Here is a 67,224-nt window from a genome sequence, read left to right on the forward strand (position 1 = left end):
GCCGGAGCCGCGGCGCATCCTCGTGCGCGGCTTTGTTGTGCGCGGCGGCGGCGGGGGACAATGGGGCGGGCGGGGACGCGGCACCGGGCGCACCGGAGCGCCCCGGCCCCGGCCGATCGGGCGGCCCCGCGCTCGGTTCCCGGGGAGTCGCGGCGCTCCGCCCCGGGGGCTCAGGGCAGCGGGCGGAGGGGGCGGCGGGCCCCGCCGCCACTTGTTGCCGGCGCTCGGCCCCCGGGCAGGTTTTGGGGGCTCGGTGCGCCCGCAGCCCCGGGCAGGGCTCCCCGATGCCGCCCGCCCCTCCGGCTCCCGTCGCAACTTTTCGGAGTTTCCCGCGGAGGCGCCGCGGCCGCGTATCCCGGGGCCGCGTCCCGGGGCTGTCACGGCGGGGTCGGGCCGGGTGCTGGGGACCCCCTGCGCCCCGGCGATGCCGGGCCGGGCCGGGGAGGCGGGGCGGGGGCACGGCAAACCCTCGGAGCCTCGGGTTCCCGTCGGTGCGACGGCAAGCGATGGCTCCGGGGCGGGGAGGGTGTGGGGAGGGTGTGGGGAGGGCTGGGGTCACCCTGCCCGTGGCTCGGCGGGCCCCGGGCAGCGCCGCCCCCAGGCAGGGGGGCACGGGGAGGGCTTCCGGGAGCCCGGGATGCGGCGGCAGCGCTGCCGGCGCCGAACACCTTTGTTTTCGGTTCTGGGGTCAGGGATCTGTCAGCGCATCTTGCTTTTTCTCTGTTCGCAGGAAAGCAGCTCCCGGCCGGCGCCTCGGGCGTGAAGTCTCCCCGGGGCTGGGGACGGAGGGGAGGGGGCGGCCGGAGCCGGGGCGCGCTCAGCTGCCAGGCACCGGCCCAGCCGGCAGGTACCGACCCGGGGGAGCTCTGCCGGCGTTCTCCTCCTCCCGAGCCCGGGGAGAAGCTCCGGTGGGGAGGGAGAGCATCGGAGAAAGAAACGAACTCCGGAGTGGCCCCAACGAGGGCACAAGTCCCAGGAGCCCGGGAGAGGGGAGCAGCGGGTGGACGCCGGGGGCGAGCGCTGGTCCTGGGGCTCTCGCTGGTGCTGCACCGACCTCCCTCGGGAAGGGGGACGGAGAAGGAGCAAGGGGGCTGAAACGTGCTGCCCCTGCACCAGGACTTGCCTTGTCTGCCTCTGTCTCCAGTTTCCTAATTTCTAACGAAATGAGGGGGAATGAGCCGGGGTGTCCCAGCCCCCGGCTGTGGGGAGGACTGGAGGCTTGAGCCCCGCTGTACGGGGCCAGGCGGGGGGATTGGGGACGGTGAGGTGTCATTCTCATCGCTTTATGTCCTCTTGTGCAGGGGAAAGATGAAGCAGTAGCCGCTCCGGACGGAGGACCTGCCGCCGCTGAGCGAGACCCACCTGCACGACGGCAGAGCCCCGCAGCCCCCAGCCCTGCCCGCAGGCACCGGCCCGGGAGCCTGCTCCACGCCGGGCACGTCCCTGGGCAGGGGGCTCGGGAGAGCCAGCGTGGCTCATCTCAGCGGGACGTGACCGAGATGAGCATGGTAAAGAGCCTAGAGCGGCTGGAGCAGCGGCTGGCTGTGATGGTGGCTGCCCAGGAGACTTCTCAGGCCTGGTCTTCACTGGGAGAGGAGGGGCCGGTTTGTTTTTTGTTTCTTTTCTTTCAACCGAGCTTTGCTGAAAGGCAGCGGGCGACATGCTGGAGCCTGGGGGTGGCCGCAAAGGGCTGCTGCGGTCCGGCGGGGGAGCGGAGCGGGGCAGGGGGGCAGGAGAGGAAACGGGGGGAAAATGGAGGGAAGTGCCGGAGCGCGGGAGCGCGGCGAGAGCCGGAGAGGGGCCAGGCACAGGAAACGGGCAGGGGAGGGGAGAGCCTGCCCTTCTTAATGAGCAGATCTGCCAAAATGGGCTCCCTTTCTTACTAAACTGCCAACCCAGCAACCCTTTTCTTCCCAGGATTAGAGGGAAATGTTCAGTTTGGGGAGAGTTAAAGGCCATTTGTGTGCGCGATAGCCCAGAGCCCTCCGCAGGAGCCAGGCTGGAGGGAGCGAGCCCCGGCCATCGGGGTCCTTTATTTCTTTTTGTTATTCAAACAGGGCTTGGGTGATGGCTGCCATCCCAGCCATCATGTAAAACGCTTCCCTCCAGCCTTTTGATATGCATGCCCCTGTCTGGAGGCAAAGTCCGGCTGTCTCCCCTGCAATCTCTCCACCTACTGGGGAAACGCACCTGATAAGGGCCACTGTTTTCTCAAGAAGGAAAACTGAAACCCGCCGAGCCAGGCTGGGGGAGCAGCCCTGGACCGAGGGCAGCGGGGTCCGGAGGCACAGCCCTGCCGCGACGCCTCGCAGGTGAGCGCGGCCGCTCTGCCCGCTCTGCCCGCTCTGCCCGTGCCGGGGCAGCTGGCGAGCTCGGCCGGGCAGGGACCGGGAGTCTCTCTAAGCAGTTAATATTGTGGCATGGTCTTTAACCAGTTTGGCAAACCTTAAAGAAACTGGTATTGCAAAACTAGGGCGGGATCCGGAGTCAGCGGGTTCATTGTCTCGGTGGGGTATCGCTGCAGGGCACGTCCTGGTCACCAGGCAGTGTCGGGGCTGCTGCTCGCGCCAGTCTCTCGGGGAGCTTCGAGCATCGGAGCCGGAATTCTGCATTATTTTATTCTTCGTGGGTTCTTGTACGAAGCGTATGGCTGTAGTGCATGCCTGTATGTTTGCAGTGCGTTAAGCAATGCAAACACTGCGGTGCTGTTTTTCTCCTCCTCCCGTGAGACAGAACATGTGAGGGGAGTGCTCTGTTTCTTATTATTTTCGTAATGCCCTGTGTGCACATGTTGGTGTGCGTTTCTGCGAGGGGAGGCGAGGACAAAGGGCTGAGCCTTCCTCCCGAGCAGGAGGTGGTGAGACTTGCGAGGACGGTGGCTCCTGCGGGAGATCCTCGGCAGCTGATGGGCGGCGGGCCGGACGGCCCTCTTCAGCAGGCAGGGCGGTCTCGAGTGTGCGGCTTCATTGCTTGGTGCAAAGGCAGCAGCAACAGGAGAAGGGATGGGAACGGCAGTCCTGCTGCCTCGGCGTAGGTTTTTGGGGAAGCAAGAGTTTAAGGAGCTTTGCAGTTCGGGTCGTGGTGTGATGTTCCCTTTCCCGCTTGCGTGTCAGAGGATGGTGACGGGATGTTCTGGAATGATCTCAGGTGGTGCAGCTGGAGAAGTGCACGGAGCAAGTATGCTCCTGCATATGCACTGCTTGCTCCTGCACGTACGCTGCAGGCCCTGCCTGCACCCGCTGAGCTGAAATGCCTGCACTTTCACCGGTGCCTGCGGCTGGGTCCCGCGGTCCGGCAGAGCCCTGGTGTGGGGGTCTCCATCTCTGCCGGGGAGCGGTTGCTTCCAACGTGAACTCTTTTTTCCCACTTTATAATTGGAACAAAGACGATGTTGGAGTTCCCTGAGCACTCGGCAAAGCTGAGCTTGGCACATCGGCTGCTCAGTCCTGGCTGCACGTCCCGCAGAGCAGCTGGCAGGGCTGCCCTTCCCGTGGGGTGAGATGAGAGACCCGGCCGCTGTGTCCCCTCCCCAGCGCAGGGCTGGCAGGGACGCGCTCGCCCGATCGCCTGCTGCGGGCTGGCCGTGCCGGGCACTGGGCAGCCCCCGGGGCTGAGAAAGGAAAAGCCACTCTGAGGTGCAAGTTTGAACCTCCTGGGCTCAGGCTCCCGTCTGAGGCTCCCAAACAGGCTCCTGACGAAGGACCGTATGCGAAGGTCCTCTGAAGGTCCCGGCGGGGTTTTGAGGGTGCAGATGTTTTGCAGGGCCGGGAGGTGGCCGTGCCTGCTCCTGTCCTCCCTGGTTCTTAACAGCCTCGCGCTGCCCCATCTCCCTGTCCCCAGCCTCTCCTCTGGGTCGCCCTCACGCTAAGAGAGCAGCGTATCCTCTCACACCTCGCTGTGTGGATTCCTGAGGGAGGTTTGCTATTTTTTGTGAGATTCACTATTTTTTTGTGAAATTTGCTATTTTTTGTGGCAGCATCACTGCTGGCTATGATCGCTGCCATTCTGCAGCATCAGAGGCTGGGGAGGGGGAACAGACCCTGGAGGAGCTGACCCGGCTGTGCTGCACCGGGACGTGTTGCTGCATCCAAGAGCATCCGGGGCCGGTGTGTGCGGGGCCGGCGTGCGGGACCGGCCGCCTGGGCCGGGGGCAGCCGGGGGCAGCCCAGCGAGTCTGGGCAGCTCCCAGGAATTGTTCGCCGGGTCTGGGAGCAGATGTGCTGCAGCAGTGGGATTTCTGCACACAGCTGTAGGGGGTTACGCAGCTTTAGACTCCCTCTGGTGCCATTCCTCTCCTCATCCCTTTGTTGAGGAGACGTGTCTGTGGGGGGAGGCAGGACCTGCACCCGGGGGCTCTGCCTGCGGAGGTGGGTGCTGGACACCTGTTTTTCTTTGTGTTTGGATGTTACCAGGGTTTTAACGCTGCCCTCGGCATCCGAAACATCAAACCCCGACTGGTCTTTGTTTGTCAGAGGTGCTGACAGATGATCTCAAAGCAGAAATCTCAATTGTTAGGGAAGCAGTTGGAGGCGATGCTGAGCGAGAGCGCCGGAGAGGGGGCGGCGGGGCTGGAGCTTGGGGTCTCTTTGAGGCTGGCGGGGGGGTTGCTTTTGCTTCCTAACAGGGCCTTAGGTGGGTAAAGCCCTGCTTGCGCCTTAGCTCGTTGAGCTGAGTTACGTGCTCCTAAAATGACTGTGCTGGCGAAGGGGCAAGTTGCAGCACAGATCCATAGCCCAGCAATGAGGCAGCTTCGTTCGCGTAGTCCCGGGTGCCTCTGGGAGAGCCTGGGAGCTTCCACTTCCGAAAACAGGATCCAGGGAGGGCACCCGAGGGAAGGCAGAGGCATCTGGGTGCAGGCGAGGCACGCCCCACCTCTCCCAGGGGGACGCCCGGCTGGGCTTTATCTGCGCAGCAGCAGCTCCCGGGGCGGGGGGACGCTGGCACTGGCTTCCCCCGGCCCCCGGGGCAGGGGGGGTGGTGTGTGAGTGCTGCCGGCGCAGGCCCCTGCCCTGCCCCTTTGCCCTGGGGCGGCGGAGCCGAGGCCAGGGGGCAGGAGGATTTTCTCCCTTTGGGGGAGTTTAACTCACTGCAGGCACCAGGACTTTGCCCCCCATGGCGAGCTGTCTGCCGTGTCCCGCTGCTGCTGTAACGGCCCACCCACCGCTGGGTGTGCTGGGCGTGCTGGGCGTGCTGGGCGTGCTGGGCAGCCGGAGCAGAGTGAGGCTGGTGCCCGGGGCGGTGGGATGTCCCCTGGTTTCTGCAGGGTGGCTGGGAAGCACAGCTCCCCTCCGGATAGGGTCTGGAGCCGCAGCCGGGACTGCTCCGGCAGAGCTGGAGCTGGGCAGCACCGAGCCCAGGAGCGCTCCACGGCGTTCGGATGGCGGGGCTGGGCCAGCGCAGCCCTGGAGAAAAGCCTCGGTGCTTCCCTAAGGACAAGCGGGTTGGCCCCCGGGAATGGGGGCCTCCGTTCACTGGAGCTGGTGGATCTTCAGGGCCACCGCATTTGTGGGGAGGTGTTGTCCAGGTGCCCGTTAGCTGCCGGTACCACTCCAGATGTGTCTCCAGTCAGACCCCCTTGCTAAGGGCGTGAGAAGTTGTGGCTGGCTTGAAGAGCTTACGCTGTCCGCTTTGCCTTCCCTGGGGCTTTCTGCACGGCTAAATTTCCTTTCCACTCTGGCTTCCACAGGCGACCATGAAAAAGGACAAGAGCCACGGCCGGGATGAGGCGGACTGCAGGGCAGAGCTGATCCTCATCAACGGGGACTGCACCGATCCCGCTAACGACACATCCGCCCTTGTTCTGGAGGCGAATGGGAAGCCCAGCGCTCCGGGTGAGTCTCGCTGCGCCGTGCCCAGGATGCGCCGTGCCCGGGATGCGCCGTGCCTGGGATGTGCAGGGATGCACAGGGCCAGGGATCTCCCCTGCCGCCATCCCGAGGGCTTGCCGGGGGCTGCAGCATCACGGCCGTGGCCGGGGTCCCTCTGTGACTCCGCTGGGTTTCTGCTTTCTGGCGGCACGTCCAGGCCATGGTGACAGCAGCGGTTGTGGAAACGGGTGCCACGCTGGGGTGCTGGCTCTGCCCCTTGGTGGTTTAACCCCCCGGGAGCGAGGGAGGTGGGGAGCCCCCACCCGCCTGAGGGCTGCATCACAGCTCCTGGGATGCTCTGGTCATGGTCCCCAAATCCCACCTCTTGGGTTCACGAGGTCCTGCTTTAAATGAACTGGTGACAAGCCCTGAATAGCAGGCGTATGGCGTCCTTATGCCTCTGAGCTTTCAGGAGCAAAGAAGTACATAAGAAGGTCCCCACACTTGCTATTGGAGTCTCCCTCCCAGTTTTGGGGGCAGGTGGGTGATCTGGGACTGCCGGTGTCAGCAGTACTGTGATGGGGGGCCTTGGGGACACCGCTTGAATTCCGCTCTCGGCCACATTTCTCCAAGATGAGGTTTCGGTCTCTTCAAATCACGCCTTGCTGCTCGGAGCAGTCGCGGGCGGAGGCGTGCGGGGGCATGGCCAGGACGGCTCGCGGAGCCTGAGGCTGCTCTGCCTTGTCCCTGCGCAGATGCCGGGGGCCTGGGGCTGCCGTCCCTGAAGAACAACAAGAGGGTGAGCAAGGGAGACCTCTCCAAGGAGGAGCTGTCCTGGCCGCTCGCTCTCGCCGGGGCACAGGAGGTAAGTGCTCACCAAGGCTGCCCGAAGACCTTGCTGCCCAGGGGCTTTGTGGGCTGTCTGCGGGGGCAGCTGGTGCCCGGGACCCTCGCCTGCTCCCCTCCGGGGCAGCTCTCGTGCTCGGTGCCGGGGGAACAGCCCAATGGCAGATGCAATATTCATTTGCAAGCATGATTTTTGTTTTCATTTTTAAATTCCTGATTTACATTATGTCAGCAGCAGCAGGAGGGTGTGGTGCGTGATGCAGCGATGCCCACTCCGTGTTGCAGCAGTCTAATAATTATTATGCTGATATTTTCTTTAAAGAGTCTTGGCCGTATTGATGGACCGAAGCATCTCGTGTCTCCCACTCTCAGGGTGGCCTGCTTTTAGCTGCTTTGGGGCTGGATCCCAGTTTTGCCCCCCCCTCCTTTTGTTGACTAGGTTGACAAACCTCCAGGGTCTGGAAGCATTTTTGCCTTCTGGCTTTATTGTTTTGACTTTGAAATAAAACCCCAAGGTTGGAGATCTGCCTGTGACGAGGCAGCTTCCAAAAGAAAGAGCCATAAATCCAACTGGGGTAAAAATTCTGCTTTCCCACTACGTCGGGTTCAGAGGCTCTTCACTTGCAAAATCTCATTTCATTTTGAAACTCTGTTATGCCGGATGCAGGAAACATGCCTGGGTTAGACTGTTTGTAAACTGCGGCCGCTGAAACCGCAGGGGAAAGGCTGCCTGGGTGCCTCTGCAGGGCCGGGCTGTGGGAGGGAGCCTGTGTGAGAGCACCCACGCGTGTGTGAGCGGGGTGCTGTGCCCGGGACGGCTGCTCTGCGGGGGCCCGCGGCTCTCCCGGCGGCCGGTCCTCCCGGCTGCTGGCTCCCGCTGCTCTCGGTCACACCGCCGTGGCCGTAGCTGCGAGGAGGGAGGGCATAGGAGGGTATAGTCGAGGATGCACGCGGCAGCTGGAAACAAAAGTTGATGTAAGCAGCTGCTGGTGGGCCGCTGCTCCCAGTGCAGGATGCTGGGGGCTGCAGCAACGGGTGCTCCCGAGCACGGCTGTGCAGCCCAGCAGAGATGCTGTGAAGTGCACGGTCGCACCAGGGGGCTCAGCCCGAGGTGCCTCCCGCAGCCGTCTGTGCTCCTCTTGCCTTCCCCGTGCCCCCATCCCCGGGCTCCGGTGCCGCTGGTGCCCAGCCCCGAGGAGCACGGGCTGTCCCTGTCCCCGCGTGCTGCTGGCGTGGGGAAGGCGTCCGTGCCACGGCACGTCTCTGTTCTGGTTGCAGGTGCGGCCCCGGGGCAGCGCCGGTTGGGAGAGCAGCCTCAGGCAGAAGCCCCCCGTCCGCCTCATCTTCCAGGCGGGGCAGACCCGGCACGAGATGAAGATCAAGGAAACAAACAGCGTGGAGACTCTCAGGGACCTGCCAGCTCCCCTGCGGGTGAGGGTCTGCGTGGGGCCAGGGCTTCCTTAGGCTTCCCTGGGGCTCCGGAGACCTGCACTTCTGCTGTGCCCTGGCCAAGTGCCTTCAGGCATGTTGCAGCCTCTCCGTGCCTCAGTTTCCCCTGTGAAGTGGGTGTGTGTGCACTGTTGCTTGCCCCTGCTACGAACTGGGTGCTTTGAACACCCTGGGGTGAACTGGGGAGAGGAAAAGGGGAGAGAGCAAGTGGTGCACTGTTTTCTGTGTCTTGCAAGTAAAAGCAGAGCAGTTCTCCCTCAGACGCCCCAGGCCTGGGCCCTCCCCTCCGTTCCCGGCTGTGGTGGTGCCCCCGCTCCCTGGCTCCCCCGCTCCGCTCTCCGATCCCCGGCTGAGGGGTGGGGGTGACATGGGGCAGGTCTCTGCTCTGCCTTGCCCCTCTCCCCGCCTTCCTGCCGCACTCACGCTCCGCTCCCTCCGCTGCGCAGAGCTCCAAGCGGCGCCCGGCCGCGTCCATCCCGGTGACCACCATCGACCTGACAGAGGAGGACTCCCGGGACTCGTCCCAGAGCAGCAGCACGCTCTCCGGCAGCAGCTCCCAGGAGGGCCAGAATGGCTCCGCCGAGCTGGGGGCCGAGGAGCCGGAGAGCAGAGACGCGGGGATGGCGCTGGAGTACCAGGTACGCAGGGGCCAAACTCTGCTCCTGCACTGAGGTCCTGCGCCTGGGGCGGCGCGGGGCGAGGACAAGCTTCCTGGCTTCTCCCAAGCCTGCGGGCGAGGGGACCCTCTGGAAACCTCACTGCTGCTTCTGCCTCCTCTTCCCTGCCTGCCCTCCCCTGGGTGTCCAGGGCGCGACGGTGCCGGGCTGTCCCCATCCGTCGGGCAGCGGCAGGGCGGCGGGGGCGGTGCCGCTCCGGGGCACCGTGCTGCAGCGGGGCAGCCTGCGGGGACCAGCCCCGCCGAGCCGCCGCCTGAGCCACACGTGGGGCCGCAAAGCCTCCAAGGGCCCCCGAGAGACGCGTGCGCGGCACACGCCGGGCGGGCAGCCGTGCCCTGCCCCGCCGGGACAGGCAGTTGCGTGTGGGGAAAATGTTTCTGTCGGGGGATGCTGGAGAGGAGCGAAGCTGCTGGAGCTGCAGAGGAGCGTGATTCAGTGCCTGCGGGCGTCAGGGCAGGGCCCGAGACTTGCAGGAATTGGGCAATTGCATCTTGCTGCATAATTAGGTGCCTAATTGCAGAACAAAGCTGGGAAGGAGGGCTCTGCAGGCGGAGGTGACTCTGCTCCTGCGCGAGGTGCCTCCCCGGGCACAGCACCGAGCCGGCATGGCCCCCGTCAGGCTGCCTGTTGGAGGCCCTTGGCATGGTCACGCCAAACTTCCCAGCTCTTCTTTTTCTTCTCTCTGTTTTTGCTCTGCCCCGTTTCCTGCTCTCTGTGGGAGCAAGAGGAGGGTGGGTGCCCTCTCCCTGGGGTGCAGCCGGACGAACTGAGCTGTGAGCCCCGTTGAAGGGGGTTTCCCTGTGCCAAGGGGCAACCTCGTCTGCTCAGGGAGCCCACAAGGACACGTAGCATCCCCTGCCATGCTTCCCGCGTCCCTCGGCCTGGGCCATGCCTCGTGGCTCGGCAGCAGCGTGCAGTGAGCCACGTTCTCCCAGACAAATGTGGCTGCGGTGGGCGAGGGGATCAGGAGAGCCCGTCTACGCTCCCTGCAGCTGCTGCCCGCCTGCCTTCTTGCCCATTCCCATCACCGGGGCTGCTGCAAGCCCTTCTGTGACAGCCGGAGCTTCCTTGCTGCTGGTTTGTGTGAGGGCAGGAAAAGGCTTCCCGGTGTTTGCAGAGACCCCGGGAGGGCAGGCAGGAGTGGGCATGCACGGGGCGCCGGTGCCAGGAGGGCTGTGCAGGACGGAGCACGCACCGCGCTGTGCGTGCCAGGCGCCGGGCTTGGCGTGGGGCTGGCAACGCGCAGACCTTCCCGCCGTGCTCCTGCGAGGTGCAGGGCTGGGAGCCAGCGCTGCCGGGGATGTGTTCTGCCATTTTTTTGAGGGAGCAGGGTGCAGCTTTTGTAGATCATTGCTCAGAGGTCCACGCGTGTGGCTTGGCTCCAGTGAGTGACACACGTGGCGGAGCAGCTCCGCGGGGTGCTCCGTGGCCGTTCCCCTACGCTCCGGGGCTCTCCTGCGCGGCTGCTCAGATAGAATGGGGAGTTTGTGCTTTTGGCTGATGTCTTGTCTCTTGACCTCTTTTGCTTTCAGGATGGGAAGGAATTTGGAATTGGGGAGCTCGTCTGGGGAAAGATCAAAGGTTTCTCCTGGTGGCCTGCGATCGTCGTCTCCTACAGAGCCACAGCCAAGCGCCAGGCTGTCTCGGGCATGCGGTGGGTGCAGTGGTTCGGAGATGGGAAGTTCTCCGAGGTAAGCCCGCTGCCTGCCCCTGCCTGTGCCCGGCTTCGCCCAGGCTGAAATCCCCTCCCCTGCACATTTCTGCCGTCTGTCCCATTCCTGGGGCTGCCTCGGGGCTGTGTGCGTGCCCAGCTGCAGCCCCCCCGGGCAGGGACCCCGGCATTCAGCGTAGTCGGGCTCTGGCATGCTCTCGTGGCTCTAGTGTCGATAACTAATGACTGGCCACCGTAGGTTGGTGGTGGCAGGATCCAGCAATGGGGACGTCTGCCCGGCCCCTTCGCAGGGTTTTGTCCCAGCCCTGGTCTCTAGGGCTGCCCCCGTTGCTCCCTGCCTGGGATGCCCTCCCGGAGCCCCGTCTCCCCTGGGCTGCAGGCGGGAGGGAAGCGCTGTGCCGCGTGCCCGTGCCGTGCCGGCAGAGGTGCGGTGCCAGCAGAGGGTGCAAAACACCCGTCCTTGTTGCGAGTGTGATGCTGCCGCCTCTGCCCTCCTCCCTCTGCCGCTTGTTGCTCTCTGCAAAGCTGACGCTGGGCTTCCTTGCGCGACTGCACAGTCCAGACAAAGTCCCGGCAGCGCGGCACGGCCACAGCCCAGCGCCCTCGGCTGCGGTGTGAGAGCCGAGCTGGGAACCGCTGCGCTGCAGGGCCGGGTCTGCGGGGGGGGGGCACAGTGCCGCGGGGACGTGGCCGAAGCGAGGCATGCCCGTGCCCGCTGGTAAACTTTTGGTGCTCTCTCCCAGGTTTCTGCAGACAAGCTGGTGGGACTGATGGCCTTTAGGCAGCATTTCAATTCTTCCACGTTTAATAAGCTGGTCTCCTACCGACGAGCCATATACCATGCCCTGGAGGTAACCGCGGAGCAGAGCTGGGGTTGGATGGATAAGGTGCCAAGTGAAGCGGCCGGGCCCTGGGGGGGGCAGTGGGACGCAGGGAGAGACGGGATGGCTGATGCAGCTGAGCGAAGGAAACGCTTCGCGGGGGCAGGAGGAGATGCCCCAGCCGGGAAGCTGGGAGTCTGCTCAGCCCGGGCTGAGCTCGGGCAGTGTGTGGGGAGGTGCTTGGGCCGGGGCTTCCCGGCTCTGCCCCGGGACATCGCTCTGCTTTGCAGCTGGGGGTGGCTCCGGGTAATGCCTGCGAATCACCTTGAGAGGGATCAGTGAGGGAGCTCCTGCCACAGTCTAGAATTAATCATTTCCCCCATCTGCTGGGGCACTGTGGACAGATGTCTGTAGGAAACCCCTCCTTTCTCTGCTGGGACTATTTCCAAATGCAGCCATGGGGACAAACTCTGCTTATCCCGGAGGATTCAGCAGTAGCTGCTGCTGCTCCAGGGTCTCGCTGCTCCAGAAACCCCTGGGGCCAGGCTCCCTCCGGGGCTCTGAGGTGCGGCAGCACCGCGGTTGCAAGGCAGCATCACACTGGCCGGAGGTGTCCTGGGCTGATGCCGGATGCCCTCTGCAGTCGGGGCTGGCCCTGAGCACCCCGTGGGTCTGATCCCCATCCAGGGGATGCATCATGCTCTGGGTTACGGTGCTGCAAACCCACAGGCACCTCTTCAGCCTTTTCTTTGCTTCCTGTTCCTTGCCGGGGAGCAGAGTCTGGGCGAGAGCTGGGGCTGGGCTGTCCTGGCTCCCCGCTAGACTGGGGCTGGTGGAGGACGGACGGGCTCACTGCAGGGAGGGGAGGCACAGGAGCGCGGCCGAGGGCACACCCAGTGCCGGAATCCGGCAGCTGCCGCTGTGCTGGGGACGCCGAGCCCTGCGCACGAGTGTGCGTGGTGGGGAGGGGGCCTGGGACCGCAGCCCCGGCAGGCATGTGGGCCATGCACGCTGCAGCCGGGCTGCTCCCTGGCTGGGGACCAGCCCCGGTCACCCTGGCCCACGCCGTCCCTCCTCTCTGGGCAGGTCGCCCGGAGCCGGTCGGGGAAGACGTTTGCAGCCGCCCCCGGGGAGTCCCTGGAGGAGCAGCTGAAGCCCATGATCGACTGGGCGCTCACCGGCTTCAAACCCTTGGGCCTCAAGGGGCTGCGACCACCCAAAGCCTCAGGTGAGGTGGTGGCACGAGCTGGGCATGGGGCTGGCGTGGGCAGCAGCCACCGGTGCCCAGCCGTGGCGGTCGGCCCCGGCTGAGCCTGCTCGCCCTGGTCATGGCCATGCTGGCCCGGTCCCGAGGTGGCCCTGGGGCTCCTCGCTCCTCACTGGAGTCCCCCGCAGCAGCATTGCAAAAAGCCAGAGTAAAGCGCCCTCAGAGCCATTGCTCCTGGAAGCCAGCGACCTGTCTGAGCCCCGAGCCGTGCGTGGGGAGCCTGGGTGGTCAGGAGGGGCTCTGCTTCTGGCGGGGGTGGGACCTGGCAGGGGACACCAGGAGGTGTCCCCTGGTGCCCTGGGGAGCTCCCGGGGCCGGAGGCTGGAGCCCAGGGAGCCGCCTTTCCCCTGCAGAGAACGGGGCCCTGAGGAACGGGACGGAGGAGGTGCTGTCCCTCGAGCAGTGTCCCCCCACCAAGAGGCTGAAGACCAACCCCTGCAACAACAGCAAGGAGCAGCGAGTGGAAGAGGACCAGACCCGAGGTAACCGGCAGCGAGAGCTGGGGAGCGGCATGGCCTGGGCCGTGCTTCCTGAAAAGCACTGGGAAACCTCTCTGGGAAAGGGCTCGGCTCTTCCCGGGGGCCATGAGCTTGGTTTCTGAAGGCAAAAGATTTTGTGGTCTCATGTTGCTCACTTGTGCCTTACAAGGCACCAGCAAACCCAACTGCAAGGCACGGCACCGCGAGCTGGGCTGCATTAATTGCTCAGCTTGGAAGTGATCTGTGTGTTGCTACTTCGAGCTCTAGCTCTAATATCTCCAGCAGTGAAAGGACGTGGGTTTTGCACCAGAATTTCTAACACGGCCGTGGCTTGCCTTCTCTGTGCAATGATCAGCAAGGCTGGAGTGGTTTTAATGCAAGAAATAAGGCATCTGTAAGTAGAGTGCATTTAAAGTTTGTTGCATAAGGAATGATAAATCTCTTTTTTTTTTTAATTTTATAAAGAGCAAATGGTTTCCGAAGTTACAAACAACAGTGGGAGTCTTGAAGGTAATTGATTGCCCTGTCTCGCTTGGGAGGAGGTGTGGGGCTGATGCAGGTGCTCGCAGGCAGCACTGGGCAAAGATCGCGGGCCCCTTTTTAACCGTGTGGAAAGCGGGAAAGCGCGGTGACTGCAGCTGGCTGGGCCTCGCTTTGTGTTGAGGGGAGCAGACTGCTGTGCAGATCTGGGGCCTGTTCCCGGGGAGCCGCAGGACCTGCACGCGGTCCGGACGAGGGGCTCCAGCCTCTGCACCCGCGGCGGGGCGGAGGCGCGGGGTCTGCACTGCTGCACGGGGCTCCTGCCCCGGGGTGAGCGGAGCTCTCTCTGTCACACAGACAGCTGTTTGTCCTGCGGGAGGAGGAACCCGGCCACCTTCCACCCGCTGTTCGAGGGGGGCCTCTGCCAGACGTGCAGGGTAAGCGCTGCCGTGCCGGGGCTGAGCGGGAGCCTGGGGCCGGAGGATGCGGTGCAGAGTCCAGCCCCGCTGCAGCCAGCGCTGCTGGGACAGGAGGGGTGCCTGGGCCAGATCCTGGCCGCGCCGCGTCCACCACGGGGCTGTCCCTCGGCGTGTTCTCTCCGCTTGAAGCACCGAGGGTGTGCATCTCTGAGCTCTCACCGCGCCCCAGGGACGGAGCGAAGCTGCGTTCTCTGTTCACACTCTGAGCACGGATCCTCATCCTCTGTCCTCCTCTCCTCCTGGCTGTCCTTTCGCTAGGATAGATTCCTGGAGCTCTTCTACATGTACGATGAAGACGGCTACCAGTCCTACTGCACCGTCTGCTGCGAAGGCAAGGAGCTGCTGCTCTGCAGCAACGCCAGCTGCTGCAGGTGGGCCCCGCGCGTCCCCGTCTCTGCTCCTTGGGCTGAGCTCCCAGCGTTGCTCCTGGGGAGCCGCAGGGAAGCAGGGTCGTGCGTGAGCCTGGGCAGGGTGCTGTGCTGGCGCCCAGCTGGCTGCCACACAGCACATCCCAGCACAGCCCACCCGTCCCCGCTGAGCCAGTCTGCACCTGAATAAGCCCTGGGGAGGACGGCAGGAGCTTTACCCACGCCTGGGTCACCAGCTTGTCTTAGCAGCCCTAAAAACCGGGGTACTGCCTGAAAAAGCATCCTGCAAAACAGGGCGGGGGCTCCGCTGCGTGGCAGGGGAGACTGCAGGAGAGGCTGGGGTGACCCAGAGGGGTTTCTGGAGGTGACGGGCACGAGCTGTTGTGGTTTGGGCAGGTGCTTCTGTGTGGAGTGTCTGGAGGTGCTGGTGGGGCGAGGGACGTCGGCCAAGGCAAAAGAGCAGGAGCCCTGGAACTGCTACATGTGCCAGCCCCAAAGGAGCTACGGGGTGCTGCAGCGCCGGCAGGACTGGAACACCCGCCTGCAGGACTTCTTCACCAGCGACAAGGGACAGGAATACGTAAGGGCTGCTGGCGGGCGAGCCCAGCGTTGGGGGAGAGGGCTGCAGAGGGCAGGCGAACAGCTCAAAATTCCTCGGCCCTCTGCCTTGGTCTCACTCGTCCACCCTCTCCGAGGCTCTCGGCCCCACAGATGCTCCCCTGAAGGTGGAGGCGATGCCTGTAGAGCCAAGGTTTGGCCTCATCGCAGCACTGCCCCGAGCTGGGGCTTCATTGCTGTCCTTTCATTGCAGGCTGCACCCAAAATCTACCCAACGGTGCCACCAGCGAAGAGGAGACCTATTCGAGTGCTCTCTTTATTTGATGGCATAGCAACAGGTGAGGCACTGGAGGAGCACCGTCCTGGCGGTCGCTTGGTGCGTGACCCTTGCAGCACTGGGTGCCAGGGATGAATAGATTCATGGCCTCAAACCTGTCTCTGACACCTTGGTGAGGAGAAGGGGATGAGGGGCAGGGGGATCCCCATCAGAAGGGGATGAGGGCAGGGGCTCCCCTTCCTGCTGGACAGGGCTGTGGAGGGGGGAGGGATGGAGGGATGGAGGGAGGGCATGGGAATTTTGCTGACAGGTTCCTGCTGCACCGAGTGCCGTCTCGGGTGGCTGGTTTCCCTGAGAAGAAAGAGCTGTGGGAGTGCTGGTAACCTGGCCTCTGGGGAAGGAGTGCCTGAGGGCAACTGGTTTGACTCGGTTCACTCAGCTCTGGAGTTCTGCTTTCTGGGAGCAAACCTGCCTGGAGGAATGGGTCAAAAAAATAGTTTGCTCATCTAGAAGTCCTGTGTGACTGCACCCACCTAGGACACGCAAGAGTGGCCACATCGAGCTTCTGTGCTGACGAAGGAGACTGCGAGACTAAAGAGAGCAGTGCAACCTCAGACCTCTGTCCCTTGGCAGGGTACCTGGTGCTGAAGGACTTGGGCATCCAAGTGGAGAAGTACATCGCTTCAGAGATCTGCGAAGACCCCATTGCTGTGGGCACCATGCGGCATGAGGGCAACATCACCTATGTGCACGACGTCAGGAACATAACCAAGAGAAACGTGAGCACCGCTTCCGTGGGAGGGCTGGGGAACGTGGCTCCTTGGCCGCGTGGGTCTCACCCCGCCAGCCCCGGGATGGCCTTGCCCCCTGCCCTGCCGGGGAGGAGAGACCTGCTTTCGTGGCGTCTCCTATCTGAGTCTGTCTGTTCGCTCTAGATCGAGGAGTGGGGTCCCTTTGACCTGGTGATCGGTGGAAGCCCCTGTAACGACCTCTCCCTTGTCAATCCGGCCAGGAAGGGGCTGTATGGTAAGGCTGCTTTGCCTCTGCAGGGCTGGGTACCCCCGGGGTGTTCCTGGGGTGCGGAGCCACCTTAAAGTCCAGGGAAGTGGTTCAGCCCCAGTCTGCGTTGGTGGTGGCTCCCCTCTGAGCTGCAAACCGTGGGGTGGCACCTGCAAAGCACAGGCTGTCTCCATGCCAGTCGTGGTGGGGGGGGCAGCCGGGCCCCCTGGACCCGTGCCCCCCGTGCCGCAGCTGGTCCCAACCTGCCGCTCCGGCTCTCTCCCTTGTAGAAGGAACCGGGAGGCTGTTCTTCGAATTTTACCACCTGCTCAACTACGCCCGTCCCAAGGCGGGAGAGGAGCGCCCCTTCTTCTGGATGTTCGAGAACGTGGTGGCCATGAGGGTCAACGACAAGAGGGACATTTCTCGGTTTCTGGAGGTAGGGATTGCCGCCAGCTTCCGGAAAGGTGTCGGAGCAGGAGACACTTGCTGGGCTGCGCAAGGTGTGCCGAGGCTGTCAGGGTTTGGCTGTGGTTTCGTATGGCCCCGACGCTGGAAAACCCCCTGCCTGATGCACGCGCCAGGAATCAACTTTTAGTCTTGGCTCTGGATCCCCTCTGGCTTTCGGCAGGTTAACCCCGAGCACTCGTTCTCTGGCCAGCCTTGCAGAAAGCATCTGTTCAGAGCAATGCCTGTTATTTCTAGGGAGAGGGAGGTCAGGGACTGGAAAGGATTTTTAACTCTGTGGTAGCCAAGACGGGCTGTGCATCAGCAGGAACCCACGTGTGTAAAAGCCCCGTGGAAGGCTGACAGTCCTGATCCTGGCCCAGAGAAATCAGCACTGAACACGCTGTGATTTTCATTAGCTGCTGGCCATGGCTATGGCGTGGGAGCCCGCGTGGCCGACCGGACCGTGCTCTGGTGTGGAACAAGGGTTTGTTGGGGCTACATCCCTAGGAGGATTCGCTGAAGACTTTGAAGTCCCTGCAGTGCAGCGGGGAAGGGCTTCCCGTGCAGGAGAGGGCTGAGCCCACACCTCCTCTAACTTTTATTTTTCCCCCTCTCGTGGCCTGCAGTGTAACCCGGTTATGATTGATGCTATCAAGATATCTGCTGCCCACCGAGCACGCTATTTCTGGGGCAACCTTCCGGGGATGAACAGGTAATCGTTTGCTGTCATTTTGAACCTCTCGCTGTAGTTGTGTTTTGTGGTGCTTCTGTGGTGGTTCTTTCCTCCTCGACCCTAAGCGCAGCTCCTGGGAGCCAAAAAGCTCCCGTACGGTGCAGTTTCCCTGTGGTGATGTGCACACGATAATGCGCTTGTTAATGACCAACGGTGAGACTGGGAAAAGTGTAGCAGCGTCCTCAGGTCCTCCTCTCCCGGACCTGAAGCCTGCGGAGGGAAGAGCGATAGGGCTTGCACAGGATGCTGCGTGGTGCAGGGCTTGCACAGGATGCTGCGTGGTGCGTCTAGCTTGGGGATGCACATGTGCACCAGCCTTTGTTTAAGACCCAGGCTGATGTGGGGGTGCTGTGTGGCAGCCCCGTGCCCCAGTCGGTGCCGTGCAGGCGTTTGCTGGAGATGAACCTGAGCAGCTGCCTTGGCCGGGGCCGCTCAGCCTGGTGCAGCGGTGCAGGGAAGCTCACGCCATGGCAGGCGGCTGCTGCTGCTGCAGCAAAGCACGACTGCGCTCCTCCAAACTTTGTTCACACCTCGTAGCACCCCAAAATTCACAGCAAAACACAACAGAAGGACTTGGAGTAGAGTAAAATCAAATTACTACCAGTCCTGCACACCAAATGATTCTAGCAACAAAAACTGCCAAAGCCTCAGCCAATAAACACGGACTGGTTTAAAATATTTTTGCTTGTTTATATTTAAATTGCCAATATTTGTTGGAGTTAAAACTAATTAAAGCTGAGCTAGAGGCATGTAGGTATTTGGAAGTGAAATAGCAATTACCGAGCCTTTGTCGTGTCATGCCGTTTAAATGGCACTTGAACTTTCGTCTGGTTGTAAGGAGGCGGAAGCGCCCGGCGCGGTGACTCAGAGCGATCTCCGTGAAATAGCCCGGGGCGATGCTTGCAGAGGTGCCTTGCTGAGCAGCGGCAGGCAGGATGGCACGGGCACGGGGCTCCTCCGAAAGCGCTACCAGGAAAAGCTACCGAGGGCACTGGGGGAGGTGGGTTGGCACTGCCCAGCCCTTATAGGAACGGCTAACGAGCAAGGATGGCGATACTGTTTCGGGTGTACAGGGCTCTGTCCATGCTGGGGAGCCGAGTGCCCTTCCCATAGGAGACTCCTGAAGCTTATTACCTCTCCGGGTGGCTCAGGAAGGGAGCTGCCCGGGGGAAGAGGGCTCCTGCGCCCGCCCCGGGAGGAGCTGCTCTGGTCTGGCCTGCGCTGGGGCGGGCAGGAGCTCTGAGTTTATGGCAAATGGCCTCTGACAACTTGGCGGGTACTCGGAGAGTGATCCGCTGACCTCGGCCAAGCCGGAGAGGCTGCAGAAGGACCTGAGACGCAGAGCTGGGAGGAGGAATTTTCTATTGTCTTTAGATATTTAGTGTTTGCTTTTCACTCCCCAGTATTCAGTGCTAGTGCTGATTCCCGGCTGAGAGATTATTGGTGGCTCTTCTGTTTTGGTTTTTCTTTTATTTTCCTAATCCAATTTTAAAATGGAGCCAGCGTGCGGGGGTCTTAATCGCTGCCAGCATCTCCCTTCAGCTGGGAAATGTGAGCTCTGCTGGGGTGTGTTCCCAAGGGCATCGGCTGCTGGGTGTGCTGGTGGAGGTGGTGGGCTGGGACCCTGCTGCAGCTCACGGGACGATAGCGCTTCTGCTCCCTCCGACAACTGCCTGGAGCAGCCACGCTCCGGTGTCTGACACTTCTGCGCCAGCTTTGAGGCAGGCAATCTGTGGAGGTGACTGGTATTTCGGTAGGAAAGCCATGGTGGCTGTAGGAGAGGCCGTCGGTGGGATGAACACACCTCTCCATACCTCAGGAAAGCAGAGCACACTCGCTGTGTTTCACCTGACGGGCTACATGTCAGGGCACTTCGGTAAGACGAGAGCCCCGTACCGTGTCCTGGCTATGAGAAACTGTCTCTTAATTTCAGTAAGACTCAAAACCTGAGATGATAGTGGCAGCCCAGGGCTGCTGCTGTCCTGTCCACTTATCAGGGTGTACATCAACGTCTCTTGTCCATCTTTCGGCTCACCCGGGGCACCAGTGTTCCAGTACAGCGAATATCAGTGCACCTTAGCAGCTTAGTGGACTCCAGGGCCGTAATAGAAAATTTTAGCATTGCTGGTGGTTAATTTTGGCTGTCCTCAGTGTCTGTAAATGCACTGGTGCTGTGAGCCCCCGCAGCCGGGGCAGCTCGCCGTTCTCTGCCCGCAGGCACGTCCGGGGCGGGAGGCGTGTGCGCATACTTGCCACGTATAGATTTCCGCGGGCCAGCAGGTGCAGCGCGGGGCTCCTTCATGCCTGGCTTGACTCCGCCGGACGGGTCGCATCCCGAGTCCGCAGCTGGCTCTGGGCACTTGGTCCCTCTCTGCAGGCGGGTTAAGTCGTACGGGGCAGTTAAGCTTGCACTGGTACGCGCGGGATGATTTGTCAGGCTCCCTGTGTCCGCGGGAGCGGGGCGGTGGGAGACGTGGCCCCTCCTGCCGTTGCCTGCTGCTGCCCTGGGGCGAGTCTGCGGCTGGCACTGGGCAGAGCAGGAACGACTGCGCCGCCCCTGCCGAATGCTCTCGGGGCTTCGGGTGGAAAGCGACACGTCTTCCCTGCTGCTCTGGGCGAGAAAATCGGAGAGCTGGCGGGGAGCGCCGGCTGTGAGCCGTGAGAAGCTTCTGCCGAGCGAGACTGTTAGACGGGCTGGGGCCCGAGGCAGCGGCGGGCTGGACGCGGGGATAGGGCAGAGGGACGCCGTGTCCTGGGCGCTGGGGGAGCGGGGCAGCCGCCAAGCCTCACCCCCCGCTTCTGCCTCTGCTCCGCAGGATCTTCGGCTTCCCCCTCCACTACACGGACGTCTCCAACATCGGCCGCGGGGCCCGCCAGAAGCTGCTGGGGAGATCGTGGAGCGTCCCCGTCATCCGGCACCTCTTTTCCCCGCTCAAGGATTACTTTGCCTGTGAATAGCAAGCCGAGCGTCCCTCGTCTCTCTGGTAAAGATGCACAGCTCCGCTGCCGTGGCGGGAGAGGGATGGGCACAGCCGCCGGACTCTGCCACGGCACCATCCCTCCCCGGCCACGTGCTGCGGGAAGGCAGCCTGGCCCCGCAGGGAGAGCTGAGGAAATGTCTTTAACCAAAGAACCTGGCAGGGTAACTTTTCTCTAAAGGGACTAACGGCAGTGATACGTAGAAAATGATGGACAAAAGAGCTTTAATTACCCAGCGCAGGAAGCTCTATGCATAACTGATGAGATGAGAAGTCTCCTCCAGAGCATTAAATATTCCGTTTTAGCCTAGAGCTGGAAAGTCACAACTTGCTGAGCAGTGAGTGTGGAGGCAGCTGCCGGGGTGCTGCAGACAAACTTGAACTATAGCGAATTATTGCTTTTCCTAAACAAACAAAACCTCTCTTGAAGCAACTGCCAAAAATCCCCAAACTGTAGCAGCAGGTGTAAGGGACCCTGGTCAGGTTACATACACTGAACATGCAGGATACAGAAACCAAATCTTTTTTATTTTTATTTTTAAGACTTTTTTGATAAACTTTAATTTTGTTGTTTAACGTCTATTGCTGCTTTAAGGCATTACATAAGAATGTGGAGATTCCTAGACCTGAATGTAGCTGAAACTGAACTGTGAGGTGATAGAATTACTTTTCTAGCTAGAACTAAAGAAATATTGTTTTATATGTTTGGCTGTAGTTTACAAATATTCACTACTTCCTTTTTAAAGCATCTAAAACTTTTCCTTACATTTTAAAATCCTGCTGAGTGGTTTGAAAGCTTACACAGTAATCAGAGCATGGAGGATTTGGGCTCCAGTGTCCATAAAGGAAAATGTTCTCTGAGCATTCATTTCCCAAATGAATGTGGTGCATCGGCAGGAAGGATAGTGTAGTGGTCAATGTTGTCTTCAAAATACAGCCCCCTAAAATGTCACGTACAATGTCACGAACCCGAGCAGTATTGGCAGTGTGTTAGCTGTGGTGCAGGGGCTTCCTTGCAGGGAAAATCCCACCTGACCCCCGCGGGGCTGCGGGGCTGTAGGGTCCAGGAGCGCAGCACCGGCCTTGCCCCGCGCCAATGCTGCTCCGTGGGCAGGGGGAGCTGACCCCGCGGCGGCAGCGAGGTGGGAAAGCTGCTGCGGCCGGGGGCTGTGCGCGTCCCCCTGCTGCAGGCACTGCCGCTGGGGCGGGGGCGCGGGGCAGGGGCAGGTCCCGGGGGTCCGCAGGCAGCGGCTGTACCTCTCCTTCCCTGCGCGCCCACCTCCCCGTGCGTGACTTTGTGCACAGAGGTGGGATGCTGCTGGTGCTTGTTACGTGCCCAGCCTGGTCTGACAGCGCCATGGGGGGCTCCCGGGGCCGTACCCCCAAACTGGCAGCTCCTGCGTCTGCCGCCGTGCTCACTTTTGATTGCCCTCCTCCACTCCCTAACTTTGCCGGAGTGATTATCTCACTGTCCCTGAAGTCCTGGGCGCGCTGTTCCTACGGCCAGCGTCCGGGGCGATGCGGGTGCGCGCGCAGCAGGGCCCCTCCGTCTCCCCCAGGTTTTCTGTAGCCGCGGGGCTGCCGTCCCGGCACGCGTCTCCCAGGGACTCTTAACTCCAATGCACATTTCAATGCACTGAAACAACTCGCGACGTTCCCCCCTCGGTCCCTCTGTCCTCCCCTACCTCTGCTGTTCACTACAAACTGTCGCCTGGGTCTGGCAGGGTACCCGGGTGCCTTCTCAAACTTAGGCATGGGCAAACTGGTTTTGTGTTGGGCCAACCCTTTGCCCGATGCCAGGCTGTCTCACAGCATCAGTGGGAAATGAGAGCTTCTCTCCCGCCTCCTTCTACCTCTCTGACACGCGGGGACCCGCTTGCACCCCCCTCACGGCCGGTGGAGGACGGCAGCCTCCCTGGGGGAGGGAGCCTCCCATTTTCCACTCTTGTGTGCAGCTTTCCACCCCACGCCCATCCCCAGGCTCTGAGGACCATCTTCTCTCCATCTCCAACCCAGGGCTGCACTCGGGAACGGGCAGGAAGGGAAGCCCAGGTAGTTTAAAGACTTTTTTTTCCTTGGTCCTGCCTGGAGGTTACTCTTCAAAGTCTTCCCATAGGGGTTCGTTCTCAGTGACGTGTGTCCGAGCCGCACGCCTTAGTTAAGAACAGGCTGGAGAGAGCCAAGCCATCTGCTCCGCCTCACTGCTGGCATCTGCCGTGCTCGGCAAGTGCTCGGGGACAAGCAGCACCCTCTCGCCACCTTTGTCACCAGCCCCCTGAGCGGGAAGATGGCGGGGCAGCTTCTGTGGGTGCTGGAGGTGTTCGGGAAGCCTGGCATCGCCCCCGCCGCGCCGGCTGGTGTTGCACCCCTCAGCAACCCCTGATCCTTATGCCCAGCCTGGACCCGAGTCACAACACTAATTCCTCCGCCCGACCCCAGCCGCGGTGCCTGTATGGAGCCCGACGCGGGGGTGACGGCCGTCCTCTGCCTTGGGATCCTCTGGCGGGTTTTTTTTCCAAACTGGGCTGACACGTAACCTCCACTCCACGGCATCTCTGATTTCGTATTCCAGATCTCACATCCTTTCCTATCTGATCAAAAGAAAAATAAATAGACGAGAAAAAAAGGACTTGGGGGAAGTAAACAAAGATAAAAGAGGAATGAGAATTCTCTTGGCATTAAGCTTACTTGATAAGAATTGTAGTAGACAAGTCTTCCTTGAAATATTTTTCCCTGTAAGAGCTGCCTTTTATTACGTGTTTATAAAATGTTGTAAGGAGAGGTAGATTTCAGAAATGCCTTGTTAATACTTTTTAAAGGTTTCTAACTCTCCCTGGTGCTATTTTTTTAGGTTAAGGATTTTTGATGTCGAAAGTCTTGCGGGTTTTTATACAATCTTTTAAAAATAAAAGAAGCGTATTGTTTTGTTGAACACATTTCATATGCTTTTTGTATCGGGAGTGCGAAAGCTCAAAACTGTGCCTTGTCCACGCAGTTTTACTGATTGTCGTGTGGGAAGGAAAGGGGATCCATGTCAACAGTTTACCGTTTAGCGCCGTCTAATTAAAAATCAGTATTTCTGTATGACCGGACAGTCCTTATTTGATAAATTCAGAGAATTTCTGTGAAGAAGAAGGGCTTTGACAGGGTTTCACAGGTGAGCCGGGCCGCCCCTTGCCCCGCTGAGGCGACGGAAACCAGACATGTGACACCGTGGCGGCCGGCCCGGCCGTGGCGGGGGGACGGGGACGGGACAGGCCGGGCTGGCCCCGTCCCGTCCCGTCCCCGTCCCCGTCCCCCCGCCACGGCCGGGCCGGGCCCGGTGCGGCCTGCGACGGCCCCGACGCCACCGCGGGTCCTCGGGCCGGAGCCGTGGGAGACCCCACCGGCACGCGGGATCCCAAGCATGTGGGCGGGGCTAGCGGCACCGCCAATCGCAGGCAAGACAGCGGGCGGGGGTGGGCGGAGCCTCGCCGTAGCAACGCGGGGGGTTTCCCCGCCCCCTAGCAACCGCATACCTCTCTCCCCGCGCGGCTTGCTCAGTCCCGAGCCGACGAGCGGCGCTCGCTGCAACCGCCGTGACGTGCGCGTGACGCGAGCGCGTAGCGTGCGAGTGACGTGGTCCCGGGCAGGCGGGCGGGGCCGGTTTGAACGCGGAGGAGACGGGGCGAGAGCGGGGCAGGTAACGGGCCGGGCCGCGGCGCTGAGGCGGCGGCGGCGGCGGGGCCGCGGGCGGCAGGCGGGCGGGCCCGGGGCCGGGCCCGGGCTCGGGGAGCGGCCGCGGGGCGGGCTGGCGCCCGGCGGGCTGTGAGGAGACCGGCGTGAGGCCTGCAGGGCCGGGCCGCGCCTGCCCCGGGCGCGCCCCTCCGCGGGCGTGGGGTGCCGCGGGGCCCCGGCGGCAGGCGGCGGCGGAGCAGACCGGAGCGCCCGCCGTGGCGGGCGGGGGGAAGGCGCGGCGGCGGCGGCGGGGGAGGGGGGCGCGGGCCGTGCCCCGCCCGCGGCGGGGGCGTGCGGCACGGCCGGCCCTGCCCGGCGGCAGCTGCACCGGGGCTCAGCGGCCGGGCAGCGAGCGCGGCGGCTCCGCTTTGTGCTGGCGGGGCTGGGCGGGGACCGGCCGCTTGGTATTTCTCCCTGGAGATACCGTGGTCGGTCGGGAAGTGTTCCTGCCGTGGTCGGTTGGCGTGGATGAGAGGGATGAATAACGCGCCGCAGCCGTGATTCCTTTCATCAGAGTTTCCCTGTGAGTGCCTTGGTGCTAATTTTTCTTCAAACAGCACGAAACCGCGTCCTTTACAGTTGCGGGGGAATGAGGTCCTCCCAGCTGTTCGCAGCAGACAGCTTCATCGCGTTTCCTGTGCATCATGTTACGCTTGGCCGTTGTGTCATGAGGGCCCAAAAGGAAGCGCCTCCGCGGCAGCCCAGTGAGCCTGTCTTAACAGAAGCGATGAAAACGTGCGGCATTAACGTTTGTGGTACTTACGCCTTTGGTTCTGTCTTTCAGAAAATGGCAGTTAATGTGTATTCTACTTCAGTGACCAGCGATAACTTGAGTCGACATGACATGCTCGCGTGGATCAATGAGTCTCTGCAGCTGACGCTGACGAAGATTGAACAGCTATGCTCAGGTACGGGGGATCAGCATGAGGGGAATTCCAGATGTGGTGTGCACCCTAGTTCTGTAGAGGTACAGTTGCACCGTGCTGGCCCTCTATAGCCAAGCTGTTGGCTTAATTCCTGGTATGAACAGGTTCCTGGTCAGTGTTATAATCTGGTTATGGTTAGAGTTTTATTGAAATGGTTGTTAATAATGTAAGCATAACGAAAAGGCATATTCTTCTGACTCACTGCAGCATAGATGCAATAAGAAGGAATGGGGGTTAATGTGAAAAAAACACTCTTAGGAGAGGGTGTTTTCCAATGAGGAATTAAGCATTTAGTCTTGATGGATAGAATAAGTCTTATCTTACAAGTATAATAACTAGCGTAAACAAATGTGATTTTTTATGTAAGAGAACTACTAGGAGATTTGGGAGGTGCCTGGAGATTCTGGGTGGGCAGAAGGGGAGCAGGGTGAGGAAGGCATACTGGTGACTCTTGGGTTCACCTTCAGGATTTTACAACTCCTTATGGTAAAGGAGCGTGTCGGTCTGTGTCACCCCAGCTTACTTTGGCTTGAGTTGACTTTGGCAAAGCTGAATCTCAGATAGAGTTGTAGGCAGAAAAGGGGAAGTGATTGTGGTACTGAAACGGAGGCAAATGTCATCGGGGGAGGAATGTGTGTGTGTGTGGGAGGAGGCTTGTAGAAATGAATAAAAACTAATAATCTATGGAGTAAGAGCTGAAAAAACCCGAGGCTAAAAATGCAGCCTGGGTAAAAGATGGCGATTTGGATAACTGCATCAGGCAGGTGAAAGGGACTTGGTGAAGAGTGGAAGTGCAGCTCATACAGTGAGTTTGAGATAAGGTGTTGCTCACAGAGTGAGAGATGTGGAAACTGGAGGTGGAAAAAAGGAGGAATAAATTTAAAATAAGTTTGGGACTGTGTTGTGATTTAACCTCAGCCGGCAACTAAGCCCCACCCAGCCGCTTGCTCACTCCCCCCCAGTGGGATGGGGGAGAGAATCGGTAGGGTAAAAGTGAGAAAACTCGTGGGCTGAGAAAAAGACAGTTCAATAGGCAAAACGAAAGCTGCGCACGCAAACAAGGCAAAATGAGGAATTCATTCCCTACTTCCCATCGGCAGGCAGATGTTCAGCCATCTCCAGGAAAGCAGGGCTCCATCATGCGTACGGTTACTTGGGAAGACAGACGCCATCACTCCGAACATTCCCCCTTCTTCTTCCCCCAGCTTTATATGCTGAGCATGACGTCTTATGGTATGGAATACCCCTTGGGTCAGTTGGGGTCAGCTGTCCCAGCTGTGTCCCCTCCCAACTTCTTGTGCACCCCCAGCCTGCTCGCTGGTGGGGGGGGGGGGTGAGGAGCAGAAAAGGCCTTGACTGTGTGTAAGCACTGCTCAGCAGTAATGAAAACATCCCTGTGTTATCAACACTGTTTCCAGCACAAATCCAAAACATCGCCCCATACTAGCTACTACGGAGAAAATTAACTCTATCCCAGCCAAAACCAGCACATTCTGTCAAAACAGCCTTTGGAAGAAACATTGACAAAGATTACAGAGAAGTAGGGGACTTAAAATAGTCGTCTGACAGGTATTTGTAATGGCTTTTGTCTAGTGAGATGATGGAGAGAAACTGTAAGGGTGAAGGAACTAAAGCTCTACAACCACAGAAGTAAGGGAAATGATAAACATTGTCCGCTTTCAGATAGGCAGATTAAAAAACCTGTCGTGTGCAGCGTTGGTTTATATGGCTGAGTTTTGCTTAGAATTGGTGTGAGTCTTGAATGCTGCGAGAGCTCTGTCTCTGAGAAATGAGGATAATTAATACAGGCTCTGCAGAATTTCAGCGCACCTGTTTTTAGGAAAAGGCTGAGAGCTGTTGATGTAGTGTGCGCTGAGTAATGTTCCTTTCCTGTGTCTGCAAAAATACTTCATGCCTCTGCAGGTATGAAAGTGGCTTCCACTGTCTGTCATAGTCATGTGGAAACGGCAGTTTCCAAGCTTGCTTTGCTACCTTTGGCAAGGGCGGTAGTGACAGCAATAATTTGAGGTTGCATAAATGCACAAAAGACGACCTTTGGCTTATGCTGTGAGCTCTCTTTTTTTATTATGCTTATTGCTCAGACTACCTATAGTTAGCAAAACCCTGATTTCTGGCAAGTCATCTATTTTTGAGCTGGGCATTGGAGTTCTTCAGCAAGTGAACTGAAAGGCAGCAGAGATCAAACAGCAAGATTTTCTTCTTTTTTTTTATTTGCACCAGTGGATGAGCAGCAGTCTTCTAGTAGCAGGTGAAAGTGGGAGCCGCAAAGACCTGCAAAATATCTTGACAGAAAGTGAACAATATAGGACTTTCTGTCACCTGTGGTTGAGATGAATGGACTAGTGTAGGGCAACACCATGATGTATTACTTCTTGGCTTCTAGCTGTCTCACAAAAGCTTGTCATGTAGCTGGTTGATGTTTTAGGTTAAGGTTCCCATTACTCATTCATTGGTGGGGGGACTAATGCTCAGAATGTTGTGCCTGTATTTTCTGTGGCATACAGTTGCATATCGTCACTGCAGAGTGAGGATATAGTTTAAGAATAATATCTTTTTTTTAATGGGTGTGTATGTTCTACAAAGCTAATTTTTTTGGAGGTGGTTGTCTACTCTTTGTGGCTGAACTGAATCCCTCTTTTGCTCTTATTACAGTAAGAGCTGAGTTGAAGGACATGAAAGATTTAAAATTAATAGAAAGAAACACTGTCTCCTTTCAGTTCTTTGATTAAGGCTTGATTTAAATATAACCCAGCTTAATTTGGCCTCTTACCTTTGAGGGCACCTTGAGTTGTGTATAGGTTCTGTTTGTAGTAAGTAAATGTATCACTATTTTAATAATGATTAAACATAACTTTTAGAATAATTATTTTTCTAGTGAATTCTGTTTGTGTTGGTAAGACTAGCTTATGTGCCTGTTGGACATGTGTAACATCTCAGATTTGCACTGATACCCGTGAAGAAAGGAAAGTCAGATTACTCATTGGATTTTTTTTTTTTCTCTCTTGGAATTATGGAGGCAGTATTGCTCTTGTTCATAAGAGTTCAAGTCATGAGACCAAAAGTTTGGTTCTGCAGCTCGCTTAACCTTATTTATGGCCATGCTGCACCAAAACAGGAGACTGAAGGTTCCCGTTTTCTTGCTTTTGTTGCCTTTAAGGGATCGTGTAGCTGAGGAATGAGTCAGGTCAGTTTGCTGATCTGGCTGAAAAGTAACTTACGTAGGCTAGTGAGCTGACTTGATTCATCCTGGGATTTGTATTCTTTTTCTTTTGGCAGGTGCTGCATACTGTCAGTTCATGGATATGCTCTTCCCAGGTTCTGTAGCACTCAAGAAAGTGAAGTTTCAAGCAAAATTGGAACATGAGTACATTCAAAACTTCAAGGTTCTACAAGCAGGTTTTAAACGAATGGGTGTTGACAAAGTAAGCTGGGTTGTAAATGATTCTCTGTGCTCTTAATAGCAAAGTAGATGGAATGTACTTTCAAATTCAGAGCTGAAAAAATCTGAGAACAGAGTTTTGTTTTGGTTTATAAATTGCAAAACTTTTGGTTTTGGTTTGCCTTGGGGTCCTCGCTTGATTTAGGACAGTATGTGCTTTACTCCAGCTAAGGTTAGGTTTCCAGTTCTTAATGATGAGATGAATTTTTCCATTTTGATTCTGTGCAACTTATGTAGCACAGACTAATATTGAAATTTCTATGAGATAAGGTTTACTTGAGCTTCCTGTTTGAACCGTCTTTGTACCAGGTATGTTCCCATAACCTGCTGGTGTGGTAGTCCTAAGGATTTCAAATTCCTCTGTACAAGCATATGTAATTTTAAGCTATTGAAAATGAGATCTGTGAAAAAACTTTTTCGGATCGAATGATAGTTATGCTTATGGAAGGGTGATTTATCTAGGTAATAGTTATTGACAGCATGTTTGATATGATGCAGAACATTTCTGTGCTAATGCTTTTCCCTGTCTTGAAGAAGGCATCTCATTCTGTGTTGGCTAGCAGCTTCCACACACACTTAGTCGGTTTTCTGCCTGGGGGAAGGAGCTTGTGCAGTATGTCCAGAGCTGGACAGCCAGCCATGCTTCCAAATGTCGAATGATCACGTAATGGTAATGGCTCCTGGCCCCTGCCAGGTCACGGGCTCTCAGCTCGAGGCCTACAGACAAGACTTCACAATTTGCTGCATCTTTTTAATAATCTTCAGTTATACTCCTCATTCCAGAGAAACCGTAATTGTAATCTACTAAAGAGGTGATGTTTAGATCTTGTAGCAGTTCAGTGTGTTAGCAGCTCAGATTCATGAAACCTAGCACTGGATGAGCCAGCGTCAAATTTACAGGAAGAAGTTTTGTCTTGAAACTTGGTGTAGCAGAAACCTTGCTGCAGAATTATTTAAAATTATTTGAACCCTCCCAGTGAAAGCATGATTTGTTTTTAATTCCAATTATTAGCAAAAATCCTACTATTTGACATACAGTTATGTTCAAGGAGGATTTTCTCTAGACTGGACAAAGAATTGCATTTGCATATCTCTGAGTGCACTAATTTTAAAACTTTATATAAAAAGAGAGAGGTTTTTCACCCTTAATCTGAGTTTGACTTTTTTTTCCCCCTCCAGATAATTCCTGTGGACAAACTAGTGAAAGGAAAATTTCAGGACAACTTTGAATTTGTTCAGTGGTTCAAAAAATTTTTTGATGCAAACTATGATGGGAAGGAGTATGATCCTGTTGCTGCTCGACAAGGCCAAGAGACAGTAGCACCAAACCTTGTTGCTCCAGTTGTGAACAAACCCAAGAAATCTCTCAGTTCTAGCAGTGCAGGTAGAGAAAATAGTTAAAAGATTATCTAGATCATTAAAAACTCTGGGGAAAATAAGACTGGGTTGCTATTTAAAATCAGTGTATGAAATTACAGTATTTTGCATCTTGTTTCAGAGATGCTAGACTTCAAACACTGAGTCATCCTGTAGTACCCAGGTATCTGGAAGCTACAGAAAGAACAATCTTCTCTAAAAGAGAAAATGGCAAGGATTGGTGCCAACACATGCCAAAAAAAAAAAAAAGGACATGTCACAGAGTCAAGAAGAAGGAAGGAACATATCTCCAAACTCTTACATGCCTAAGCATGTTTGGAAGGGGGATGATACCTTTATAGGAGGAAGAAAGATGTTCTGGGAGGAACTAACGCTGAATTAATCTTGCAGCCCCACAGAGGCCCATTGTTACACAGAGGACCGCAGCAACTCCAAAAGCTGGTACTGGAATGGTCAAGAAGGCTGCAGGAGATGATGAATCAGCAGGATTGATTGAGCAGGTGTGTTGACCAAAATGGCCCTGTGTACTGACCTGTGCTTTATAGATCTATGTGCAGACTTTTTTTTTAATAGCGTGAAATGACTGGGTCAGGCAGATGGAAGAAAATGATCTGAATACAGTAAGCTCATTTAAAATCACTTAATCAGAAGCCTTCATTATAATGATCTTGCTCTCCTGATAGGAGCGAAACCCCTTCTGCAGTACATGAGTACCCAGACATTTAAACCTAGTGTGTGCCATATCACACATAGCATTGTTTTTAAGTATTTCCACAGCTGTGTGGCAGCTATCACAGCATTCCAACTGAGCTATGAGCAGCTGCTACTTCACTGAAATACTCAATGTAATACAACTAAAACTGCCATCAGCGTGAGAGTTGTCTTGAAAGAATGTGTTAGCAGGGAAAACTGCAGGCGGTTAGCGCTTTACCTCTTTCACGTAATAAGCCTTTAGAATTTCTAAGTGGTTTGTTGTGGCAATAATATTACAATTTGAGAAATAGACCTTTTCCTTCTCTCACAGTCCCCCTTCTCCCCCCATCTTGGTTACTTCTGAAGTGCCTTGCATATTAACACCCTTCTCAGAACTTTGGGCACCAAAAGATAGATACTACTGAATTCTGTCTTTGGTGAATAAATTACTACTGATGCCCTTGGCAGATCAATGTATTGAAACTTACTGTTGAAGATCTGGAGAAGGAGAGAGACTTCTACTTTGGCAAATTGAGGAACATTGAATTGATCTGCCAGGAAAATGAAGGGGAGAATGATCCAGTGTTGCAGAGGATTGTGGAAATTCTTTATGCCACAGATGTAAGTAATCTGGTATAAATTGTATTGCATAGTTCCTCCCTCCCCTTATAATTGGAAGCTGGTTTGCTTTCCAGGGCTCCCTCTATTTCTACTTGGTTGTTTTTTGGTTTGGTGGTTTTTTTTTTTCCTTTAGGTTTATGGCCTAGCTTTTTCCTGTAATAAAGGAACAGATAACATAACATAATTATAGTCAGGCAACAAACAAGGTTAGCCTTTCATGAAGAATATGTAACAAATAGATCAAAGATGAGGAAAATAACTCTTCTGGTAATATATCTTGACACTGTAAATGGTGACTTAAGGGTATCTATCCTAAGTAAAAGGGGAAAAAAAAGAGCATACAGAGCAGCAGGAACTGGTTTGACATCAGATTTTCATTAAAGCGCTTGTTTTATTCCCCTTCAGGAAGGCTTTGTGATACCTGACGAAGGAGCACCGCAGGAGGAACAAGAAGAGTATTAACAGACCACATACTGTACCAGCAGAGCAGCAACATCAGAATTCTTTGCCCCAGATCATGTGCTTAACTGTAAAATACTCCACTTTATTCTTAGAGGACTCACTGGTTTCTTTTCATAAGCAAAAAAAGTACCTCTTCTTAAAGTGCACTTTGCGGAAGTTTCACTTTTTACAGTGGGTTTGAGTTAGGAGCTCTTTCTCACTTTGTAGCAGAGCAGTATTCACATCTAAGTGGTATATTTAGGGAGCAAGAGGCTGAATATTTGGAACTTGTTGCAGAATGGTTTGCTGGTAAAACACTGGTTTGTGGGAAGACTCTTTTTGTATCTAGGGTGGTGTGTAGTAGAGAAATTAAAGACTCTGACTCACAGAAAGATTGAGTTAATGTGAAATTGCAGCACAGAAATTATAATAAAATGCCTTAAGAGTATTTAAAATATGCTTCCATATGCCAAATTGAAGTAATGTGACAGGAGATTTTATGTGCTTCATATTGGGGTGGATGCTTGTTTAACTTCGTTCACTGCTGTCTGAGAGGCCTTGCATGGCAATCTCACTTTGTCAGCAAGTACTCAAAAGGGGCTATTAAAACAAAACTCCATTCCTACGTAAAGCTGCTTACTAAGTGATTAGTTCTTGATGAAATAGGCCTTAACGTTGCCTGTCACAAGATTAGAGGGAGTATGAACAGCTGAGACACATAAATTACCTTGAAGAGTGCTAAAGCCTTTTTCTGTGGCATTGTGGCTAATGACTTTGCCAAAATGTACTGTGTTTTCTGTAAGAAAAACAAAAAGAGCAAAGGACATCCAGTCTTACTGCCTAAAATGTTCTTCAGAAGTAATTTTCCTTCCTGGCTCTTGTTTCTATTTGTCCTGTTTCTTTTTATTTTTGTTGGTATGCTTTTTGGTCTCTCACTTGTTCTTTTCTCTTTCCCATCCCAAGGAATGCTGATCAAATCCAATAGTTGTAACAGGACTTGCACTGTGCAACTATCTTAGAATGAAAGTGAATTGAGCACATGAGGATGATGACTTTTCTGTCTCTTTTTTCTTTCTTTTTTTTTTTTGTTCCCCCCCGCCCCCCTTTCAAACCAGGGCATATCTATTAATAATACTTGCCAGTTCAGTAGTCTTCTGGGGTAAAAACTAAAAGATGCTGGCTAACAGAGCTAATGTTATTGCAGAAAATACAGTACTGAGACTAACTTAAATATTAATATTTAAAGTACTTTCCTTAACTGTCCTTTTTTGCTATCATGCCCCTCATTACTGTTGTGTTTGGCAAGATCCTGCAAGACTTCTGATCCCCCTTCACTACTGAGATTGATCAGTCCTGTTGTGCTTGTATTCATTTGTTTCTGGTGGTAGCTTGTCCTAAAATGTGTGTAGGAGAGCATTTTATGGTAATTGTTGTGTAGTGCATGAATCTTTGTGAAATTCAGAGAAAAACCCAAATTCAGTGAATGCCAAAAATGCAAGTATCTAGCCATTGTTTAAAATTGCAGTGGTGCTATTTCTCTTGTGGCCTTTTAGACTTGTTGCCCTAAAACTCCATTTTACTGAGAAACCATATTTGACTTGGATTTTTCTTGACAGGGTTTTTCTATTTTAAGCAGTTTCTAAATAAAGTTCTGTATTTCAAGAGTGTCATGTCTACTGGAGTCTCTCGTGCTTTCAGATATGATTAGGCAAAGCTAAAGTTCGTGACAGTTTTCATGATGAAGTTTGCAGGACCTGGAATATCAGCTTTCATTCCCTAGTCCTAGTTATAGTCATTGCTAACTTGAGTAGCAGTAATGTTGAAACTTTCCTTGGAGTGTGCTGGGGGAAACCATTGCTTGAGTTTTGGGTTTGGTTTGGTTTTTTTTCCCCCTCCCACAAGCGGATGAATTGTGAGTGTATTGTTGGCTTCCTCCTCCTCACGGTGTGAGAATGGGGCTGTATAACAGGAATGCTGTCACGTGACTTTAAGTGTGTTTAAAGAGTTTTAAAACTGCTAAAACACTGGTTATTGGTTATAAACAAATAAGATGTTAACTGCATCTGTCACCAGTCTCTATGAACAGATTGACTGTAAACTTAGTTGATTTGTTTCCTTTGAAGTGTGTGTCATAGATGAGCTTAAATGTTACTGTCACAGACGTGTGCACAGACCAGCGTCTTCAGAGAAGTGCTTACATGACGTATCTAACCTGGAAATTGGAAGTGTTCCCTGCAGGGCTTCTGTATCGTGCTGGAGAACACCCTCCCTGCCCTCGAAGTGCTCTATGGATGCCTTATTCTAAAGAATAGGCATTGCTGGCATTGCCTACTGGTATTGCAAAACTGGTGTTGGACTACAGAAGTGCAGACGTAGAACGGGGGTTTTGATGCACATAAAATCTTCTTTACCATTACTTACTTGCTTTGAGGTCGGAAGCATATTTTTTCGACTCTAAATACTCCATTATTCCAGCAACTCAAAGCAAAAGATGGCAATAGTATGTGGCTGAATTTGAAGAGTACTTCTTGGGTGTCTGCTCTTTGCAGTCCAGTTGCGCACTGGGACCTAGTTGCTTCGAGTCTCTCTTTAACAGGATTGCATGTGTGGAACTGTGAGGCACCCAGGCCATCAGATGGGCTGCATTAGGTTGATCTTGACCTCTGTTAGCAAAGCAAGTAAATATCTTTTTACGCTAAGAGAATGATGAGTCAGAAATACTGCTAGTGCGCCGTGTCAGACTGTTGAATGTGTGGACGTGCATTATAAAACTAAATTGAAACTGCAGTCTTGTAAGTCAAATGCTGCTAGGATTTCCGATTGCTTACATCACTTCTTTGCTACCAAGACGAGTTATAAATAGAATGGGGACAAAGTCTTGTAGTCAGCTTATGACTACATTATAGATATCTTGGCATAATCTGTTTTTTAATGTCCTTTTTGGGAAGAAAATAACAATAAACCCAACTCAAACCCATAGACTTAACATAGCTACTCTGTTACACTGGTACAGTATATGCTGTTAAATATTAAATGCTCACCTGCCAGAACAATTCTGATAGCATCCAACCTTTCTTAGTATCTTAGTTTTATCAGATATTTGAAAAATGAACAGAATGGAAGAAGCAAAAGCTCACATCTCCTTTCTGTACCAACATGTCTTACTTGCAGGTGGACTTGTGGATGTTTTTTTAACTTTTATTGTTCAATTTCTTAAAAATTCCTGGTTTGCAATGACAATTCTTACTGTAACTGTTAAAAGCCTTCAAATAAAGGCCAAAAACTTACTTGCTGTTGTATCATATCACTAATGTGACTGCTTGAGCACTCAGTCATCTCGTAGTCTGTCTAGTCGAATGTCCATTCACAGGAACATGTGTGTCCTTCAGGAGTGGGAGTTTTTCCTTCTTAGAACATCCTTCCAAGCGTAAGGCTGGAATCTACTTCTCACAAGAGAAAGGTATTTTTTGCAAGTCAGTGGGTAAACCTAATGAGGACTGTACTGTAGATTTCAAGCTAGCCTGGTGGTACGCAGACCATGCCTCTCTATTTCTATACTAGTGCAAGAAATAGAAAGGATAATAATACGGGCTTAGCATATGGGCTCTTATTGCGGGGGCTGCAAACAACCCAGGTTACTGACAGAGATAAGAATGTGCATCAGGGCACCTGCACTTTGTTAGCAGGACAGCTAAAGAATTTACTGATCTTTTAATGCAGAGAAAGCAAGGAGAGACGAAGTCACTTCTGGTTAATTGGAATATGAAATTGCAAGCAGTTCGGATGAGTGTGCAATACTGTAGCTGATGATGCTTAGAACGCAGGGAGCAAAAATGCAAACTGTGGTTTTGCTGAAAGGAGACCTGAATAAACTCTGTTGGTAAGTAAGATCTCCTGGGATGAGATTTTGTCCGTGACTGTCAGTTCCTCACAGAAATTGCATTTTTGGCAATGGGCCTAGAATCAGAGGAAGGAAGGGTGTTAAGCAAATGTGGCTAGAGAACAGGAAAGGTATATACAGAAATTAATACATAGGAGCAAACTCGTGCCATGAAATGGTACAGATAAAACTGGAAAGGAATCTGATGTGGGAGAACACTTTCAAGGAAAGGAAGGAAAAGTGCAGTATTCTATGGCTAAAGAGGAATAATGGGTACAGAAATACTGGACAAGGAATATGTGGTTAGGTAGCAGTACTGCAGAAAAGATGATAGTTTTGATACAGGCAAAGTCCATCCAAAGAAATGGAAAACAAAGGGGTTTTACTTTTTTGCATAATACCTGTTAGACTGAAGGATCAGACAATTTGGAAGAAATGGTATTTTTGAGGATATGCATACTTACACTGTCATTAAGACAGACAATCTGTATCTTCCAAAAAAATGTTTGTTTTTCTTTTCTCTTTAATAGAGAAGGAATAAAGTTAAGTTTAACTCTTGAAATTTTCTAAGACCATAAAGAAAGTTCCCAGAAGGCAATCCCAGCTTTGAAGAGGCAAAGGCCACTTCTATAAAAAGTACTCTTCTCTCTTTTTCAACACAGCTGGCTGGCTTTTTGAACTATGGCCTTTAAATAATATATATATTTAACATATCGATATATAATTATATGTATAAATATTTATTAAACCAAAATATAAATATTTAAATAATACGGCAATAAATATCTAATAATATTAAAATACTATATATAAATATGTAATGTGTGTGTATATATATGTAAAAAACATCTTTGGCTGACCTGTCAGAACTGTAGGAAACATGAACTGGTGTAGCTTTTTTTTTTAAGTCTGAGAGATGTTTTGCAGACATTTTCCTCTTGAAAATAATTTCGTAAAATGGTTGTCTGTCAATCTTCTCATAGTGCTCCGACTCTGATTTTGTCCCCGGGGGATGCATAAGGATGAGTGGACATTCAGGAGGCATTAAATCTCATGGGACAGCATGGGTATAAATCTCGACATATTCAAAGATCCGCAGATTGGTATTTATGAAGTGACGAGCAGATGAGGTTAAAATGAGGGGACAGTGGAGGTGGGTCCATTTTCAAAACCTGAATACAAACCCATATTTAATCTTGGCTTTTCTCTCAGAGAAGGGCTTTCTGGGAGAATGAGGAGGAAAACAGAGAGGTTTGTGACAGCGGCTGTCAAGATGATAGTGAAGCTCCACAGCAGCCCCACGTAAAGGTAGAGAAGAGCAGAGAGATGGAGCAGTCACCCCTGGAGCTGTCTCCCTGTGACCAGTGGATGGCAGGGAACAGATGAAACGTGTTGCCACAAGGGTGAGTAGCACCACAGGAAGTGACAACCGTCTTACTCTGACACCGAGCTGAAAGATGGGACACAAAGAACTCCTGGTGGCAGCTGGTTTCCTTCTTTTTCAGATAAGGCTGCTCTTTCTGAACCTCCCTAGAAATCCCAGTCACAGCAGATCCTTATTAAATACTTGGGTGGATATGAAAAGCTTAAGAGCTCTCAGTTTCCTCATATGTAATAAAGGAATGAGAGGTCTTCCTTCTTACTGCTGTATTATTAAGGTTAGGTCACGTCATGTGGGTCTGGGCGGTGAAGTGCGTGGGTGATTAGCATGTATAGGGCTTGGTACTGCCATGGCTACCTGATAGCATTATCTGAGCTGGCTAATCTTAAACGAGCTCCGGTGTGAGCTGCAGTCAAGGCATTGTCATGGCAAGCATGTCCATAAGGTTACTTCCATTCATTTGAAATTTCAGGGTAAACACAGGCTCTTTGTTTAATGATCTCTTAGTCTTCAAAAACAGCACAAGGGGAATGAGCAGCCATGATGCAGGTGAATAAAGAAGAAAAAAAAAAAAAATCTGCATTCTCCAGCTCTGTTAAAACATAATTTGGATGGGCTCAATGGAACAGGTCCAATAGGCCACTCATTGCTTTGAAGCTTCTTTGAAACTTTTGATCTCTGCTTTGGGTGTTTTATATTGCTTTGTTTTTTTAAATGGATGAATAAATAGTTACGTTCACATGAATATATTGAGGTGAGTAGATGGTGTAAGCCCTGCCAGCCAAATCTACAGGAGGGGGGATGCTCTTGGGGCCCTTAGAGATGGGGAGAAAAGTCGTCTTCTGTACTAGAAATTTCCTGCTATGCTCTTTGATCAGAAGTACATGTGCACAGTTGTCCCTACCTTTGAGACTGCTCTGAGCAGGAAACATCCATGTTTACATACTCCTCCTGCAGAGGAAGTTTTGTTTTCAGTGCTGAGCGAACTGTTCAGAGGCTTTGCTGGTTTCACACCGTTGCCCTCTGGGCAAATGAGCCCCAAGAGTCCACCGTGCTTCAGCTGCTGCAGCAGGGTGGCTGGAGAGCCAGCTAGGTCAGCTGTGTCCTTGGGGGTTGATGCCCTCTCTGTCCAGATAATTTTCTGTTAGCTACACCACACCTATGAATTGAAACCCGTAGTACTAAGGATGGGTTGAAATTTGTCATAAAGCATTATCAAAATTGGGGTTTAACGCCTGCATTATCTTAAATCCTCTCAGCTAGCTCTGGTCTGAAGGGGCTGTTCTCTTTCAGGTGTGCTTACACTAGCAGGAGATGATAGTTTGGGTACCTTAGATGGTAAAGCTTTTCAAACAGAGGCCATTTCTTATAGCTATAGAAAGTGTGTCAGAAATAGTAACCTTGTAAGAGTGCTCCAGTGTATTTGCTGTACTGCAACTCTTCCTCCATTTCTGCAGGACATAATTATGAGATTCTGCGTGCCATAAAAGCTCTATGCAGTCTGTTCTTGAATCATACTGTTTTTCAGCCTAGGAGATTTTCAGACAGAGGTCAAAGACTGCCTTTCAGAGATGCCTCCCGTGCCCAACAAGTGGAAGATCTTATTTATGATCACTTTACAGTCAACAACAAACTGGCTGGGAAACATGTCTCAAAATATTTGATGAAAAGAGCTTCCTCACCTCCTAATTTATGGTTCGCTTTTTATGAAAAATGTACCTTCACTTCCTCCTTCAAACATTCAATATTTAAAGGCCATAACACTCAGACTAGAGATTTCTAATAGTAAGGCAAGATAACAGCTGCAACCTGTGATTTCCTTTTGATCAATTTAGGAAAGTTTTGATTAGTGAGTGATACTCACAACACAACAATTTTAATATTTCAGAATTACGTAGTGGTTTGTTCTATGTGCAAAATCATTGCAGATACATGTGCAAACTGGAAAGCAGCATGTATAAATGGCCAATTTTAAAATAACTGCATACCATACCTGTCTGAGTGCATAATGGCTATGAACTGTACCATTTAGGCTTCCAGTAAATGCATTTGCTGATTTGGAAACGGTAGAAATGTGCTGCAGGGTTCTTCTTGGGTTCACCTTTGATACAACGCTATTACAGCATGCCATCTTTATAGTCTTTTTTTCTCAGTTATGAATTACCTGGTTGAGTCTAGGTCTCAATTTGCAATGCTTGTTTTCACAGGTTTGAATGAGTTCTGCATGGCAATGAAAGAAATTATAGACAACACTAACAATAAAGACATTGATGACATGTTATGAAGACTGACATTGACTGTAATGCATCATAGCCTGGGTAATGACGTTGTCCTCTGTGATGAAAAACGAGGGCTAAGGAGTAGTAGTTGCAAAAGTAATTTCCCGATTTATTTAAAAAAAAAAAAAAAAAGAAAAAAATCGAACATTTGTTACTGGTGGTAGGGCAGTGTTTATTTTCATAGGTATCTTCCATAATTCTTGGTCTGTCAACACTACAGAACCTCAGATAATTAATCCTGCTCTCCCTTTGATACTGTGCAAATGAAATCACTGTCTGTCTTGCAGGAAAAGTATCTGGACTGTGTGCTACCCAAAATCAGAAGCAAGGATACCATGCTGGAAAGCAAATCATACCTGCTCTCCAAAATGCCCAAGAAAATAATCCTGCTGTAAGGTATTTTTGATGCGCAATCCTGTGTTGAGCTGCTTGTATTTGTCTTCCGCTGAAATGGTTCTCTTGTGTTGCCATGAAAAATGTCTACTACTTAAGCATTCTATTTTTTCATCGAATAGAAAACATGAGCACCCTCCCTGATGAAATTGGCTTAATAAACCGGTCCCTCATTTAAGAACAATGTCTACTATAAAGTAATAGATTTGGTGATAAATGAGTCCTTTAAATGGGTTCTCTTTGGGTTTAATCAGTCTGGTTTGGCTATTGTATGTAAAACCATGAATTTAGTAGATTGTGCCTGTTACAAAGGTAAACCAGGATGTAAGATATGACAGCTATTCTCCTTCACGCGTTTTAGATTTACAAAGGTAAAATGGCCTATTTAGGAAGATTAAAAGAACTGAGGTTAGTCTAACCTAGAGAGAAGACTACACTGAGGTTGGAGGAAGAGGCTTAAGTCTTTGTATGCAGAAGAGGCTGTTGCAAAGAAAAGAGTCTGGCCGTGTCCATGGTGAACAAACTCCTGGAATTAAATTCCATATTAGACAAATGGTTTTTTTCCTTTCTAATACTAAAGGCAGGGCAGTAGTAGAACATGACTTTCTAAGGAGAGTGCAAAAGTTTGACAAACGTTTAGCAGAAAGATAAAAATCCAACTGTAGGCAGGCGTTGGATTAGATTCCCCCTGCTCTGAGGTCCCTTCTTCTTCCATTCTTGATTCTATGATTCAAAAAACAAGTGATTTTGATTCTTTAGGAATTATAGAGGTCTTCAGTGAGGTGAAATATGATGAACTTCTTGGGTGTGCTTGCCTCTTCATCAAAGCACAGTGTCCCCTCTTCTACTTCATCCCACTCCCATCTTCCTCCTTTGCCTTGCAACTCTCTCTTCTCCGTCCAGAGTGAGCCCATTGAGTGAAACCCTTCCAGATGACTTCAAAGTTAGCAAATCTGGGTGCTGAGAAAGCAAGGACAGGAGCAGTGTCACGAGGTGGTGGAAGTGTGTATGAATTTATGGCTGAAGATGTCTGCGAGAAATGCTTTTCCTTTGTATTGCCACTGCTCTCCTGAAGACTTCTTAGGAAGTGTAAGAGGGAAAACAAACAATTTTTCACATAAGGAATATTTTTCATTAATTTCCCAGGAGGGTCTGTTTAAACAGAAGCATCAGGCCTCAGCTCAATTTACTGCCTGCTAAGTCAACTCTTCTAGACTGAGCACAAGGTTACGAATTGAGGTTGAATCCTGCAGAGGTGCAATTAGGCTCTTGATTCCTGTTTCTCTCCATTTTGTCATTACTGAGCTTCAAGCTAACATTGTTTGTGGAGTTTTTCTTGAACTTTTTGTTTTTCTGTAAAGGTTATTGTGGATGAAGAACATTTGACTTGCATCTCTTTTGGGGCGGAGTTCATCCAAGAGCAGAGGCACGAGGAAGCCTGTTTGTCACTTAGAGTGACAGGGAAGTTCAGAGGGGCAGATGACGGCACCCTTTTGCCTGAATTCTGAAAACAACCGGTTTCTTCTCTGCAGATTGGCTAGACTGATCAGGGACTACATCAAAAGATGTGGGTCGCTGACGTGGAGTGTCTGAGCAACGTCAGCTTGCTGGAGGTAGGATCTGCTGATGAAACTATTGGTAAATATTTACAAAAATTACTACCTGTTCTGGGGCTGTGCACTTGGAAGTGGCTGTTCCTTGGAAGTGAAAGGAACTTTGCCTTTGTCAGTTGGTCTGTGATTTTTGTATTTACCAGCGTGTCTAATACTGTGCACGCTTGTGAATCACTGTCAAAATGGCTGTGGATGCCTTAGGTTAAAAGGTGCCATCAGCGTGTCATTAGCCCTGTGTCATGGGATCTCTCTCTGCAGACCTGGCACCAAATTCTTTGATATGGGTGACAACAAATGTGACGGGATCTTTTGCCTTGTTGAATGGGACAGCTGTGACACAGCCTTGGATTACTTCTCCAAACGGGCGATGACTTCTTTACAACAGGACTTTGGATCAGACTTTTGCGAAAGAGGTCCCTGAGGGGCAGAAAAAAAACAGCGCTCATGAGCTCCGGTTGCATTCCCTGGGGTGTACAACGATGCTTGCTGTTTCTGGGCTCTCTGCTCCTAACGCTTGGAGACGATTCTGCTCAGCGCTGGGGGTGGGAACTTTTGCTTTCAGCTGGACTGAGCTCCGCACTGACCACGTTGCAATGTCCGGGGTGGCTGCTGTGTGCAACGTCGTCACAGTGGCAAATTCCAGGTAATCACTAATTTGTTACTCATGGATTAATTCAGGTTCCCACTCACTGCTTCTTCATGTTTTGCAAGTAGTAAGGCCTTTTTATGTTTTATTTAATTTTTTACTTCTCACTACTAAATGTATGGAGACAATTAAACATCACTTTACTTCTGCCATTTTAGATAGATTTTTCAACCATTTGTAACTCTCTTCCAGGTCTTCAGGCAATGCATTTGTCTCCTGCCAGGAGACCTGACACATCTCTTCAAGAACTCTGTACTTTACAGAGAAGACCTCAGAGTCTTTTCTTGTAAGGCAGGGCAGCAAACCGTTGTTGTGGCCGTGTATCTCAAACAGGCAGTGAATCTTGTGTATAAAACTGTTCTTGAGTATTTTTGTTGCTCATAAGCTACTGGCATAATATAAATATTAATAACAGTGGATCAGTGGCACTCCTACTTCTCTCCTTGCTTCTACCTTCCTGTATCAAAATGGGAATCGTACTTTGCTGCTGATGCTCCTGCGCCTTCCGAGCCCCCGGGAGCAGGTGACCGCACTCTGAGCAGCTCTGCTGTCTGCACCCCCTAGGGCCAACTCCCTGAGGAGCAGGGACGTGGTGTGAGCCTTCTCCAGACTCGCGCTGCCCCAGATGGCTAATGCATCTTCACGTAACCTTTGCTTTCTGGATTGTAGAGAGAGGAATCCCTCTGGGGGGGTGTTACTGCTCTTGTTGCACTCTCATGGCCTTTATTCAGTACAAATGATGCACGCTTAGTCTTCTGTTTATCCTCAAGCGCAGAAATGCTGTATCTCCTCTATTCTCCTTTGGCTTTCTATTGTTTCTCTCTCTCCAGTGTTTCTCTTTTCTCCACCTTCTGTGGCCAGTCCCCTCCACTCCCTCCTGTTTGCTGCTTCTCCTCAGACTTACATTTTACTACCTATGTTCCACTGGACTCTTTCTTTTCTGAAGAAGCAGAAACAGTGGAGTAGACTGAATGGACCCCCCACCCCACCTCCTCCCCTAAAAGCAAGGCGTTTGCAGTAAAACACATTGAGGCTTAAACCACAATGTCATTAAGTGAAATCTTTCCTCTTTTGCAGGCACTCCTTGGGAACTGGTGCTACCAGATGAAGTTCATTCCTCGAGCTTGTTGCCTCCTGCTCAGCCACTGATAAGAGAGCCACGACGCTTACTTCGCTTCCATTAAAATAACACAGGCAAACTCCGGTAAGACAGGTCTCTCTCTCTGTTCTGTAATTTATCCATTGCACAATGGTATCGGGCAATGCTGCTGGTATTTTAACATTCTCTTCTTTCCAGGTAGAACATACTGGTACCAAACTTTCAGGTGCTGGGGAACAGGAGTTGTGGAGAAAATGTGGAAGGGGCTCACTTTTTTTTTGTGATTTATTGTTTTTGTGGGGGTGTGTTTGTTTTTTTTTTTTTAACCTGTAAATAAACGAAGCTTTTGAAAGTTGTTTTAGGCTGTATGACAACAGAGCGGGAGAACGATTGGTATGACAGGACCAGTTTCTGCAGGAAAACTGTAGGAAGCATTGTCCTTTGGAGGCATCCCCTTGGTTGGAAGGGGATCTGAAGGCATTCTCCTTCCTGGCTTAGGAACCTGAGCGCGGTGGATTGGCGCAGGGCTTTGCGGCCCAGGGAAGACTTGGGGTCTTCTGTCGGCAGCGCAGCGTTGCCTTTGGCAGAGCGGGCAGCCGAGGCGCGGGGGTGAGGCGAGGCTGGCGCGGTGGCTGCGGCCGTGGGTTGCGGCAGAGAGGCTCAGGCTGAGCTGCTGCTGACCGGGGGCTCGCGGTGAGTTTGGGAGCTGCTGACGAGGGAGCCTGCCTCAGAGGGTGAGCCTGGGGAGGCTTGGAGTTGTCGGGGAAATGGGGTAAGGTAGTGGAAACTGGGTCTCCGGTCAGAGGGAAGGGGCGTTGTACCGAACGGGTGATTTGGGCTGTGCTTTCCCAGATGAGTGGAGCAGGAAGGAGCCCAGAAAAGGAAGGGCTACTTTAACAGGGATGCTTGAGGTCTCCTTGCTCACCTGCATGGTGAGCATGGCATGTCTTCCTGGTCAATCACCTCCCTCAACTTCCCGGTCCACCTTTCAGTCCTATTTCTCTGCCTTTTCTTGCAAGTATTACTCAACTTTCCCACCGTTTGAATTCCCCTTTTCCCTTTCTTCCCATCTCTTTCTTTTTTTGTTCACACTCCTCGATTGTGTCTCTTCTTCATGTGCATCTCTTTCCTCTTTTTCATTCCTGTTTCTCACTTTTTCCCCTCTCGTGGCTCTGCATTCTCCCATCCCCCTTCTCTGCTTTCATAATGCGTTTAGTCTGGCAGCAATCCACCGTCTCCTGAAAGCTAATGGGGTACAACAGAAAGCCCCATAGCTGCTATTTAGCGTGCTGGCAACTGTCCAAACATGTTTCTGTATCTGGTCTGCTATAAAGTTGGGAGACCTCTGACAATTTTTTTTACCTACAATGTATTGTTTGCGTTGTTTTCTTCACCCTCAGTAATCGGTTTCCTCTCTCTTGTACCTATTTGGGCTATGCTCTGCTCTTCAGCAACGTAGGCTGAATAATGTCTGCCTGGAAATTGTGGGTCTCTGCGATTTCGCCTGTCCAAACAATTCTGCAATAACAAAAGATATGAATGTTAAATTACCGCTTCCAAGGGTCTAAAATCCCAATTGCTGGCACCTGGACTCTTAAACTCTTCTGTTTTTGATGCTGGAGGATAGGATAATGTTGAGTCTTCTGTGGCTGTCATAATTCATCAGTCTGTAAATTTTGTCATCTTACAAAAAAAAAAATCTTTTTCTTACATCTTCTCTTGCATCTATAGATGAATTTAAAGGAAATGGTGCGGTGATTTGAAGACTATTCTGCACGTGGGCTTGTTACCTTTCTCCCCAAGAAAGTTGTTTCTCTGTGCTTCTGGCAAACTTGTGGTTTTTAAACCCAAAGCTTCTGGTGGTCCCTCTCGGTGTACGAGAGTGAGTTCTGAGGGTGGTGTAATGGTCTGCCACCGTTTAAAAACGTCTTATTTTAATATGCTGAATGAATTTAATGATTTTTCTGCTTCTGGCTGTAGCAGAAGAGGATTACCACCAGGTGGTACTGTTGGGCTTTCCTTTGTCCTGTAAACAGCCTAGGTCTTCGTGTACGGTTTTCAGGGAAGGATTTATATGCTGGGATTAACCTGGGTCATCTCTGCGGAATTTTTGTTTTGTTTTGTTATTTGCACATAAGCTTTGTATATGAAGGAATTTCAGCCCGTGAGTGGCTTCCAAATTCTTGACTGCTCCCCAAACGTTCAGAATTTGGCATTTGAGGTGTGCTGCTGGGTGTTTAAATTGTTTGTTTGGGGGCCCATTGCTGCTGTTAATCTATACACCTGCATCCTTTCAAACCATGGTTGTTTTTTTTTAGCAACTGAGCAAACCTGGGATCGTGCTGCAGGGCCAGAACTGCTCCTCAGAGCCATCCCTCATGTGTCCTTCATGGCAAGGGGGTGGAGAAGGCCAGTCCAGGAGAGGTTCCTTCTAGAAATGCCTCTTCTCTTTGCAAAGCAGTTTTCTCCAGTGCAAGGAGATACTAATTTCCAACATCTTGGTACATGACTTAGGTGTGAGCTGCTTGTGGCTTCCTTTTAAAGCCAAAAGTTGATCCTGGTTTTTAATCAGTTGGCTCTGTGCTTCCTCCTTCACCTGTGCTCACAGTGTTCGCCTCCTTTTTTGCCAACGTTCTAGTTTTTAGCAGTGACTGTGTTTCTTCCGTGGGGTACCAGGTGCTACTGATCTGGAAAGCGCCTGTTGGGTGTCTGAGCCTCCTGCTCTGGGCGATGTCCAGGGCTTGTAAACCAGAGAAACCAACCACCCCCAGGGCAAAACAGGAGCCCTCCCGACAGAAGAGCCCATTGCCCAGGCTGGTCATTCCTTTTCCTTGACAGCGGTCGCTGTAGCGGCTGCTCTGAGAGGCTGGCAGGCCCCTGCCAGCACCGTCGCCTACACTGACAAGCTGTTATTTTTCTATTAGGACTCTCTGGTTTTAGATTGTAAGTCACTGACTATATTACTTGCCAGAGCCCAGTCCTGGCTGTTGTGCTGTCCAAGGGATCGTATGAAGAGCGGTTGCATTTGACTTCTGCCTCATAGTTGTTCCAGCTTGTGGGAAGAGCACTTGCTGGATCCTCCTCTTGAGCTGCTCTTTCCACATCTTGTTTCTTTGCTGCCTTTTCTGCTGGGATCGTGATATCATGCATCTTTGTCTTTCCTTCTCCTTGCAGTCCTTAACAGTTTCCAAAAGCCTACTGCCAGCCCACTGCAAAAGGAGATTTTCTCTCCTCTCTTATTCCTCAAAAAGGAGTGAAGGGACCAGCTGTGTGCTGGGTTTCTCTGGTTTTCCTTCTGGGAGCAGAGTTAAGAATTTGCATAGCACTTGCATGCAGCATTAGCTTTGCATGAAGCGAAGGCTAGCAATGGCCCCTGCTCTTCTGTAATCATTTTTTACCTGGGTATAGATCTAATCAATTGAGCGTCACTGTCTGGATGGAGGCTCTTTTCTAAATCTGTTTAGGTCAGGAGTTTCTGTCTGTGACCATTACAGAGGTTCAAAGTTTGGATACTTTTGTAAATGACTCTCCTTTGTTCTTTTCTTTGCCTTGCCTTCTTTTTATCCAATCTCTCTTCTTTAATACCCTCTGATTTTCTGTAACTTTCCCTTTTGTGCCCTCTTTACTTACCCTGGAATTCCCCTCCTTCACGTAGACCCTTTCAGACACATACACAGACCTGTCCTACACAGCCTTCGCTCAGAATCTGCAACGTGTTTCAAATGACCTGCTGTAATTTTCATGCATAGCTGTGTATTTTCTGTGCTCATAGGCCATCAGTGATTGCTTTAGAGAAAGGCATCCTCAGTTTTGATGGTTCCCCAGAGATGAATGTTATTGGCAAGACACCATAAAAGTTCTCTTTTCGCCATTCTGCAGCTGAAATCATACATGCTTATAATGGCTATTATTTCTGACACTCACTGTTTTATTAGTAATATTGAGATTTGTGTCTTAATCAGCCATTTGATTGGACCATAATGCTGGTCGGCATTAACGGCATTACAGTTCTAGTAGTAGGGCAGGATTGTGGTAAGTTTGGTAGAAATTTCTGCAAAGGCTGCTATATAAAGCCTATATTCTGTCAGGGTTCTCTTGTAACCTTAAAAATAATTAAGTAGCATTCATACAATTAGAATTTTTCTGCCTTCTGATTCCCTGTCCTTTTGGCCTCATGATTTTTGTTGCATGTTAATGCGATTTTACTGTGTTGTAGTTGATGGATCACTTCTGTCTGCAAGCCATTCCTGGCAGGAATATCTTGATGGACCATTGTCCTGTTGTTGATGCCTGTTACAGCACAGTAAGCAACTTCTTCACAGGCACCACCTTTCTGGTGAGAGAAGAGAAATCCTTCTCAATGTACCTGCAAGGAGATGATGATTTAGACAGACACTGCATGACAGAGTATTTCGGTATATGCTAGGCTTTAATGGCACTCTCACTACTAACACAGCACTGCAGATGTCCTTAAGGCATTGTTTCCTTTCTGCTTTAAAATGGTTACAGAGCCTACAATTCCAACAAGCTGTATTTATGGATCTCCTAATCCAGTTATCGTGCCACTACATTTGTCTGATTTCTATCATGTCCTGTCTCCATCAAGAGCTAGTAATGAGTTTATTCTTCATTCTCATTTATGAATTTGTATAATGAATAGTTCTGAAGTTGTACGTTACAAAGAGTTGATGCATAACTGATGAGATCTTGGTGATGGAGTGCACTCTCTCCTCTTGGGGACAGCTTGCGTAAGCCCTGGCTGTGCAATCCATCAGAGATGCAAAGGCATCCTTTTGTAACGCTGGATGAAACTGTGCAAGATGCATGTCTTTCGGTGCTGGAAACATGAGCCGATCTCCTGATGCAATGAGGTCTGTAGTGAAATCATCCCATTTCCAACGGCACAGGCATATCCGAGACCTGGGTGTGCACAGGTGGCTGCTCCCTCTCTCTCTGGACTGTGACATTACCAGTTCTTCTGATAAATGCTTTGTTTGGTTCATGCAGGCACTCAAATTAAACGTTGTCCAGCTCATCAAATTACACTTACGCTTACTTAAGAAATTTTTTTAAAAAGTTAAATTTGTTTCTCATCAGTGCTAATTAACATATGGAGATGGGCTGTGTTACATTATGCTTTATCACTGTTCTGCAGTCCTGTCTGTCTTTAGCCTTTCCTGAGCTGGGACCATGGTGAGTATTTGCAGGGGTATTACGGTTTTGGAGAAGTCCCCACTGGAAACTACTTGAAGAGTGATGGAGAAGTTATGCAAATAAAAGCAGTATGCATATTAACAGTACTCCAGCAGTAAAAAAACAAGTAGAATTAAATGGACCGTGTTTCTAAGAAATATCTTGGTTTCTAGCAGACTGAAACATGAGCTAAATCTACTCACTTCCGTATCATAACATAAACAGCTTGATGTGGAACAAATCTTCTGCCACATCAATGGAACAAATTTAGATTAAAACTCTGATCATGACTCACTCGGTGCTCTGATTTACGTGTTGGTGCTCAGAATCTCCTGCAGCTTCCAGACGGCACTGCTAGCACCTGAGCGGGATTGTTGCATGCTTTGCAAATGCATCATGTGCTTTACCTTAGGTTTCCCAAAGCAGTTGATTTTTACAGAAGTAGGAGGGGATTTCATCATCTTGGTATTCTAATCAACATTGTTTGGATGTGGAGTCGATCCTGTGCTGAGCTGATGGCTCTGTTCTATTCTCAGTGGAGCCATTATAAGTTGACTCTAGTGGAAACTGCTGTAGCCATCCTGCCAGGCGTGTCTCTAAAGAAGTGATTCAACTTTTCCAAGTGCTTCTAGTAGTGGATACTGTTTTGCTCGTAGTGCTTATTATTGGAGCCAATGAATGGTATTAAATGGAGCATGATGAAAGAAATATAGTAGAAAACATCAATAGAGGCTTTCATGATGAAACATGACTCATTTCCAGTGGTCAGACACTTACTAAGAAACACGAGGAATCCATGAAAGTATGCAAAAGAAACAGGAAGGTTTTGTCCAAGCTGCAAGTGAGGCTGATGAGAGGAAAACATGCTGGGTGGGCTCATATAGCCAGTCTTACACGATGCCTCAAGGTGCTAAAGAGGCTTCTGTTTCCTGTTTTTACTTTTGCAGAGACATGGCATCTGCTTCACTTGTTGTGAAACAGCCCAAAGGAGAAGAGACCGCTCAAGCAAAAGGACATCAGCAAGTGTGGTTCTGTGATTTAGGTAAGAGCTGCAGCAAACTCAGGCTTGATCCAAACGGTGCTCACTGTGTAAGCACGTTGCTGCTTCTCCCTGAACCCTGCTCCCAAGCAACAGATTCTTTTAGAAATGAAGAAGCATCATCTCCTAGCATTCTCGCTTCTCTTTCTTGGTCAGCAGCATAGCTTTCTAATTCTGGCTGTTTTATGTGTCAGTAAAGTTGCTGCAGAATCTGTCTTTACAAGACATTCTCTTATGCTTAATCTTGAAAGAAACAATATTCCTCAAAAAGTGCTGTCACGGACTTCAAACATGCAGAATGTACTTCAGATAAAAGTGGGACTGTTATGGTCTGTGGGGTATGATTTGAAGTGTAGGAGCTTTGGGCATGTGATGATGCTTCTGTCATTTGCAGACAGGCCAACCAGCAGAAGGTGAAAATGTCAAGATATGTGTTGATTCTCTCAAGAACCAGAGAGCTGCTGCTAAAACTGAAGTTTTAGCAAAAACAAAACGAGCAAAACTGGCAAAAAGATCTAAGGGGTAAAGCAGCAGCTGTATGAAAGGTTGCAAGTGTTGGTCCTGCTCTGCAACCCACCCACTGGTCACAGAGGAAGGAGAGCAGACAATGCACGAGTTGCTCTGTCTCTTCCCTTCTAGGCGATTTTACAACAGAAATGTGAGCAAAATCCTGACACAACTATCCTAATCACCAGTTCTGAGGTTGGCTGCGTTTATGCTTCGTCAGTAGATAAGAAAGGAGGGATGCTGGGCAAATTCTGAGCAGAGCACTGTAAAGGTGAGTGCAGTTGCCCAGGCCATGTCTACAGATGCTAATGACTGGATCTTCCTGACTGGGCATTAAGGTGAATTAGAGTATGTTTAGGAGGAAACTAAAAACGTACCTGTGCTGAATGCAGAAATATGGTCCAGCAGGGTCCTGACTCTACATCAGGCAAATCTCTAAACAAGACTCTGCTCAACCGATCCATGCTGTATCTGAGAGTCGTAGGTTTTGGTCTAATAGTTGCTGTGAACTACTGAACCTCACAAGTTGTTTGTTATTGCTGTCGACATCTGAAAGTTCCCCTCTTTCTTTTTTTTTTTTTTTTTTTTTTTGCCAGATAACTTTCTTGCAGTTTCTTAAAGTCACGGTGACAATTCCTACAGAAATAATTTAGATAGTGGAGAAGATGTAAAGGTTAAACTGACAAGAACCTCCATAAATTGTTGAGCTTGTCCTTAGTGAAAATCTTCATGAATTAATTTTATTTTATCTGTTCAGCAGATTGTGAATGGTTGGATTTCATCCCTGGTCCCTTCAGAGCTTCTGAGCTCTTGGAGGGTCATTTGAAGAACATATCTCACATTTTGTATATAAAAAGTCTCAGGCTTATCATTACTTCAGCAGCAGCTGCATGTCAGACTGTGGAAGCAGAGAGGTTCCTTGGAATAGATTATTTAAAAACACAGACGATGAAAACCAAGCTCATTGAGAACTGGCTGAGCAGGGTGCTCGGAGCTGACAAACAGCGCAGGCGTGTTGCTGCCTCTCTCCCTTTTCCGAGAGTGAAATCTGTTGGGGGCAGGTACAGGATTGGCGGAAAGAGGAGGGATGTGAGAGCAGGAAAAGGACTTGTGAACTTTATTTTTATCTGTGGCTAAAATGTCTCCTTTGCAGTCCTCTCTCTGGCCTTGTGATCCTCCTTTTTGGTCCCTGTGGCATTGCAGGCATTGGGGTGGTCGTCTGCCACAGCTCCGTCCCGTGGCACTGGCTCTCGAGCAGGATGGGGCCACAGGCTCTGAGGGATCAGACCCACAGGTGAGACTCGGTGCGATGGGGCAGAGACCTGGCCGTACGGATTTAAACAGGGAAGCAGCTGGCGTGAAGTGCAAATACACCATTTGTACAGGCTCATAATCCTTCCTCTGAACACTTGGTCCTTAGAACACCGATGGTTTGTTATCTTTATTGCCTAAAATCCTGAGCAGCAACCCGTCAGCAGCTTTGCTTAGGAGAAATTGGAGCGTTGCATGGTGTTCTGCTACACGTGCAAGATGATGAGGTGTTGTGGTAATGGTGGCTGGCCAGAGACCCTCAGCAAGAGAGACAGCTGAGCGCCTGATAGCCCTTCCATGGCGGCACCCTAATCGCCAAGGACACATTCATGTTTGCGCACATTATTTGGTAATTATGCTTAGTAGACCGTGGGGGACAGTTAGGAAGGCTTAAACATGTGGCAGCTTCCACTACATCATCACTGTAAGCACCAGCGAGGCCTGGATTGCAGCCTTAAAACGGGTTAGTGCAAAGCAAGGGGAAGCAGCCTCTCCCGGCGAAGGGCAGAGCAGCATCTCGTGAGGGCGGGCGGGTGTCACGCTGGGAGCTGAGTCGTCTTTTGGGTTGTGGGAAAGGAAGGGACGCCTGTAAATGCTTCCTCTCCTCTGCCTTTAGAGTGATGGGGGAAATGCTTGAGGAGGAACAGATGCTTATCTTCTTTTAACAAGTAATTGACATTGCTTTTTTTTTTATCTAGGCCTGAGCTTTACCGCACATACGATGTTGAACACAAAGGTAAACACAAGTGGTGGAACAATGCTTTGTACTGTACAGTGTGCCTTTGTATTTTACCAATTCATAATTATCCCTTTTCTAGAAAAATATCGTTGTTTGTGAAATCGCTTGAAGCTTGGGAAGTAAGTGGAGCCTTGACAATGGTCCTGACAACATCACTGCCACCGGCCCCCGTGAGTCGGCCAGAGACCAGCCGACGTCCAGAGCATTTTGTCTCCCTCGTGTCAGCTTGGCTCCTGCCTTTGCTCGTGTGCTGGGAGCTGGCTGTGCCTGAAGGGAAGCTGCCACCCTTCCGAGTGGGGCAACGGAGAACAAACCCAGTGAGCGGTGTTTTATTCCAGAAGAATTATCTATCGAATCCTTCCGAACAATTTTGGCAGACATCAAGGAGGTAGGTTCTGTGTGTAAAACGTGTACGTGTACGTGAGCTGCGTGAAGCTTGTATTTGAGCAAGGAAGGAGACTGCAGGAGCACTGATGCAGGCAGCTGCTTTGTTTGCCACCACAACCTGTGATAGGCTTGGGCCAGCCCAGGCAGAATGGCACTGCGGCGGAGCAGCCCGCAGCTCGGCAACGGGCACTGCCAGGGCAGAAACTCAGGGGTTAAAGCTCCAGCCCGGGTGGGCACCTGCGAAATAAAACTGGCTGCAGCAGACCCCTGATTACCTCGGATGTGCAAATCTTGTAATGGCTGGACACACAAATAGCAACTCAGGGTTTAAGTTGACACAAGTCAGGCGGCAGCTTTAACTGTGCGTGGGGCTGCGCCGGGGCAGGTGAAAACCTCCCCCCGCGTGTCCTTTACGCGGGCTGCCTCCAGAGCTGCTCCAGGTTGTGCGTGGAAGGCGAGGGGGCAGAGCAAAAAGAGACTGTGGGGAGCATCAGTGGTGGGTTTGGGGGCAGAACTTTTCAAAGCAGGGATTCTGGTCAAGTGGACTGGTAAGACAGGGCTCCTGTGACACCCAGAATGGCCAGAAAAAGGAGCAGTGCTCAAACCCAGATGGTGGCCATCCGTGCTGGAAAGGCTGTTGGAGGTTTTTTGTGCTTCTGTTTGCCTGAAGTTGTTGATCTGCAGTAGACAAGGATGCTGGACATTGACATTTCATCTGTAAATATAATTTAAAATATAGGTTTATGTTTTAGGGTATATCCCCTGGGACTGTAGCCAAGCATGTGGCATTACTGTGCAGTGGCAGATGAGCAATTAGCCAATCTGTGCAGGAGCCTTTTGCTGTGCAGAGCTCTCGGAGGTGTCGTTAGCATGCGATTACGGGACTGCCTTGAAGTGTCGTATTGTCTGTGAAGTAGCTTTGAACTGAGCAGAGCTTGGACAACGGCTGCTGATAATATCGCAGCCAGCAGCAGCTTGGGGGCTCGGGTGTGCGGCGTGTGTGCCTCCATCGTGGCAAACGGCAGTGGTGTGGGTTCACTGCCCCGTGGGCAACGTGAAGATGTGCCGCACAGCGTGGGTGGCGGGAGAGGAGGGAGGACACTGCGGGCTCGCAAGGAGGAGGGTCCCATCCTGCTCCCCACGTAGGCAGGGGAAGCTTTGCACTGAGCGTGATTCTGCAGGTTGGCCTTTCCTCTCTCACCCCTTCAGTGAGTGATGCAGCCGGAGAGGTTAGCGTGACCGTGCTAGGGACCAGCGCCAGCCTGGTCACTGCTCAGGCACCTGGAGCAGGACGGCCTCTATTTGAGGGGGTTCCCGGTGGCTCTGGGTACCTGCTGCAGCTGGCAGGCGGAGGAGGAAGGCTGCAGGACATGTTCTTGGTACGCTGGCTGCAGCTGGAGCAGTGTGCCCTCACTTCATGCTGTTGACTGAGTGTGTTTGTTTGCCCATTTTGCTTGGGAGGGGGAAGGACTTTGGTTTGGGGGTGCAGGCAGAAAGATCGGCAGGCGAGCTCAGGAAGGGTGCCTTTGCCTAGAGGGACGGTGCCCGAGAAGTCAGCGATGTGTCGTAGCGTGGACAAGGTGCACTAATTCATCGGCTTTGCATTCTACTTTTCCTAAGATTTTAGGGCCTTTTTCTGATCTTTTGTATTTGTAAGCTTTGTGCTGTGGGGCTATTTGGTATCCAGATCTCATCGCTCAACTTCTCAGAACTAAGCACATTTTTTCTCATTATAGATAAGAGTAAAGCAACAGGGCAAGGTCCTTATTATTTTTTAATGTTAGCTGTATTTATTATGAATGTTTTGTACAAAATGATCTTTGCTTCATGATTTGGGGAATTGAGAGTCGTAACAGCACACAGTGCAACACTTGCACGGACAAGCTTTGCAGATTGGGTTTTCCGAGGCGCACCCAGAGTGGTTTGTCGGATGGCTGCAGTGTGAATAGCTATGGCCAGGGCTGGATTTTGTAGTAGTTGTCTGGGGGAAGGACCCCTGGCTTCCACCCTGTGTAAGGGAGTGTTCCCTGCGCAGAGCAGGCTGTGTTAAGTAAAAAAGATTCACATTACTTAACAGTATGCTTCAAAGAGTTTGCAAGGCAATTCTGAGTTGCTATTTCAGACCCTGAAATTGCTGATGTTGAGTGGATTATTCTAGAGAAAAAGTAAAAAGATAAGTTGTGATATCTTAAATATTTGTAGGGTTTTCTACTCACTCCTGTGAATAGTTGGGTAAGTCTGTCCGTCTGTCTGAATTATTAGAGAGAAAGGTGAGCAAAGGGAGAATGCTTTGTTTGGGCGTGTCACTGGCAGGTTATTAAGACTGAAGATGACGAAGGTCTGAGTCTTTCTCCTGTGTGGTCTGCTGATATCACTGCAAGGTTCAGATGCAGAAGGCACCATCATCTCTCAAGAAGCATAACAGACGGGTGAGTGAAACCTCTACAGTTTTATCCCAGCCATTCTGCACACTGTATAAGCATTTTTCCATGTCCCTTTCCTCGCTGCTCTGTTTGTTTATACGTCCTACTAAAGTCCCGGTCATTTGGAATGTCATCTCTTTTAGGAAACTATGCCAGTCTTGTTTTGTAGACTCCCTCCTCCTCAGGCCCACTGAATTTTGAAGGATTTGGTTTTTTTCCTCTATCCCACAGCATCAGCTATTTTTGAGCTGCAATCCACTTGAATTGAAAACACAAATGTGTCTCTGCCTCCTTGGGTGCACCTGCACGCATCCAGAAATCTGAATTGTGTTGTGCACAGCTTCAGCTGACTGAAAACACAGAGCCTGCACTGTGCTGCCTTTGAGTGTTACCTCCCGTAAGAGGAGAAGTGAGAATATGACGGCTTAGATGCTCTTCCACAGTTACAGGTCAGCATCTGGAGCATTAGTCCTGATGACAGTGCTTTTCTTTACAGCTTGTGGAGATTCAACGAACATCCTTTTTGAGTCTGAAATGAGCAAATTCACATTCCCAGAATTAAAGGTGGATTCAGTAGCTATCGAAGGGTGAGTGGCAAACACAGTAAAGGCTTCTGCATGATTCTTTGACTTCTGACAATGTCTCGAGGCCCAGCTGTAGACTAAGGTGTCTCTGCATTGTATGCATCTTAGCAAAACTGGTGGCTGCAGGAGGAACTTACGTGATAAGTAAAGGTGTGTTGAGTGCATCCATTACAGCCTGCCTGCAGCATCAACAAGCTAACTGAGGGAGAGGCTTTTGCAAACAACCTGAAGCCGAGACCCCATCTACAAGGGATTATCTGGAGAGAAATGACAAGGCAAAAAAAGACCATTTTATTGAATAAATGTGTCTGTTGTTTGGCAAGAAAAGATGCAGCCTTGGACACTTGCCCTGCAAAAGCCAGCCTCGTTTCTCTCCATCCTCTCTCTGCATTTCGCTTCCTGCCAGGGCTGTTTAGGGACAGTTCCTTCTGTTCTTCTGCATCTTCAACTATGGTTTTTGGGGGTGGGTTTTTGGGTTTTTTTGGTGTTATTGTTGATGTTTTAAAAGCAAATAAAGGGCCCTGCAAGAGCTGCTTTGCTGGATGCTCTGAGACTAAATACCTTTGCTCATGTTTTCTTGTTTCACAGCTTGTACGTCATGAATGTTTCAATTCTTCTAGTCAAGGCTAAGTGTCCCTGGAGTTGGGGTCAAGGTGGTTTTTTTTTTCTGCTCTTCTCAGTACATTTGGTACTTTGTGGAGTTTGAATTTCTTTCAGCAGCATAAGAAAAGTATAACGAAGGCTTCTGCAAGGGCAGGAGGAGGGAGAACAAATGAAATTTTTCATCACGAAACTTTGCAGAAACGAAACACTATACCTAGGTCCCTTCTTGTTAAAATATGTGCAGAGTCCGAAAAAATGGTAGAGGATGAAGAGCTAAGAAGGTTTCCCAAGGATAGTGGATGCTGTTATCACCATACAGCTTTGTGTCCAGCTCTCAGCAGCTCCCCAGCGCCTGGTGTCTGTGCCCTGGTGAAGGGGCAGTGAGATGCCAGCTAAGACGCTGCCTGTTCTGGTCAAGAGTAGCCATAGCCTATTGGGGTTGAGCGGGGTTCGCAGCAGACTGGGAGCTCTGGGATATAGCAGTCACCTGGGAAGTATGCGTCTTCCCCTGCAGAAATGTCGGTGTGTCCATCCACTCGTGCTGAGCAGAGTTTATTGGAAACAGGCTCCTCTGCAGGGCTGCGCCGAGAGCAGGCTCCGGGAAGGGCAGCAGCGATGGTAGCTCCGGAGGTAAGCGGGTTTTAATTCTGCCTTTTCCTACAGAGAGCGGCTCTCAGGAGCTGCAGTGGTGCACGGTAGATACTCGGTGTGGCTTTGCCTCTGCAGTGGAAATGCCCTCATCCCTGGCACGGTCGCTGTCGGGTTAAGCCGCAGGGCGCTGGTCCTGCTGGCAGACCACTCGCCAGATAACAGCGCCGTCGGTGTCGGGGACTGCGCACGCGATGCCAGTCTGATAGATGTCGAAATAAGGCTGAGGTGAGCGCTGCTGATTTTTCACACGCAGAAAAGTCTGTGTGGGCCAGAGCCCTGTGCTAAGGCCTGTCAACAGCTTTTATCTTCTATCTGCCACCTTTGTTTTGGATTTATTTCCAGCTGTTTCCAGCAGAATAGCTATTTGTTCAAGTGCCCTGAGAAAGGTTTCCTCCATGTCCCTGCGTATCAGTGTCACCCACTGAGAATATTTTGATTTTAAATTCTTCTTGGCAGGTTCCCCTCTGCCTCTGCCCAGGCAGTGGCTTGCACAGATGCCAGCTCACCACGATACTGTCCTGCTGTTTGCTTCTCCACAGCCTTTCACTAGGTGTGAACCATTTTATATTTTAGACTAACCTACAGCCATGTATTTTGCTAAGTGGCTTTGGCTCTACCCTGAAGAGGGGGAAAATGCTCTTATTTAGGTAAATAGAGTTCCCACCACGCTGCATGAACCACGTGGCCCTGTAGGTGCGAAGGCTGGGGTCCAGCCCTCGCAGTCTGCTGCTGCTGGGGGACCCCAGGAGGAACGCGCGCGGCCGGTGCCGAGCTGGGGTGACTGGGGGGGTGTCAGCTGCGGTCTCCCTGGGTCCAGACCTTGCCGTGGCAGGCTCTCGGCAACGAGCCCTTCGGACCAGCCTTTTCGTTGTGGGCTTGACTGGCCTGGAGACAGCTGTGGAACGAAGCCTGCTCCATTCTGGTGGTTTGTTTGCTCCCCGTTCACAGGAGAGGAGTAGAGTTCAGCTGCTTGCTAAGACTGCCCTCTTAGGCAGCACTTAAAAACATTAAATTGTGTTCAAATCATCTCCTGGTGATCAGCTCTCTTATTTCTCTCAATTGCTTTTGTCTGATAATGGTTTGTTTTGTTTGATAATAGTTTCATTTTGTCTGCAGCAATATTGGTGTCAGCGTGGAAGCCGCATCAAGAAACATCATCCTGTTTGAGTTAAAAAGCAAGGTACAGCTCATTTCTGATTACGTTCCCTAGAGCCACGAGGAAGAGAAAAGGAATTTTTCTCACTCGGCTCCTCCGGTTGTAGGCATGGAGCATGAGACCTCCTTCTGCAAACCCGCACTGCTGAAACGGGGCAGAATCTTGGTTTATCCTCCTGACCACGAGCATGTCACCGCTCCAGGGCTGCAGCAAACGCGTCCCTGCTGGGAGCAGAGCAAACTGTAGTTTTGTTACACCTTAAACCTTCGGAGCAGCATGCATTATCCTTCTGTGCCCCACCTCTAGCGGAGGAGGAGATCTCTGCTCAGTCCTGCAGCGCTAATGAATAACAAGATCTCTGAAACAATGTGTGACAGCATGGTGAGATTCTGCCACCGCTAAAAGGAAAAACAATCCAGGCCGAGTTGTTTTTTTTTCCCCTGACTTAAGGTTAAATCTCTGAGCCTGGAATGGAATAACATTCTCATGTGTTTCAGACACCTGAAATACTCAAGCTGCTTTTCCACTGGGCATAGGAGGTTGCTGCACCATATAAATTGTAAGTGATGCTCCTCTTCAATTTCTTTGTGCACCTGATAATGCTGGTGGGGAGATGCCCTGGTGCTTTCCCCTTCTGTCTGGGTGTTCGTAGTGGGCTGTGACACTGCGGGCACCCCGAATGCAGTGTGCCTGTTCCAGCTGCCCGCACATCGACCTGTCACCGGCTTCAGCACAGAGCGCACCATGGGACCACTTGCTAATTGTTTAGAAAGGCTACTCTAAATGCTGCCCGAAACATATGGAAAATGGAAAAACTTATGGAAAAGCGAAAGAAGGGCAGGGATGGACACAGTTCTTTTATATATACATATATAGCTATTATATATATGTGTGTATATATATATAAAGAAAAGTTCAATGTCTTCTGATGTGGCTGTTTCCATCCAGATCTGTGAAGAGCTAATTGCGGCTGTACTGAGGGCTTATAGGAAGTTTAGGCATGTAAAGGTTATCTTGCATCCTAAATTTTCTCCTTATTTTCTCTTGAATCAGTTGTTGACCGATATTTCTGATTTGTGTTTTGTCTGTAAATTGCTGAATATTGGCATCCCTGTTACCTAAATATAAATTTCAGAAGGGCTAGAAAACTTTTGCAGAGATAGCCTGTATCTCAAGGTATATGCAGCTTTTAAAAGTTTATCAGAGGACCTGTGTTGATTGGGAGCTGAGCCTGCTTTTTTAAACTGGCCTGAGGGGTGTTTTTAAACAAATATCTCTTATATATTGAGCAGACTTGTTTTGACACCTAATTAAGTTAATTTAGGTGGTTTAATATAGTTCAGCAGCAGCTCAAAATCATGGTCTTTCACCTGATCTGATATATTGATTCTACTGGTGTTTCATCCATAAATTTCTTTCTGTTTCTGTGCATCTGTAGTTGCATTTGAGAAGGGGAAAATCATATATGTCCCCAAGCCACCCAAAGTGCATAATTACTCCACTGAAATACCTCTAGAGGTAAGTGCGAGCTGAGTGTCATTTGTGAGACTGAAGTTCACAACAGTTTTCTGGGTAGTTTCTGCGCGAAGCTGGGTACGAGCAGCTTACGGGTAGTGAACAGCCCAGCAGCAGGCTGGGGGCAGGAGCAGGGGACAAACCGGTGACAATGCCGTGCGATGCCAAAACAGCTTTCACACTGGCTCCTGCTAACACGGCAATGATGTGCAAAGCCTTTCTAGCAGAAATCCACTTTCTAGTAGATGACATGGGGTAGGATTTCAGCAATGTGTTCTTCTGGCTGTCCTATGAGGTCATCTTTTGTTTTTCAGATCAACCTTCTTCAAGACTCCTCGGGAGCTTTTGTTCTGGAAATCAACTGTAAGTCCACAGGGGTGTTTTCTTCCCTGATTTCTCATTAGTCAAAATCCAAATTATACAAGCCAAGACAGGGTTTGGGTTTTTTTTGTTTTGATTTGTTTTGTTTTCCCCTTTTGGAGCAGTTCAAGTGTCTGTTCTTTACTGGAGCAATTGCATATTCTACCTGTGCTAATTCGTAAAAGGCAAGCTGGGTATTAGGAATCTTGCATATACACAACCATCAGTTTGGTTCTTGGACTGCGCTGTTTATGTGCTAAAGCAATGTATATATATATATATAGTATGAAGATGTGGTTGTCTGGGGGACTGAACAGTAAAATTCAAAAGCCCTGATGCGTGTTTCTGCATACACCTGACTTACGTTTGTTTATCTCCAGATGCATGCACCAAATCCATCTGTTCCTTCACATTGTAATAAGATAATTTTACTAAGAATTGAGTAAAGGCAGCATGTTGTCACTGGCATAATATTCCTGTATTGTAAATGCACATAAACTTTTGCAAATGCAAAAGAAATTTGTTAAATATCTGCACTGAACCTTTCTGGTACTTACCTTTGTCCCCCATCCTGGTTCTAGTCAAACCTTAATGGAGAGACTGGGCAGGCCAGGGTGTTGAGATCTTTGTTTATCCAGCATATATCAAAGTCGGAAAAATCCCAACACTCAGGATCCCAGGACTGACACAGGAAGATGCGCACTGCCCCCTGCAGAGGTGACCCTCTGGGATACAGGCGAGTCTCCTCTCCCCCTTCCCTGCAGCATCCCGCTGTGTAGTGGCTTTTCTCAACACCAGGTTTTTTAAAATACCACGTCCAGCAGAAGCTGCACAGAACCAAATACCTCTGAGGAGGTATCTCCTGCCCCTGATCGGTAGTTGGCCCGTTATGCTTGCTGCCAGCAGGGTTTATGAACAGGCGTCGTTGTCCTCAGGAGCATGTCCTGTGCGTCGCGGCCAGGACGTGGCTTAAAGGACGCTGCTCCCCGCTGTCGCGTGCGCCGGTCCCGTTTGTCTGTGCCTCTCGGCACGGTGCGTTTGCTTTGCCTGCGGACTCTGCCACTTGTGCCAGGACATAGGGCTAAACAGAATTGCACCTCTGCAATACTGGAAACAGTGTTCTGGAAGTGCTAATTTCCTAAGGCTTTACATCAAACGTTGGGTAGATGGAGCTGCCCTGATTTAAGTGCTTTCCGCCTGCTGAGCGGCAGTGCAGGTACGTCTGCAGAAGGCAGGTCCAGCTGGTGCCCAGGCTAGCACAGGACCAGCAAGACTCAGAAGTGTTTACTTGCATTTATGTGGGTCTTGAAAGGCTTCTTAAATTGTGTAAAGTTAATACAATGGAAAATGGATTTTTTCCTGCCCACCTAAGCAAGCCTTTAGTGATTAATGCTGTAAAGTAAACACAACAGCAACAAATTCAGTTTTATAATGTGCTGTGGATTCCAGGTCTATGAAAAATGCGTGCTTCGCATTTCTTTTAAGAAATTTTTCCTCCTCCTAGTACTCTTTCAAAAGGCATCTTATCTCCGTAAAATCCCTTTGTCTCCATAGCTGCATTTTGATGCTAATGGGATTCATAGCTTCATAATTCTTTGTCTCTCTTCTTGCATCGGTACAAGGCTAAACTCTATTGCAGAGTAGATACATTCTACTAGAGAAAAACTTAGCAGAAGAGAGGATTCACTCTTTGGTTGTGAAATTAGTTGAGCTTTTTTCATCTGTTCTCCTAGAGATGTATTGTGTGCCATAACTACTGCAAGAAAAAGTAAATCTTGAGGTATAGGGTGAGTTGCTTGCTGTTGTGTCGCTGACACTGAACACTAAGGAGAAAGACCATCATGAGCTGAAGATATTTTAATTCACGTAATTCTTTATTCTAAAACTTTGATTACTTTATTTTAATGGGGCGTCTGCTTTTGAGTTATAGCTAAGGAAGTACGGAGGATCTAAATAAACAATCGCCTTGTTAAAAATACATTCTGCTAGAAGTGCTGCTCTCCAAACCAGTGTAATACTTGGTTATGTGCTTCGAGGGAAAGTTTGGGACGTTGACTATTGCTCCTGCTTTCTTTTGGTTGCTCTACATAAAAGGCTGTACTTTGCCAGCCCTTTCCTTGTGATCTTTCTCCCCATAACAGGAATTTGTTCCTTCTCATTGCTGTTCTCCAGGGAGGGAGCGAGCGGCTGCGCTTTGCCTGCAGACCACAAGAAGCAGGGTGCGCAGAGTAGCGAGAGCAGCAGATGCACCGCAGGGTAGCAGAAGGGTTTTCTCACCACCCCTTCGCGCGGCAGAGCTGCACAGATACCCCCGTGAACTGGCTGCGTTCAGCCTGTCCTTGGCATGAGATCAAGCCCAACAAATGTGTGTCAAAGCATGATGGTAGGCTGCTGAGAAGCCTGCCTGGGCAGGAGGTGGTATTGCAGGGCTAGTGGTGGCCTCCACACCTCTCCTCCTTGTCTGTGGACAGAAAATAGCTGCAAAACCTCCCTTCCATCTTTCAAAAAGTAGATGAGATCAACTTTCTGCAAACACAGGGTAGGTCCTTCCAAGAGGCTGGCCTATAACTTTCCTGCCAAACAGGAGCTCAGTGGCACGAAGCTGCTCCTGCGGGTTAGATCAGCGGGTGCCCCTGAGGAACCTCGCACAGCCGGGCTGTAGGTGTGGGGAGTGAGCAAGGGGGAAGGCGGTGAGTACTTCAGCCGGCGTCCTTGCTGCTGCCAAGCATCGTGGGCAACGTTTCTGTGGATAACATCCACGCTTGTCAAAACTTGCAAGAGGCAGTCATGCTGTTTGCCTCTTCCTCTGGGCACAGCACGAGCAAGGGGCTCTCCCAGTCTGAGCCCGCTCCAAGAGCGGTCAGCAAGGATGGCTCCATAGCTTGCTCAGTGGGAAGGCAAAATTCCAGCTCGGCTCAGGTCGCTGCCCTGCTCTCGTACGGCTCTGCAGCTCGTGCTCAGCGCTGGTCCTAGCTGGCGTGCTTGACCCAGCCTTCCAGGAGTTTATCCCCAGTCCACTGGGCTGAATGTAAAACTGAGGGTTTTCTTTGAATGAGAGATTTCAGAGGCTCTGTTCCTAACCACAGCAAAGCACAGTGTACTCAGAAATAAAGGCACACTGTGAGTCAGGATATTCTTTCTGCACAAGCTATCCAGAAATTGCAGATACGGATTATATGACTTGAATGCTACACGATTTATGATGTGTGTTCAGTCACTTAAATCATTTTGGCAGTGTTTGAGCTTTGCCTGGATAATTGATTCAAATGTAAATTGAATGAATAAATCCTTTACAGCTAAAATATGCCCTCTTTTTATCTTGATTCTTCTTCTTTTTGGCGAATGGCATAGAAAATAGGTAGTTATTTCATAAATAGATATTTGACTACTTTCGTAGGAGGGCAGGTAAAATGAGGTTTGTATGGTCTGTTTTGAAATGTTTTGCTGTTTTATTTATTGAATTATGAACCTGTTTATAACTTGGCTTCTGTACTTCTGGTCAATAATCTGCTTGTTTATGCCACTCTTAATGGCAAGGCCAGGTGGTTATTTATTTCTAATATTTCTGCATATTAGTTGAGGGCACAGTATCAGTGAAATCTTTTTTTTTTTTTTTTTTTTTAATAGCCATGGAGTTGGAATATTGTGGTGAACGTGTGCCCCGCTGCCATCAAAGGTTTCTTTGGTTTGGGAATCTGCAGAGAGGGACTCGAACTGGCATCAGGACAAGCCTTTGTGAGCATTTTGTGAACGTTTCAAGCTATTTTTTCCTTAAGGCTTCACTGACGTTTCATTAGAGACAGGGCTAACATGCTAACTACAAGCCAACAAAACAATGCCATTTGAGCTGTCCTCCCAGCCTGGTTATGTTTAAGCAGCAGTTCCACAGATGGTAATTATTGGAGCCGGTGTCTTTCCAGCGCAGCCCGGCGGGCCCCTCGCTCCTTATCCCCGGCAGTTCAGGGACGGCGTTTCCACTCCCAGAGCAAACATTCAGCCAGTGCATGGAATCAGGTGCTTGGCATTCCTTGGGCTATAAATATTTGGGCGTTTTTCATGTCTCAGGCAGGAATCCCTGCGCTGCTACGCTGGGCACTTGCTGCCTTCTCGGGATTTTTCTCTGCCCTCGTCAGCTCTTCCCTTTGCTCTGGCATTAAAATAATTAAAATACCCAGAACGGATCATCTCTGTCCATTCGGGACTATCACTTCTTGCTGACAGCTATTGCTTTCAGGCCCTTCAGAGGGAGGTACCAGCACCCTGCAGCAGATGTGAAACCACCCATCTGCCTCCCGTCGCGGTTTTGGTCTCCGGGAGTCTCTGGGAGTAGGAGCTGGAGCCCTCCAACGTGTAATATCCTTGAAATGTGTCCTCGGTGACTGTGCAAATGACCAGGCCTCTTTTGAATCTAATTAACTTCTTGGCTTCAGAGATGTCCTTTGGCAGAATACCCCATATTTGAATCGCCAATGTGAAAATACGTTTCCTCCTGCCAGTTCTCCAAAAGCCAAAAATCCCCGCTTTAGCTGCTTATGCCACAGTCCAGTTTGCTGGAGGTCTTGTGCTTATGTGATTTCTTTTTCTTTATCTTACTTCTGCTCGGCTTATCTCACCACAGTGCCAGGGGCTTGCTGTTCTGGGGCAACTGGTGCAGCAATCCAGCGTGCCGGGTATGTGACGGTATCGTACCCCAGTGTGACTGCAGTGCTGGGAGGTGCTGCCTGTACCACTTCCAAAAAACGTCGCAAGGTCCATCTTTCCTTACCCCCCACCCACCAGTCTCCTGGAGACCCTCTATGTGCTTTGAGCACCCTGTTCCCTTGACTCCTTGCTGGACTGAAAGGGACTGGATTGCTTCTGCATTTGTGTAACAAGAGGCTTGTTTGTGCCCTGGATCGTTGCTGCCAGCTGTTGAGCATCAATATTTATAGATTTTGTTATACAGCTTCTTGCACGGGCGTTCTGTTTATAGGGGAAAAATTGCAAATAAAATGGTTCATGCCCAAACTTGCCACTCTCCAGAATCTGAATTTCTCTGCCTATCTCTGTGCTGCACTGTTATGAATAGGAGATTTTGTGACTGGCTTCAGAGCCCGACTTCGGCTATTTAGAAAACATCCATGCAATAAATCATATGGGGAGCAGCTGCCGCTCTCTGCTGAGCCAAGGCACATCAGATAAAATATTGCTCATATATTTGGTTTGGTAGAAATAAAGTTGCTGTAGTGGAACATCATTACAGGCTGTTCTTAATTCACCTCAGGGCTATTTCTAATAGCAGCACACAATTCTCCTGTGACAGTCTGAGTGAATGAGATGGGTGTTTTGATGTCAAGCTGAATGTAAGAAAGGTTTTAGGAATCAAAGCTTTGAAAGAGAAACAACTACTGTTTGTGCTCTGATACTGGAAGAGGTCCCTGTTTTATTATTAACACTATAGCTATTGAAAGTCCTGACACTTGTTCCTTGGGGATTTGAAGCAATTCAAGCCATGTGATACTGTTTCAGCTCAGCCTTTTACAAGTCACTGCGTGTTGGTAAAGCCGAAGATGGCCTTGATAGCTAGTGGAGGCGCCCAGGACTGGCATTAAGTTAATAATGTTAGTTTGATTTTTCAGCTGTGTGGCAAGTGGGAAACCTGCTTCTGCCCAGCTCTTGGCTTACAGCAGATAGCTGCTTTTGTCCAAGTAGAAAGGTTTACGAAAAGCTGTCCAAAGCACTTCAATTTAGGCTCGCTGCTTTGCACAAATGTCATCAGCATAATATTCAGCAATGGGGCCATGGCATCTGTAGGCATGTTGCCAGCTGATCTGAAAAGATGCTAGAGGCTGTTACTTTAAAAAACAGGAAAAAAAAGGGAAGGGGTAGGAAGACAGAGTGTTGCCGTGTAGGACCGGGTGCACATTTTCTTTGACAAGGAACAGGCATCTAATCAGGATCCTGCTTTTCTCCTTAGAAAATTAAGTCTCAAAATGTCTTATCTCCTCCTTGCATAACGGCTTGGCGAAAACAAGTGAGAGAATCATGTGGATCTGAAGCCGTTACCATATCACAGGCAAGACAGCCAACTGCCGTGATTTTGTTTTCTGATGTTATATCTTTAAATGTCCCATCACCTGTGTGAGGCAGCAGGCATTTCATGTTCATTTTGGGTGTGGAGCGCTGCAGAAGGGAGCCATGTATCCTGCTCTGCCACAGCGGCATTTCTTTGCCCTTGCTTGTCTTAATTATTCTCTATAAAATAGAGGTAACTGGCGGAAAACGTATGGTTGCTCCAGCTTCCAGAAAATCAGCTTATGTCGCTGAGAGCGATAAAGCTAACAATGCAACAGCAGCGCCTGGATTCCTCCGTGCTGAATTGCATTTTGGTTGACAAAACAGATGCTCTTTGTTGCAGCTGTGGCACGGGCGCTGCCCTCGCTGCTGGCGTGATTTAGCGAAGGCAGTGCTGTGACCCTGAAGTCCTGGGTATTTGATCACAAGCCTCTTCGCCGCCGGTTCTGAAGGGCGCGGTGTTGCAGGCATGCAGAGAATTCGATGCGAGTGAGAAGATGCTCATGGATCCTGGAAAGAAATGAACAGGAGAAAATAATTTACAAGTCGCTGGTCTTATCAGAGTCCAAGTCTGAACAGCACGGCTGCGTTTCCCATGCAGCAATATTGCTGATGCCTATGGTCACATTAAACATGGTCCCTCACCTGACAGCCCAGATAGCCCCTGCTTAGCCGTAACTTCTGCTGAAAAAGAAAAAAAATTGTATGCTGAAATAGCAAAGATCAGGGAGCAGAGCTCTCTTGCTAACTGCTAGAGATAACCTTGATTCTATGTGAGGGCTGCGAAGTATCATAATTCAATGAGAATATTTATTCTGAGCTGCGCAGCACAAGCTCAAAGAATCTCAAGACCTCATTTTCATCTGAGTAATTTTATATGGCAAATAGGGAGGTCACTTCTTTATTCAGATTCTCTGCTCCAAATAAACCCCCAGAGTGCTCATCTCTTGTACATAAAAGTTTCTCAAAATACTAGTGATAAAGCTGTTTAGTTCAGCTCTATTTCCATGCTATCGGTGACTTTGTTAAATAGCAGTTCCCTGCAGACGGCTGTCGCTTTGATGCTGGTTGGTGTATGGCACATTAAAAATCCTTAACTTGGTTTCTAAAGTCTCACTAAAACCCTACTGGGACTTTGATGTTGAGAAGATTCCACTCAAAGTACCCAAACTCTCTGAAGCTTGCCTGGCCTTATCTCGGAGGCAGACCAGCAAGTGGTTGCCTCAGGCAACAAAATATCAGTGGCAGCAAGAATGTGTAGTGATTATTTATGGTCTGAGCATCTGCAGTCAGGGGAGGCTGCTGGAAATTACCGGAGCCTGGCGATGCCTTGAAGAATCCAGTTCTTCATTTCGGAGACAATATTAACGGCTGCGTGCTGTGGTTCAGCCATTTCGCTATCTGTGGTGATCCAGCTGAAACGCCTCAGCAGAGCACTCGGAAATTTCATGCACAAATTCCAGTTGTAGGCATCTGTGCCCCCAAATGTTTACAGAGGGTCTCTCTTGCTAAATGATAGGATGCTAAAAGCAACTGTGGAACCTTATTTAGGTTTTAATTAGATGGCAGCAAGTTTTTAACCATGATACCTTTTTTGCTGCTATGCAGCTGAGTAATGTAGTGTGCTTTCCTGCAGTGCCCTGGGGCTGCTCGCTCGCAGATGGTGGGGTACCTTTGGGGTGCCTGCGTAGGTGAGTGTATTGCCATTGTGTACGTGAGGAGCTCTGGCTGTGGAGCTTGTTAGTGGCTGTTGTTAATGGATCAATCTGTGCTGTTCCAACATTAACAAAGTCTTGTTTTTACTGTGTGAGTGAGTGAAATTGGCCTTGAACCAAA

At 50.8% G+C, this 67,224-nt stretch overlaps 2 protein-coding genes and 1 long non-coding RNA gene across 5 annotated transcripts; all 3 read left to right on the forward strand.

The window, feature by feature from the left end:
* Window positions 1-1,389: 1,389 nt before the first annotated feature.
* DNMT3B (DNA methyltransferase 3 beta) lies at window positions 1,390-23,272 on the forward strand. 2 transcript variants are annotated; one of them, XM_075166928.1, is made up of 19 exons: window positions 1,390-1,604; window positions 5,687-5,831; window positions 6,563-6,672; window positions 7,932-8,084; window positions 8,549-8,740; window positions 10,312-10,470; window positions 11,195-11,302; window positions 12,359-12,500; window positions 12,893-13,021; window positions 13,484-13,528; window positions 13,856-13,935; window positions 14,236-14,348; window positions 14,742-14,925; window positions 15,157-15,241; window positions 15,814-15,959; window positions 16,116-16,206; window positions 16,470-16,618; window positions 17,256-17,341; window positions 20,179-23,272. In XM_075166928.1, the coding sequence occupies exons 1-19, from the start codon at window positions 1,500-1,502 to the stop codon at window positions 20,318-20,320; spliced, it is 2,364 nt and encodes a 787-aa protein (XP_075023029.1). In that variant the 5' UTR covers window positions 1,390-1,499; the 3' UTR covers window positions 20,321-23,272. The 2 variants fall into 2 exon arrangements, with proteins under 2 accessions (XP_075023029.1, XP_075023028.1); XM_075166927.1 differs by lacking the exon at window positions 1,390-1,604 and having other exon boundaries at window positions 5,433-5,831.
* A 623-nt stretch (window positions 23,273-23,895) lies between these two features.
* On the forward strand, window positions 23,896-34,862 carry MAPRE1 (microtubule associated protein RP/EB family member 1). 2 transcript variants are annotated; one of them, XM_075166929.1, is made up of 7 exons: window positions 23,896-24,022; window positions 24,842-24,965; window positions 28,281-28,426; window positions 29,623-29,827; window positions 30,211-30,320; window positions 30,982-31,134; window positions 31,540-34,862. In XM_075166929.1, exons 2-7 carry the CDS (start codon window positions 24,845-24,847, stop codon window positions 31,594-31,596), a joined length of 792 nt encoding a protein of 263 aa, XP_075023030.1. In that variant the 5' UTR covers window positions 23,896-24,022; window positions 24,842-24,844; the 3' UTR covers window positions 31,597-34,862. The 2 variants fall into 2 exon arrangements, with proteins under 2 accessions (XP_075023030.1, XP_075023031.1); XM_075166930.1 differs by lacking the exon at window positions 23,896-24,022 and adding an exon at window positions 24,470-24,580.
* Window positions 34,863-49,011: 14,149 nt separating this feature from the next.
* Window positions 49,012-54,887, forward strand: LOC142089536 (uncharacterized). Its single transcript, XR_012676225.1, has 5 exons — window positions 49,012-49,101; window positions 51,615-51,652; window positions 51,735-52,043; window positions 54,356-54,471; window positions 54,697-54,887. It is a non-coding gene; the product is annotated as an uncharacterized LOC142089536 (long non-coding RNA).
* The last annotated feature ends 12,337 nt before the right edge of the window (window positions 54,888-67,224 follow it).

Source organism: Calonectris borealis, chromosome 17, assembly GCF_964195595.1.
Source record: "Calonectris borealis chromosome 17, bCalBor7.hap1.2, whole genome shotgun sequence".
In the NCBI taxonomy this organism is placed as follows: Eukaryota; Metazoa; Chordata; class Aves; order Procellariiformes; family Procellariidae; genus Calonectris; species Calonectris borealis.

Excerpts from the sequence above, each read along its gene's own strand:
- DNMT3B (XM_075166928.1), top strand. The coding sequence starts at position 1,500 with ATGAGCATGGTAAAGAGCCTAGAGCGGCTGGAGCAGCGGCTGGCTGTG. Across the intron at positions 8,741-10,311 it reads GGATGGCGCTGGAGTACCAG|GATGGGAAGGAATTTGGAAT; the intron begins GTACGCAGGGGC and ends TTTTGCTTTCAG. Across the intron at positions 13,022-13,483 it reads GGAAGAGGACCAGACCCGAG|AGCAAATGGTTTCCGAAGTT; the intron begins GTAACCGGCAGC and ends AATTTTATAAAG.
- MAPRE1 (XM_075166929.1), top strand. The coding sequence starts at position 24,845 with ATGGCAGTTAATGTGTATTCTACTTCAGTGACCAGCGATAACTTGAGT. Across the intron at positions 24,966-28,280 it reads GATTGAACAGCTATGCTCAG|GTGCTGCATACTGTCAGTTC; the intron begins GTACGGGGGATC and ends TTCTTTTGGCAG. Across the intron at positions 30,321-30,981 it reads CAGCAGGATTGATTGAGCAG|ATCAATGTATTGAAACTTAC; the intron begins GTGTGTTGACCA and ends TGCCCTTGGCAG.